Source organism: Solanum dulcamara, chromosome 5 (assembly GCF_947179165.1).
Source record: "Solanum dulcamara chromosome 5, daSolDulc1.2, whole genome shotgun sequence".
NCBI classification, from domain to species: domain Eukaryota; kingdom Viridiplantae; phylum Streptophyta; class Magnoliopsida; order Solanales; family Solanaceae; genus Solanum; species Solanum dulcamara.
Window position 1 is genome coordinate 70509728 of NC_077241.1, and position 60948 is coordinate 70570675.

Here is a 60948-nt window from a genome sequence, read left to right on the forward strand (position 1 = left end):
AAACCTTCACACAAATACCACATCCAATACACAGCTCTTCCGAGATAAAAGCAATCTTCGAGGCTACAGTGACCTCTATACATAACTTACCTGCAAAACAAAGCTTAATTGATTGAAGAACATATGCAAACACTTCCACATAATACAAATGAGCAACCATATTTCCCAGCTATACAAAGTAATACTACACTCAGTAATACATATTCCAAAAATTGATTACTCTCTGTCCCAATTTATATGACACACTTTTCTTTTTAGTCAGTCCCAAAGAGAATGACACATAATTATTTGCCAAATATTTAATGACATTACCAACATTTCATGTTGGGTCCCACTTAGTTGACAAAAAGTCTATCATGGGGTACTCTTCTATTAAAAAAATCATTTATTTTAAGGGCAGTTTGGAAGATTGCAAAGTTTTCCCATATTCCATAAAGGTGTACACTCTTCTATCTAAAAATTCATTTATTTTAAGGGTAGTTTGGAACATTACAAAGTCTTCCCAACTCCATGCCCAGTCAAACTAATCACATGAACTGGGACGGAGGGAGTATTTGATTTGTCAGTCAATCAACTACACCTCGATTCCAACGATTAAAAAACAACTACACCTGAGTCCTAAATAGGGGCCGACTACATGAGTCCTTCACGACTAGTCCACTCCACTTAGATCCATTTCATTCAAATTCTAGATAATTTCCCTATTACGTCAAATTATGGGCTCTCAAAACCAGAAGTTCTCTTATCTCACACTCAACCATAAACTTATGTACAAGTATCAAACCCAACTAAAATGGCTTAGTGTAAATGTAAGAACAAGAACTAAACCTTGATCATTATAAGCTGGTATAGACTAACCAGATCCATGCTTCCTCTGTTCTATTCTTAACAGTCCACATTGATTCAGAGAGTCTCGCCCCCTTTTAATACCTCAATTATCAAGATAGAATGATTTACCACCCAACCTAATAGTCTAATATTTCTGTGTGTTACAGCAGTATAAAGAACAAATGCTGAACAATAGATTCCTTTGGAATTTTGCCTATATAGCCATGGTTGATCTTACGCATACCTATCTATATAGACCTCACATTCTAAAACTCTTGTGCTTTTTCCCGAGATCTAATAATTCTGTTACTGCATATCAGAGCATACAACAGTTGGTTAAAATCCCTTTTATCCTCTTCCTCACAATAAATAGGGCGATTCCATCCATAGATTACCTTGCAAAGACAGAACCCTACTTATACTTCTTGAATATCTGTTCCCATTAAAATTTCACATACCCAATAAAATTTCCCAGGTGAGGTATGAAGAGGATAGAATATACGCAGACATTACCACTACTGCGAGTAGAGAGACTATTTCTGAAAGACCCTCGGCTCAAGTACAACAAATTCATGTACAAAGAATAAGGAGACAATGAAGAATATATATCAAGTAACAATAAATTAGTTCGATAATTGAAATATCAAAAACAAGAACTACAATAATACAACAAAGACAATGCAATGAAAAACACCACCGACCCTAAGCAAGTCAATACTACACTACATCCTCTTCCTCACAATCAACAAGGCGATTCCATCCATAGCTTACCTTGCCAAGGCAGAAAACCTACATATACTTCTCGGATATCTGTTCTTAATGAGATAATTCCACAAGTTTTTGCAGCCGCATCCCCAACAATGACTCCAACACAACCTCAAAGCGACAAAGGAAGGGTTTCAGCCCTTGTTTCTTTTTTCCCTTTTCCTTTTTTTTTTTTGCTTGAGGGACAATTGTAGTGCATGTCTATCCCCAGAAAACTAAATGGTAGGACATCTACTCTTCTATTCATTATAGATTATATAATAAGCTTTAGGCAAAATTCAAGAATAAATGTCAAATCCCAACAACCCTCAGAATTCACTTAATGTAGTTACAGCACGGTCGGCACCACTAGGCTTAATTCTTTATAAAACATAAAGCTAAAATCTACAGTTTATATACTTAAACAATCAAAACTACAAGTTAAAACGTCATCAACTTCCAAGACAAAACCTTTTCTTTAAAACCCCAATAGCTTATATCAACAATATACTCCACAATCATTTATACACAGTGTAGTAAACAATTCCCCTTCTTTTAGTTAGCAACAACCGTGCAAAGCTAAAATAAAGTGATCTAAACACGAAAATCCCAATACTCATACATGATACAAACTTTAGCCTATAAATTCATAACAAAACAAAGTCTTGTGATACATAGCTCAAAAAACACAATTTTTAGCACAAAACTTAACCAAACAAAATTGAACAAATAATCAACAAATCCTAGCTTAACGATTAAGCAATTATACAATCTAGAAAATAAAAATCAAATGGTTATACCAACTTTACAAACTGGGCAGCCCTTTCTGCATTCTTGCCGGCACTTTTTCGGCTTGCACTTGTCGGCGCTTACGATGGCGATACGGGTCAATCTCTGATCCGACATGTCTCTCTTTCACACAAAAAAAAATTAAAAAAATTAATTAATTACTGAATAAATTTAAATAAAATGGAGAAATTGCAGATTTCTTATAGAGAGAAAGCAGGAGAAAAGGGGGAAAATTATACCCTAAAAGAGAGATTTTAGAGAGAGAAAGGGAAAAAAGTGTGTGGGTGGCACAGCTATTATAGCAAGGGTGCGTAAAGGAAGAAGAGAATGTTATTTACAGTTAAAGCCCTACTGCCCAATGTAAAGAAGACGGTCTTTCACACGATAACAGGGGTAATTTCGACTTTTCAAAAGTGATTTTTCTGTTTTTCAATTTAATAGTTTAGGGTTGTTTTAAAGGAAAACAAACATAACCTTAAATAGGATCAACCCTACTTAATAAACCGACATATCTTTGATTTGGGTATACTTTGATATTGAAGAATTTAATTGGAATTACCAAGTAAACATTACTATTATATCTTAATACACAAAGATAATAACTTAAATAAAATCATTGATACAAATAATAATTTGCAGGAATTGTATCTGATACACATCTTATTCGTAATTTCATTTGATATATTATTTTCTCACAATTTAAAAGTAGATGAATATGGGTAATGATTTGCTGAAATTGTAAATATACATGATACATCTCTCCCTTCTGATTTCATTTGATATCATATGAATTTGTACTTGATACATCTCTTACACACAATTTCAAAGCAGTATGTATCTTGTATCTAAGCTTCCATATGATTACAACCTCTATATTTATAGTAAACTTTACTTCAATCTCATACTGAAAAAAGGTTCAATTACAGTGTATCTCTCATTTTTTTTAAATTATCCGATTTTCCTTTTTTTTTTTTCTAATTTTTAACACATTACTTACTATGCTGATACATCAGATTTTGGGTGTAGAACAATTAATATTGTTGAGTTATTTATGAGTAGTAACGTAATTTAAGTTATGATTGATTGTTTCAATCAATTACCGTGCTAATTAAGACAAAGAATATTTTAAAAAAATAGTTCTGATGATGAAGGAAAACTAAAAAACAGAGCATAAGTGCAAACAAAAAATTCAATCCAAATTTCGATTTTCATCAAGCGAATCAAGATGAATATCGCGATACTACTGAGACATTCTGGAGTTTGGCAATCCGAGGTGAGTTATGAACTATACAAAAGTGATGGAATCGTAGGGGGCGACAATGTATCGTACTCGACTCTAAAAACAACAATCGCTGCTGAATTGCCCATAGATGAATCAGTGAAAAATATTGAAATCCGATACATAATTCAAGGTAACGCGTCGCCAATGATTATTCGTAATGACATGTGTGTTAATCTTTACATAGAGTTGAAAAAGAACGAGGCGAGATTCGTAAAGTATCCCCTATGCATAACAACATCTGATAGAAAGAGACGTGAGTTACAAACATTCGACGCTACATCTGAAGCAATTGTTGATGCCGAACCAAACACGAATGAGTCACAAATTTTTGGTTTAGTGGAATCTAGTAATGTTGCAGCTTGTTATATATCGGAATTGGATGTGACGAACTACATAACTGATACAAATGGTGCGGAAGTGAAGGAGAATCAATTGTATAAGGACAAAGCAACACTAGTTGATCTAATGGCCAAATACAAAATTGATAATGGATTCAATTTCAAAATTAAAATATCTGACAGTAAAATGTATGTGCATTTGCTGAATTTGGAAATCTGATTTTGTAGAGTTAATTTTGTTGGTTAATATTCATGATACATACTAAGTATTATGTATCAAGTACAACAGTTAAAAAACTTGCTTTCAGAATGTATCAGATACATAAGAATTTCTGTGTATCTGATACAGGTTAATATTTTTTTATTTTACCTGTCATGATACATCATAACATTATGTATATAAGTCAGTTCAATACTTTTCTCAAATATATTGTTGATTTTGTAGAGTTAATTTTGTTGGTTAATATTCATGATACATACTGATACATACTAAGTATTATGTATCAAGTACAACAGTTAAAAAACTTGCTTTCAAAATGTATCAGATACATAAGATTCTCTGTGTATCTGATACAGGTTAATATTTTTTTATTTTATCAGTCATGATACATCATAACATTATGTATATAAGTCACTTCAATACTTTTTCCAGATATACTGTTGATTTTGTAGAATTAATTTTGTTGTTTATATTCATGATACATACTAAGTATTATGTATCAAGTACAACAGTTAAAAAACTTGTTGTCAAAATATATCAGATACATAAGAATCTTTGTGTATCTGATACATGTTAATATTTTTTTATTTTACCAATCATGATACATCATGATATTATGTATATAACTCAGTTCAATTATTTTTTTCAGATATACTATTGATTTTGTAAAGTTAATTTTGTTTTTTATATTCATGATACATACTGATATATACTAAGTATTATGTATCAAGTACAACAGTTAAAAAACTTGCTGTCAAAATGTATCAGATACATACGAATCTCTGTGTATCTGATACATGTTAATATTTTTTTTAATTTTATCAGTCATGATACATCATAATATTATGTATATAACTAAGTTCAATACTTTTTCCAGATATACTGTTGATTTTGTAAAGTTAATTTTGTTGTTTATATTCATGATACATATTGATATATACTAAGTATTATGTATCAAGTACAACAGTTAAAAAACTTGCTGTCAAAATGTATCAGATACATACGAATCTCTGTGTATCTGATACATGTTAATATTTTTTTTAATTTTATCAGTCATGATACATCATAATATTATGTATATAACTAAGTTCAATACTTTTTTCAGATATACTGTTGATTTTGTAAAGTTAATTTTGTTGTTTATATTCATGATACATATTGATACATACTGTATATTTGATACATGTTAGCTTTTTTTTTCCTAAAATTATGCAGTTATGTGTTAATATGTTATTCAGATGACTGTTGTTGGAGAATGAAAGCATATTGTTGGAAAAAATCTGATATATTCAAAGTGAGATATTTTAATAGTGAACATTCATGTGCATTAAGAGATATGATTTTCAATAAAGTTCATGTTACAAAGATTTTTTTAAGTGCATTCATGGCACCTAAATTGGTTAATCATAAAAAAATTCACACCCCAATGATATACGGGAGGATATTAAAGTAGCGAACGAAATTGATATTACCTATCAACAAGCATGGCGTGCAAAAGAACATGCTTTGGAGATATTAAGGGGGAAACCTGCTGATGGATATAGACAGTTGTCTGTATACATACATATGCTAAAAATCGTATATCCAAATTCGTACATAAGTATGCACAAGTCTCCAACTGATGAGTTCATGTATCTATTCATAGCGTTAAGGCCATTGATGAGGGGATTTCAGTTTTGTCGACCTGTAGTTGTTGTTGGCGGTGCTCATCTTAATGGACCTTATAAAGGGATATTTGTATCAGCTAGCACACTTGATCGAGCAGGTCTTACTTTTTGTTACTGTTATACATTGAATACCATTGTATCATCTCATTTGACATATTTGTTGTGAATCTGATGAATTCTAATAAATATGTTATCGTTGTTAATATTTTTTTAGGTTGTCTATTGCCATTGGCGTATGGTGTTGTTGATACAGAAAATGATTCATCATGAATGTGGTTTTTCCAGAACTTCAAAAATGCATTTGGTGAGAGGGACAATATATGTGTTGTATCAGATAGGAACGAAAGCATAATCAAGAGTGTAAACATGGTATTTTCCAATGTCCCTCACTTTGCATGCATATGACATATATGGAAAATGTGTGTACTAACTACAGGAGGAGCAAAGTTGTACTAAGTGACCTCTTCTACTCGATGGCCAAGGCATACCAAAAAGATGAATTAGAAAAATTAATTGTAAAAGTTGAAAAAATTGATCATCGGGTGACACAGTATTTGAAAAATGCAGGGTACAAAAAGTGATCAAAGGTTTATGCAACTGTCAACAGGGGAGAATGATGACTTCTAACATCGCAGAATGTATCAATGGATGTCTTATTGAAGCACGAGAGATGCCTATAATTGACTTTTTGGAGCAAAAGAGAATGTTATTTGGTGCTTAGAACTGCAAAAATAGAGAAATAACAGCTTATACAAAATATATTTTAGGTAGAAAATTTGAAGATATCCTAGTATCAAACACGATGAAGTGTTTGAGAATGAAGGTACACACCAGTTATTTTTAAGTAGATATCTACTTGATACATAGTTGTTTGATACATACCTATATGATACATCAGTTCTGTATTTCCTGTGATCATTATTTCCTGATACATCAGTTCTATATTTGATACATTAGTTCTAATACATATATGTGATAATTATTTTCTGCAGGTTGTTGCTTCATTAGAATATCTTTATTCTGTTTATGAATCGGTATAAGATACATTGTGTGTCTTGAAAGAAAAACATGCAATTATGGCAGGTTTCAACTAGATGAGATACCATATCCACACGCAATTGCAGTGTTGAAGAGAAATAACATTACAGACATGCACCCATATTGTTCTGATTACTACAAGCTAGAGGCGTTGGCAAATACTTATGAATTGCCAATGGTTCCAATGCCAGATAAGAAAGATTGGTCTATTCCGAAAGAAATTTTAAAAGAATTCGTCTTGCCACCAAGATACAAAAGGATGCTAGGAAGATCAAAGAAAGAAAGAAAAACGTACTCTACTGAGAAGATAAGAACAAGCACAAATTTTTGTGGTCGTTGTGGCCATGAAGGCCACAACAGAAAGACTTGTGGTCGTTGTGGCCATGAATGCCACAACAGAAAGACTTGTGATTTCATTCTCAAAGAAAAATGATGTTTTGTTATCCCAGATACATTCTATTTGGATCATGTATTTACATCTACATAGTTTTTTTACATTGTAGGGTTGTATTTGATACATATATCAATTAACCAGAATAGTAATTGAATATCAATAATTGATAAATGGATGATTGGTAATTATTTTCATTGTAATTTACTTGGTATTGATATAGTAATTTCGAATCTGATATATGAGAATATCAGATACATAACCATTCAACGTATTAAGGGTTGATACTTTGAATGTTGTTGTATTAGTTTTCAACTGAATTGTGGTTGATACATAACATGTTGTATTGAAATTAAATGTAGATGTATCAGAATCATTAAATCTTGATATATTATAATCTGATACATAAATGTAGATGTATTAGAAGCTGTAAAGCTTGATAAATGAGATTCTGATACATAAATATAGATGTATCAGAATTATTAAATCTTGATACATTATAATCTGATACATAAATGTAGATGTATCAGGAGCTGTAAAGCTTGATAAACGAGATTCTGATACATATACAATTTTGATACATAAATGTATATGTATCAGAATCATTAAACCCTGGTACATTATAATCTGATATATAAACAAGATGTATCAGGAGCTGCAAAGCTTTATATATGAGATTCTGATACATAAATATAGATGTATCAGAATTATTAAATCTTGATAATTATAATCTGATACATAAAATAAATGTATCAAGAGTTGTAAGCTTGATATATGAGATTCTGATACATAAATAGAGATGTATCAGAATTATTAAATCTTGATACATTATAATCTGATACATAAAATAGATGTATCAGAAGTTGTAAAACTTGATATATGAGATTCTGATACATAAATATAGATGTATCAGAATCATTAAATCTTGATACATTATAATCTGATACATAAATAATATGTCTCAGAAGCATTCAAGTTTGATACATCAGAATATGATACATAATATTGAGAAAAGCTTAAAAGTCTACTAAGTTATTGAATAGAGAAAAAATGTTTACTATTGGTGCAAAAATATAATTGTACACTTTACTACTATAAAATAAAAATAAAAATTACTCGACGTCCATCGGTTCTTCATGACTAAGTGAGATGAAATCTCTCTTAGGTTTTTTTGAATCATCGTTTTCGCTAACATAACCATCATTGGCCTTCCAACAACCATAATTCCACAGTAGTGTGCCATATCTTGAACGGAAGAATTCGGCGTGTAGTCCAATAGTTGGAATAGAAATTCCATCACTAAGATATTCAGAAAAAATAACCAGAAAAACACCACAATCCCTGCAAAGAAATGACTACACAACTTTAAAAAAAAGACCTATTAATGATTTAAATATGAATATTTGTTAATACTCACAAGCTATCGCTTTCTTGTTGCGCAATGCCTTCAATTTATTCAACTGCAAAAGGGTGATGTGATTCAAGCATGTTTTCGGTTGATTTGTCCTTGTTTGAATCAAGCGATAACCAATCAATACGTTCATTCTTCTAAAAAAAATCATTATCCTAGAGGTATGTAGGTAACATTACTGTTATCTTTTAAATCTCTAAGGAAGGATTGCTAGTTCTTCTTCCAGATGATGAATCATATACGCGTATCAACCTCTGTTTCAACACAATCACTGCAAAAACCCAATAAAAATCCCTATCACAATTTACCGGGATGTATACCCCATCTACCAAATGTCAGGGCAACTCGGCAGGTATTGAGAAACCTTTTATTATGTTCTTAACAGATCTCTCGTGATGAGCTATAACAGATGCCCTTGCCATATCTTCTTGGGTAGAAATGTCAGGTGGAATGTGATAGTATCGTGTGTGTGCAGATTCGATAAACATTTTGAAAATACAGTTTGTTGTTGTGTATTGATATTGATGGACCAACTGCATCTTGAATTTCTTTCGAAGGTAGTAAAATATTACATCAATATTCTGCACATTTTAAGAAAGTATTAGGTATACAAATTGATACATAGTTTTTAAACAGGGTAGAAATTATTGTATTGGATGTATCAAAAATTGTGACTGACATCTAACAGAAGCTTTATGAAGAAATGATTACCTCATCATTCCAGCATATGTTTGACTGTGACATAAGGTAGAACCAGTTCTTATCTTGAGAAAATGCCACTACAAAGTCCATTTTATCAAATTCAAATGAAGAAAACTTTGATCTGTAATGTTCCTTCATTTGTTTTCTGAATAAAAACTTATATTAAAATGACAGAACATATATAATAAACAGCTTGTGTTGATATAAGTTGTAAATATAATACTTACTTGTTGGCATACAATTTTAATAGTCATTTATCTATCCATTGGGAGTATTCCTAGATAAGCTCGGTCGGGGGATGATAGCATATGTCATAATCTTCAAAAGAGTGTGTTTGATGCCTAACTAATGTCATTTTTTCCTTACCCTTTTCACTCGACCCAAATTTTGTTAGATACGGTGATTGTAAGATCTTAGAAGGTAGCCTACTTCTTGGAAGAGGTGTCTTTGCATCATTTGACAATAGATTAGATTTTGATGGAAGAGTGGTGGGTAGCTGGCTATCACGTAGTAGACATTCATCCTGAACTGCATGTTCATGACTAACAACACTCAATGGCATGACAAGTAATGGAAATCCGTATATTAGAGCATCTATAACATTCGGAGTTTCGGGCAATATCGATGTTGAAGTATTGGATTCCTAATTTTGAATAATTATAAAAATATAATGACTTAAGTAAACTAAAATCTATTTAATTTAATGAATCAGATACAATTGATTCATATTATCGATGCACTTGGTTTGATTTTTTCTTTATCAATTTGCTCAACATGCTCTTCAACTTTATCAGTATTACCAACGGATTCTCTTGCATCTTTTGTGGAATTATTCTAAATGAAATGTATAACATCAGTACTAAACTTATTAATGTTGAATCTATCACAATCATTTATCTGATACATTACCTTTAATGTATCAGAATCAACAAACACAGGAAAATGATCTGCTCTATCTGGTTCCACTTGGTGTGCTGATACATCAGTTAATTGTGATGGAATAATGGATGTTTCTGGTTCCTACAAATGTAATAATAACTATTATTTAAGAAAATGACTGTTAAAATGATACATTACCTTTAATAACTTTGGTTCTAGTACGTTACCTTTAATTTATCAGTTGACATATGCTGTTGAAAAGATTCTGCAGCATCTGATACAATATTGTCTTCTGATACATCAACCATTGTATCGTGTTGGATGGTTCAGCATCCTGCAAACATAATAATATTTACTTATGATATACGAGCATGGAATGTATCAATAACAATATATCATCACAGGTTTAGCAAATACAAGATATATGTAGCAAATACAATATTGTGTTCTGATATATTACCTTTAATGTATCAGTAGAAACATGCTGTTCAAATTGTTCTGGTTCATCTGATAAAATATTTTGTTTTGATACATCATCCACCTGTTGGATCATGTGGATGGTTCATCTTCCTGCAAACATAATAACATTTACTTATGATATATGACAATTACAAATAAAATTAAATATATGATATATGAAAATGAAATGTATCCAGTAGTTTAAAAGTATATCAAAATATAAATATCAATAATTACGTGATGTATCTACCTTAATATCTTCCTGGACATGAGATTGGTCATTTTGAAGGGGGAGGGGGGTCAGATTTATTTGGATCATTTGCTCCTCCAATACAATAGGTGCGTCATGTTGTTCCACCACATGGAATGGTTGAACAAAATCATCTTTTTTAATTTGAGATGATGTGTCAGTCATATGGTGCACTATATTGTTGATGGCTTTCAAAAGATCAATATGATTTGAATTAATTTTATTCTCTAATCGCTTGAACTTCCAGTCAACCTTAATACAATAATATAAATAATCAGAATGTATCAACTTATTAAATGTATATTGTGTGAGATACATCTTATAGTAATAACTTACATATTTCTTTAGAGACTTCTTTATAGACTTTTTTAATGCTTTGAATTGCATATGAATAATTTGCTTCGAATGATCGGAAGATTCACCGCCTATCACTGACTTTGCCGCTGGTTCTGTATCAGTAGAAACAAATTTTTCTGATGGATTTGATGATATGACATCCTTATGCATGTTATCTATTTCTACTTGAATTGGGTCTTTAGCACGGGTAGTCTTCATTCTTTTGGAAGGAGGTAGAAAAGATGTATCAGCAATATTACTGGATCTTCTTAATAATTCTGTGGGTGGTTTTGTTGAAAAGTCCTCAAATTCGAGGACTTTTTGAGGTTCTGTAAAATTGACCTTGGCAGCTAATGTAGCAGCTTCAGATTGATGTTTAGTGACAAGAGTGACAATAGATTTCATTTCATAATGAGATGGCACAATGTTGGAACATGGATACTGCAATTTTTTTTATTGCTAATCAGAAAACAAATCAATAAATACTATTGTATCAAGGTCAGGAATATAGAATGTATCTTAGATGTTATGTACAATGAGTCAGTGCATAAATGAATAATCTTCACTGCATATACCTCACTGAATATGGTAGACATGAAGGTCTCAAATTTTGGCTTGACGGTAACAACACGCCAATTAAGAATTTTGAGAATTTTATTACCCACTCTTACAATAATTTCAAAAGGTACCTGAGATGCACATTCGTAGATCCATGCATTGAGAGCGTATGGCATGCCACCCAATCGATACATTTGTTTGGCATTTGAAAACTCCTGCCTCATTCCTTTTATCAATTTGAAAAAATGTTATTTTCCCCCATGGGTATTGCTCATACCTACCATCCTCTTCCATCTTAAAATCATCAATAGAAATAGGTGAATCACCTAGTTGAGAAAAAACAAAAGTGTGGATGAAGTAGAGAATCGTCATCTGAACATCGTCTTCATTTATTTCCCATCCTCCAACCAGAAAATGTTGAACGAAACATGCTTTGTTGACCCCATTTTTTACACCAGGGAAATATCTAGACAACAATCTACTTGTTGGTGCATCTGGGTACCTAAAATCATTGATATTACCGGTACATCGCAAATCAGTAATAATAGCAAATTCCTTTATTGTGAATCGGAGTATATTACCCTGCACGTGACGAATGTGTAATTCCTCTTTGTTTTTTTTCTCTACCTCAAGAAGTAAGAAGCATTTGATGATTTGCCCTTGAAAATTGCACTGTGGCATATCTAGGTAGTGACCAAATATGGTTTCCATAAATAACTGTATAGCTTCTTCACATATTGATGATTTGAAATCATCAATAAAATTAATCGTATATGCAGTGCCGAATCTCAAAGAGTGGGAAGAGATCTTCTTGATGACGTACTTTATTCCCTACATTGACATGAAAAATGATTAAATACAACTAAAACTTGATACATAAACACGATGTATCATAATCATTAAATCTTGATACATTAGAATCTGATACATACACAAGATATATCAGGAGCAGTAAATCTTCAAAAAAAAACATTTTTTTTAAAAAAATACTATGTATCAGAATCATTAAATCTTGATAGATAAGAATCTGATACATACACAAGATTTATCATGAGCAGTAAAGCTTGATAAATGAGAATCCGATACAAAAACACTATGTATCAAAATCATTTAAACTTGATACATTAGAATCTGATACATGAACAAGATGTATCAGGAGCATTAAATCTTCAAAAAAAAATGACATTTTAAAAAAAACACTATGTATCAGAATCATTAAATCTTGATAAATGAGAATTTGATACATACACAAAATGTATCATAAGCAGTAAAGCTTGATACATAAGAATCCGATACAAAAACACGATGTATCAGAATCATTTAAACTTGATACATTAGAATCTGATGTATGCCAAGATGTATTAGGAACAGTAAATCTTCAAAAAAAAACACTATGTATCAAAAGCATTAACGGTTGATACGTACGAATCTGATACATAAAATTATATGTATCAGAAGCAGTAAATCTTCAGAAAAAACGACATTTAGAAAAAGCACATCTTATATGAACTCATACCTTTAGGAGATTAGGGCGTGTTGTAACCCCTTCAATCTTCTTGTCGGCTTCTTTGGGTGCATGGTGAACTTGAGATTTTGACTTCAATTTTTCACGTAGCTTATCCATCACTGATGGATCGTTACGATATTTGAATCTAACCTCGTCCGGTGAAATAAGAATTTCTTAATTTTTATTCAACTGAGTGAGACCAACACTAGAAGATGGAGCGGATTCAATGTGTATCAGTGAACAATATGAGTAAAAAAAATAAAAAATTACAGAAGAAAACAGAGGAAATCGAAGGAGGTGCGAATCAAGTGAGTTACTAGTTAAGAAAAAACTTGAATATACCTTACTTAGAAGCTTGAAATTGAGTAATAGATGGACTGAAATTGAAAAAAAAAATCGCCGCCGACGAGGTAGAAGAATAGGCGTGAATTTAGGATAACTGATATAAGGTAAAAGTGATGTATCAGTGAAAGAGTGAGAGAGTTAAAAAAAGAGAAAGTTTTGATATTTTTTCAACTGGTAGGAAGCATTAGTAAATATGGTAATATAACATGTGTAAATAGGTAATTTTTCCTAAAATATAACATGTATTCATCGAACCCAACATGTTTTTAGCATCTCTCGTTTCTCTCTAACTCAAATCTCTTAGTTGAATAAATTTTTGACCTAACAATTTTTCCTTTTACCAATCATGTATATCAAAAGAACAAAAAAAATCCACATTCAACAAATCATAAATTTATGTATTTGTTTTAATTTGAATTTGAGAGTTTCAAGCAAAATGTCCCTATTGATAAATTAAAGAAAAAATTCAATAAATATTCTTGTCCAATAAGTATTCTTGGGGCCAAAGCATTGAGACCAAATAGCCATAGTGCTACATGGTTAATTTGGAACAATTCCTCTTAAGTAAGAAGAAAAATATATGATATACTGGTCCAATTTTACAAGCAAATATTCAATATTTCTGATATTCAATATGAAATTGAAATTCGAGGTGAGTGATAAACTAAATATGATTTTACATGAAATAGTATGAAGGTAATTTTAATACATGGACTCAATACTCTAAAAGATATACATATTAGATGAAATTGAATATTCTGTAGTTATTTATCGTTTGAAAAATCTATCTCGTGTTTGATACTACATGATTCCATATGTAAGAACCTCGATTTTTTTTAAGCTCATTATCTTCATCATAATTGATCTGCTTGTTTTGGAGTGACCTGAGCCAATATAAAAATCTCAAAATTTTTTGTTATAATCTCTTGAAGATGGATATGTAACAATTTTTCTTATTAGTTTTTTCGTATTTATTTTATAAAATTCATTAAAAAAAGAAGAAGAAGACAGAATGAATACTTGTGGAGCTTGTCAAATATGCGAAAATAGATAGACGTTTCGTGCTCTTGCGGAATATTTCCTAAAAGATAAAAACAGAATAAGTTTTTTTTTAAAAAAAAAGAAAAGAAAAGAACATATATCTTTACATATATTTCCCCTATATTCTTTATGCTTTAGTAGTGGGAATATTAAAACTAAAAAAGATTATTCTTCACAAAAAGTTCCCCATTAAGGTTTGTTGTATATTTTAAAAGCAAACAATTTTTTATTTACTTTTTAGTATTTGTTAAGTATACAAATAAATATTTATAGGTAATTGAACAAAACGGAGTGAGCTGGGGATGGAGAGTGCAAGAGGAGACAGTGAACTTAAAAGTCGGTTTTTCATGCTTTATCAACTTCACACAGAAACAAACAATTGATAACAAGAGTTGAAAACAAGCTCTGGAACATTTGGAATCATGGAGTTAGTAGTGCAATACTGTACAAAAAAGTTGGGAAATGCAGTGATTGAGCAAATACAGAAGATGTAGGAAATAAGAAAAGTTTAGGGCCGTCGGGAGCTATTCAACTGCAGAGTCTTATCACTCAATTTAGTATTTGAAAATGCAAATATAACATAACATCTCACAGGCCGCCTATAGGCCATAATAACATGTAGTTTGTCTTATTTAAAGAGAAAGAACATTAGCACAATGTAAAGCCAGCTGAAGTTTTTGATACTATAACTAAAGTTTACTTCCACTTCTTGAATTTCCCTCCGAACATCCCTCCCTTGCCATGCTTAAACTTGCCGTGCTTTCCATGTTTGAATTTCCCATGCTTGCCACCATGCTTATACTTCCCTCCTCCATAATGACCACCTCCATAATGACCGCCTCCAACAAATGGGACACCACTATGTCCTCCCATGTGAGATCCACCGTGTGACAGCTTATGAGCACCATAGGCAGCAGCTGCAGCAGCAGCACCTCCAGCTAACAATCCCCCCATGCCACCATGCCCTGAAAAGAAACAAGTAAAAACACGCAAAAAAATTAATAATGAGGAAATTGTCAGGATGTACTTGGTCACAACATATTATAACTGTCCATTATTTTCCTGCATCTAGTTGTAGAAGTGATACCATTGCTATCAAAGAAACTTAAACTAGAAAAATCCAAAGGGTGCAACAAATTAAACAGTATCTTTTGGGGGTGTGTGGACAACTTATAAATTACTAAATGAAGTCTTTACAAGTCACTTCCAAGAAACTTGGGGAGAAATAATACCTGAGTGTTGTGGAGCACCATGATGACCTTGTGGAGGATATCCTCCTCCTTGTGGAGGATAACCAGAAGGTGGATACCCTTGCTGTGGAGGGTACCCTTGAGGAGGATACCCTTGCTGTGGAGGGTACCCTTGAGGAGGATACCCTTGTTGCGGAGGGTAACCACCGTGCTGTGGAGGATACTGCCCCGGTGGATATCCGTGATGACCACCAGAATGACCAGCCATACCTCCCATAATGTTGCTAAAGAGTCCCTTATCAGAATCATCCTTACCACCTCCCATATTTCACTAGTACCTAAAACAGATAAACACTTGTCAGACATATTACAACAATGACCAACTAGGAATGAAATTTGCAGGTGATAGAGATTATGAACCACAACATATCAATTAATACTCTTAACTCTAAAACCTACATAATGCCTTCTTCTAAATCATCCAATCAATCAAAGAAGAATTATGTGCACAACTAATGATCAAGCAAGCACTGATTGAACTTGTAGTACATGATATACAGTTACTACACACCAAGAGACAAGAAAAGGTGGACATCAACATAAAGCTAATTGCTAAGAAAGTAGGAGAAGTGTTAAATTTAACACAACAAGCCACAACCAAAATTGAAAGAAGCCAGCTAAATATGTTCTAACCAAGTGAAAATGCAAGAAACAGGAGAAGTGTAGAAATCAACATTTTTGTGGATTTCTATGCAGTACCATTCTCTCCATCAAATTCAAAATCAGATACATCCATCCTCTGATTAAATTTTCAGATCACCCTTAGGGAAAAAAGAAAAAAAAAAAAAGCCTTCACCTTTTCAAGATTAGACACAGCAAAAGTTTTTTTTTGTTGTTGAATAAGTTGGAAAAGCGAGGCTTTTTTGGAAGTGGATAATAAAGAAGGAGAAGTGGCTAAATATAATGAAAAAAAAGGAGCTACAGCCAAAGATCCATTCTTTTTTCATGATTGGCTTTTTTTTTGGAATCTAAGTTGCATCACTATTTGTTTATAATGCACCTGAAAAAGACAAAACTCTATTCCCTTGTACAAAATCATGCAAGAGGACAATCCTCATTTGCTAAAACATCCAAATTCAGTTTCAGAATAGGACAATTCTCAACCCAAAAACAGAAAAAAAAAAAAAAGAAAAAGGAAACTATAGTCTCTTTTTCAAATTCTACAAAGCCAAAGTTTCAAACCCAATGAATCAGCTCATCAGCTAAACAGAAAAGAAATCAGCTCAGAAAAAATTGGTCCAAACAAATATCAAAAAACATCACAAGGGAAGAAACAATCAAACTTGAATTTTCAAAATCAGTTTTTTTTAATAAAAAAGCCTGATCTAATCTAATCTCTAGTCTTTGGTCATAGAAACCAAAATCAAAAGGGTGAAACCAAAATCCTCTAAATTTTCCATTAACAAAAACCCAAATCAAGAAAACATCACAAAGGTTACATAAAGATCAAACTTTTAATTAAAAAAAGAACAGATCTTGAATTATCAGAGCTGGGTAATTCAGATAATTCACATGCATGACTTAACAAAACATCAATGGTGAAAGGAGAAGGATTCTTACAGATTTATCTCCTTGAGCGAACGTTAAGCAAATGAAAAGTTCAAAGAGACGATAGTATTTGAAGGATTATTTGTTAAGAGATTTTTTCAATGATTCCACGCGTTACTTAAACGCGTACATGACGTGTGATACTTCTCAAAATGAAAAAGCCAAAATATAGAAATCTTAGCAGTAGTAGTTGTAGACTTGTGGGTCCTCCTCTAATTTTGATACCAATAAAAAAATATTCCTAGAATTAAAAATAAAAAAAATCACTTTTTAGCTTATACATCATTTCTTTCTTAATTAAAATCTTCAATTTAAATCATGAATATGAAAATATTTTTAATAAGGAACATTATCCTTGAATGAATCTTACCTGGCACGAGTATGAAAAAGCAAAAAGAAGAATAAAATATGAATGAAGGAATTCTTCTAAAACATTTCATTTTTTCTATTCTAGCGCTTAGAAAAGAATAATTAACCTCATATTATGCCTTTTTTTTTATTTTATAATAGAGTGATGTATTAATAGAACTCCTTATTCCAATCCAAACTTGCTTGGAATTAATTAACAAAAATTTCACTTCACTTCAAAGGCATAAAGTATTTTAATTTTTAAGTAGGCACATTTTCAAATGCGGAAATGACGAACGAATTCTTCTATCGTTGCATTTTTTTTTGTTTGCGGACTCCTTTATTCTAACGCCTAGAAAACAAATCCCCTACTTTTTGTAGTTGCAAATGTTATTTTGTAGCAAATTTAAATAGGTTGCTCGTATAATATATACGATTATAAATAATCTTCTACAATTATTTAACCATTAAATAAAACATACCAATCATGATGACATCTCCCCCTTAAACTATATTTTTTAAAACTCATTTTGAATCACTTTTACCAAGTGTAATAATTCAAAGAAAATATGAATCAAATCTCAAAATCTTATCCATACACACAAACTCCAACGCCAATATATATATATTTACTAATTTAATGTACGTATATAACGATTTATTATCAAAGTTATATTTCAAAGTTGATAATTCAAGACATGATTTTTTTTGTTTGATTTTTCATCCGATATTCGATATTCGCATTGAAATCTAAATTTGTGATGCATAGGACTCTATTCTCAAGCAACGAAAGCTTCTCATATTTTAAAACTAAAATACGGTAAATCATAGAAAGACATATATAAAAATTAAAATTATTGCAAGAAAAGAGGAAGGAGAATAAGTACAATTGTAAACCTAGTACAAACTATATTTCTCCTCCCATAATATAACATATGATAGAAAGAAACAATGAAATTGTAAACTACAATACTATTACATCAATTATTGAGAATTAAAATAAGGTGAAAAACTTACCGAAAAAAGAAAACTGAAAAGAAAAAAGAGGAGATTATGTGTTCATCAATTTGACACTCATAATATATACATATTTTTCTCCCTATTTTCAAAACCATTTTTTGACTTTTTCTTGCCTATTTTTTTTTTGACGTTTTTTTAAAGTTGCCTATTATTTTGGAAGAATACTTTAACCTATTTTTTTGGACCTTTTTTAATAATTTTTTTGCCTATTTTATAAACCATTTTTTTCGCCTTTTTTTGGACGTTTTTAATTTTTTTTTTAAACTATTTTTTTAGATCAAGTCTATTTTAATGGAAAAAGATTCTCCAAGTAGAAATTAACCATAATAAGAAAATATTTTTTATTATATTTATTATAATTAAAATTTAATATCATTAAAATAATGATAAGAAAAATAGTGAAAAGACGATTTTGTCTATTCCAGAATCTTTTAATGAAGGGCAAAAAATTTAAATAACATTATAAAGGACCTTACAAAACTTAGAAAAAACAATGAGTAGAATTTCATTGATGTTAAAATAAATCTAAATGAGTAGAATTTCATATGGAAAGGTTAAAAAGCTATTTAAAAAAACTTGAACCTTTTAAAAAAAAAACTTTATAAGGCAAATACAAGATAAATAGAACAAACAACAAATTAAACTCCAAAATAAAAAAGATTCAAGAAAAGAAGATAGAAGAGACTTTGATCTTGAGTCTTTTTGCTAATCGTAGTGCATAATACAAGAATGACAAGTTTTAATACTATGACTGCAAAGGCAAAATATCAAAAGCTCCCTTTGAGCTTTTACAATTGTATGTTAAGACTTCTATTTATGCAATGAAACCTAGAACTTAGGTTACTGAGTGTTTATATATTATGATTTTTTATCTAGATCAAATAAGAATTTTAATTTATTAATTTTAAAGTTCTATATATTAGGATAATAATTAAACATATAAAAATTGGAGAAAAATAGTAAAAAGACGATATTGTCTGAAGGAGAGACTTTTAACGAAGGACAAAAAGTTCAATCAACATTTTAAGAACCTTCATGTTTTTAATATAATATAGATAGATAGACAACCCTACCATAAGATGTGTACTACTCATTATTAAAAAATAAATCAGTACAAGAATTTATCTACTTGTAAATTCCAAAATCAAGATAATTTACCTAACAATAAAAAGCGTATTTAGTATAATCCCAAGCGTGAAAAATCAGGATGATATACACGAAAACTAAAAAAAAATAATGCTTATTTCCACTTCTTAAATTTCTTGCCAAATTTCTTTCCGTACTTTTTGCCACCCTTATACTTTCCCTGCTTGTATTTTCCATGACCATAACGACCGCCGCTGCGTCCATAACTTGCAGCAGCATAGACAGCTGCCGCGGCAGCCAGGCCTCCAGTCATTAATCCCATGTTTCCGTGCCCTAAAAATGTGATACGTACGTACACGACCAACTTATTTAATTAGTACGAAACAAAAATTACTATATAGTATATATCATAATACAAATTAAATATCGCTCATTTTTACTATAACGTATCTAAGTACAACTAATATTGATATATATATATAAAGCATAACAACTCTAAACATAAGAATTAACCCATACTTCCCGAGACGTAACATGAATATATATATAAAGCATAACAATTCTAAATATGTCACATGAGATGTCATGAGTAAGATGTTTTCTTATATCCTTGATTTAGGTAAAACTAATGAAAATTGATAATACCTGCTTTGTGCGGAGGGTAACCTGCTGGAGGATATCCTTGTGGGGGATATCCTTGTGCTGGAGGATAGGCTTCAGTCGGTGAATATCCTTGTGCAGGAGGATATCCACCAGCTGGGGGATATCCTTGTGCTGGAGGATAGGCTCCAGTCGGTGGATATCCTTGTGCAGGAGGATACCCTTGTGGAGGATAAGCTCCTAGCTGCTGAGAATATCCTTGTGCAGGTGGATACCCTTGAGGAGGATACCCTTGTGGAGGGTAAGCTCCTGGTTGCGGAGGATATTGTCCGGGAGGATAACCAAATTCTTTATTTTTACCGCCTCCCATTCTTCACGAATACCTAATTTTGACAAGGGTATAATAATTATTAATTAGTACATGAAATCAAATGGTAGATTGAAATTAAGTGCTACTTTGAAATCTATTTATTGAAAAGCTCTGAGGAAAATATCAATTTGTTTAGGTAAACAACAATATTGAAGATTAAATCCAACATAAATAAAGTTGATTTTTTTTTTTTGCATGATTAACCATGAAATAACAAGAACTTTGATGTTCAAAATGGAGAGTGAAAAAAACAAGAGAGAAAGTAAAAGGTAAACCATATATATGTCAACATGGGGTTAGATATATATTCAATTTGTCAAAAATGATGATTTCAAAAAGTTATGAAACATTGTGCACAAAATACTCAGGAAGTATGGGTTAGTTCTTATATTTCTTACAGGTTTCTTATATTGTGAAACTGCAATATAAGAATGATAGACAAGGTGAAAAAAAAATAACAATATAAGTTATGGATAAGTATTTATAGTTTTTTTCTTCTAGGCTAATACATTGAGTAGTTATAGTTTGTTTTACTTGGGTGATCATTAAATATTGTGGTAATTTTTTGGTTGATTCACAAACCTCAAAAGTCAAAACCATACTAATGAGCAAATATGGAGGAGTATAATTCAAGAAAGTGTTGGTGAACAATTACTTTACTAACATATATATAAATTAATTCCTTTTAGTTCTTATCAAGATCGGAGACTCTGAATTATACATATTATTATCCTATAGAAAAAACGAAGAAAATGAGATCTTTTGTCCTTTTGTCATTTGAATAGTAGAAAACAATAATCTCATATCTTTTATGTGTAAAAATGATCATCTTTTTATAAAAAAAATATAAAATTAATTTTGCCCGAGAAAACGTCAATGTCATTAATGATGACAGAAATTAGCATTACTTCGTTGTGAGATGCACGTGCCTTTAGGGAGTCAAACTTCAATATAATAATAATGGATAAGGTGGGCCATTACTCAAATAACCATTTTTGTTTCTCTCAACATTTGGATATTTTTGTAGGTGATTTAGAGAAAATTGGAGGATCAGTTATGGGAGATGTTTCTTTTTTGGAGAACTTGCTTCTTTTAAACATCTATTAAAATTGGATTTATACTCTTTCTTCTGTATTCTGACATTATCAAGAATATGAATCAAAAGTGGATACAGTTGATAAAATGATGTAGGTAGATATTTGCTAAAACTGACTAAAATTTTGAATATTTTTTTATGTTCTAAATATGGGTGCTAAAAGTGGCTACTTGGGGTCATTTCTACCTCTTTCGATTGGACTTTGACAGATTAGAAAAAAATGATGGATCGCTAACAATGACCTATCAAAAACTCTACCTATATTTTCTCAAACAGTCACTTGCTTGTCCCTTTCTCATGAAAATGGTCTCTCCCGTCCGTTCTAGCTACTCCACAAGAGCCTTAAAACCACCTTACTTTCCTTTCTTCAGAGAGTTATATATGCATAAAAGAAAGCAGAAACAAATGTACCATAGAACTAGTAACATATGTACCTACCAAGCATTAAGTCCTATTTGCTTCTATTCCCCTCCAGGATCAATCCAAGCTCCCCAAAAACATGTTTTTTTTTTTCCTACCCAGTGTAGTTTTGAGAATATCTCTACCATGTGCACCCAAAGGAAGATAACAACACATATGCAAGAGAAATATTAAGTGAAAAAACAAACTTTGTAGTACTTAATTTATTGATCTACAATCACAGTACAAGATTGAAACAAGACAGCTAGAATGTCATCATTGGCAGCCAAAGGTTTTAACTATACTCATCAGCAGAGGAATCAGCAAAAGCGCAAAGCATCTTCTAGTTCTTTCTCGTCATCGCAGTTATATCCCAGTAAATAAGCTCGAGCTGAAACAGAAAAAGGATATTAGGAGAGGAGCTATCAAGAAGCTAGAAGGTAAAACTGATAAAAAGGTATATACCAAAACGACCCGATCCCATGAATGGCTCTGCTTCATCTGTAGTGCCAACTTGTTGCTGTTCCTGTTATGAACTTAAAATTAGCTAAAACTATGCTACATTATACATTAAATATGTAAAACATTCAACTTTTAATATCTTAAGCTGTATTATTACTTGATAGCAAGCACATTATCACAGATAGGAGATGCTACTATTGATTCAAGGATGTACTTACAATAGAGACGCATTATACAGGCTCTAGGTGCAAATAGAAGATACACAGTAACCAAAATCTGCTGCAAGACGTATCATACATTCTCACAAATCAAAATCAGGCATGAACAATCTTCACATAAAGCCTAAAACATCACAAAAGTAGCACGAGAGCAATTACAGCACAAAAATAAATAAGAGCTCCCTACACATGTTCTGAAGTAAAAATAAATAAGAGGTCCATACACATGTTCTGAAGTTATTATCCAACAGGAGTCATAGTCTAAGGACCACTAATAAGACTAGGATTTAGACAGTCAAGGAGACAGTTGACTTACTTTTCATTCCATCTTTCACAATGCTGTATTCTAGCAGTGTTAACATATCAGTGCAACACCTCTTAAATTTTTAGTATACAGTTAAGCAAATTTCCGTATTTGAATAGTGTGCTTTATCCAGAAAAACCGCCAAACAAGTAAGCTTTAGTGCTTTCAACTACTGATTTGACGAGAAATTCAGGGAATATTTTACCAATGCAAAAAGTGTCAAAACAACAGAAAACCATAGCCTTTGGAGTTAATCTTTTACTTTTGCAGTGGTTCCAAGTTGCATTAGAACAAGCAACAAACCCTTTCAGCTATGGAAAATGAATTTTCCTTCTCTCATAAATTTCATTTCTTTCAAAAATAGCTTCTTCAAGTTACTTGTTTCTCACCCCATCTAGTTCCATTTCGGAAGGTGACAACATCCTGTCAAAACAGTGGCCTGAAATGGTACACACCAGAAGACCATTTATAGGATCAGGTACAACTTCCCTACATGTGTCATCACAAACTGCACAACCACACACAAAAGAGAACCCATAAGCGACGGTAGGTTAAGGTCACTCTCATTGGATGTATGTATCTAATGAGTAAGTTGCAATGAAGCAAACCATTTCTTACCATGGACATGTCCAGTTTTCTCACAAACATATACATCGCCTATTTGATAGTAAGTGCACGTCTCCCCAGAGCACACGTGATCAATCACCACTTTATCACCCAGACCTTTGTTTTTCTTCCAAATAGAGACTTGATCAGCAACTGTCTTATCAAGAATTATTCGGTCATCATTTACCTGTACATTAAAGCCATAAAAAGGTAACTACTTATAAGAAATCTTGACACATAACTTAATGGAAATAAAAATGAAGGGTCTTAACAGTTTATTTAAGTTAGTATCATTTTTCTCGCTGTTTATTTCTTGTTTTCACGGGGAAAAGGAAAAACATTGTTCAGGAAATAAAAAGGAAAGGTTCCTGGACAATCTACAGCCAAAAATCAGGGAAATGAAATTATGAATTTATTGGAATTGTCCAGATTCATATGCAGTACTATGAAGTTCTTTTAAAAGACCTTCAATTACCTGAGACGGAGGCGGAGCTTGGCTTCTTTTTGCTGCCTGCATTTGGATGTAATACTCCTTAAATTCCATAGGAGTATTCCTGACAAACTCCATCATATCATCTGCATCACGCTGCAGTAGAAGTAAATTCGACCAAAATTAAATTAAATCTGATGATACATCAAATTAGTAAATCATAAAGCACACTTAATGTTGCTGTGTTAGGTACCGTTATACAGAAATACATACACACTACAGAAAAATAAAATCAAAAATTAACATTCCAAATGCATCACTTAAGTATCTCGTCACTTTGACACTTTTCGGAATTAGATAAAATCATAACTACCAAAGTACAGCGTATTTATCAAATCCTTGACAGAAATGAGAAGACAGTTCACCTTGCACTTCCCCTATATACTTTTACTATGTCCCTTCAAAACCTTGATAAAGTGTTCTCCAGGTCAAAAGTTTGAATTTTCCATACCGTATCCATTATGCTTCAACTTTTGCATTTCTTAAGCTAGAACTGGCTGGCGAGACAGTAGTCAGCCTAATATTGACCAACTTTTAACCTTGTCCCTTTCAAGTATACAAAATGATAAACTCACTTGAGGGATTGTTTGAAACGTGTGACCATTTGATCTAAAAGCTTAAACCTTTAGCGAGTAGCATACTTTTATCAGAATAGGTATATTATGTCTCAACATATCCCCGCACGTTTTGGCTTGATCATTTTTTCATGGGTTAAACACGTGGAATATATTTTAGCTTTTTGAATGGCAGTGAGATTTGAACATAGGACCTCTTGCTTGCTCTGTTATCATGTAAATAAAATGGATTTTGGATCTAATTTAACCCCAATGCTAGCTCATGAAGTGAAGATTGTCCACGTTTATATAAAGAGACAATAGCACATTCCCTCAACCAATGTGGAACATTCTAACATCCGTCGTACTTCCAGGCCCAGACATTTGGAGCCTGATAATTATAACTTAAGAACTCAACATTCCCTAAACCAAGAATAGGGATGGGTCCGGCTCTAATACCATGTTGAAGTGTGTGACCATCTCAACTAAGAACTTAAATAGTTAGAGAGAGCACAATTTTAACAACTTATTATATTATGTCTCAAGGATAAACCTTCTCCAAAGAAGTTTTCAATTTTCAACTCTGCTCTCAAACTTAGAACTACTCACAAATTGACAGATTAAATGGATGAGTATATGCTTACTATAGCTAGGATAAAAAACAAAAAAAGTAAACCAGAATTTATGTAGGTGGTGATTTCTCGAATGATTGTTTAACTTCATCTACTATAGTAGTACAGAAACAAACTATTTTTTTTTCACATTACAATAACTAAGCTTTATTCACTATAATAATTGAGTCACTACTTGATAGGGAAGTTTTGTCATCTATGTTGCTCGGACTCTCCAAAATCGTTGTTGCACCCATGTTGAATCCTCCAATAATGCACTACTTTTGGAGGATCTGACACACACCCAACAACATTTTTGAAGAGTCCAAGCAACATAGTTTGTCGTTATAATGGGTATAGTTTAGAGACTTAACTGCTATAGCAGGTAAAATTCAGACAAAAAAAGATAGTTTTGTTACTTTACTGTTATAGTGGATAAAGTTCAGTTACCTCAATGCGACAAAAAACAATTTTGCAACTTAATAGTTAGTAAACTTCAGCGACTACACGTGAAATTAACTCATTTACGCAGTTTTAATGCTTACCCAATGACAAATGGAACATACATTTGAACAGAAGGATACCTGGATGTAAAGCTTCTTCCAAGCACAGTCCCGTGGCTTTCTAGTTGGGAGCAACAGACCCCATCGCATACGATACCTAAATGAAATACATTTATTGTTCATCAGTAGATTTAAATGAAAATTTGAGCTCCAGAAATATGCTTATAGGAGAGAATGAATAAGTAAATGAATGAAAAGGGTCTTTTAACACAAAGGTAGTCATGGTCCATGAAAGCAATATTTATTTGTTAGGGGATGGAAAATGATTCAAATGTTAAAAACACGCAGTGAGAGAGGAATTGGAATTTCCACACCAGTCTTTGGGAGTTGGATTCCCAGGGCGCCTAGGAAGGTACGTCTCCTTGTGTGGTTGATTGCCAGGGGAGTGACAACAGAGAATTTGAGGAAGAGGAGAATAACATGTGCTAGTTGGTACTACATGTGCAGATGTTTGGGAGAAGATGTCGATCATCTTTTGTTGCATTGCCAAGTGGCTACACAGTTATGGCCTATTGTCCTAAAATGGTTTGGGATAATATGGGTGATGTCAGGTACAGACGTACAGTGAAGGAAGTGTTGCCTAGTTGGGCCTTAAGGAGGAGGAAGAGAAAACAGGGGGTCGGGAATGTTGCTCCATTAGCCACTATGTGGGTCTATAGAGAGAAACATGAGAGCATTTGAAGGAGTGTTAGTGATTTTGTTAAGTTGCGAAATAGTCTCGTGTTTCTAATTTCTTTTTGGTGCACCTATGTGGTGTCCATGTGTATGGAGGAGTAGTGTTCTTTCGTAGAGAACCATTCTTTTGTTGTAGGTTCTCTCTTTTTGGTATACGGCTTTTATATAGTATTTTCCCATCATTAATAAAATTATTTACCTTATCAAAAACAAAACACGCATCCATTTAGAGGGAGATGGGGAAAGGAGGAGACAAAGGGACCGTACACAAGGTGCAGAATACTTACAGCCAGCGCCACAAGGATTCATCAGAAGCAGCAAAATTTAAAAACTTGCAGACCAATGTACATGCCACAAGATCCTGTCAGATTTACCATAGAACAGACAAAAGTTTAAGACAACAGAAAATCAGAACAGAAATGCACATCAAAACCACAAATGGATCTACCCCTCCACTCCCTATCTGTTCTCCATTTTTGCAAATGCATGTATTTTCACAAGCAGTATAGAAAAGCTAAAAAATAATTAACAGAAAAAATAACGTTAATACCTCTGGTGAAAGGAACTTAAGGATGTGACGGAGCAATTCTGGAGGGACTTTGCTGAGAATCCCAGTCTCTATTCTACTTGGGACCTGCCTCATGTTGTTGCTTGTACTGGCAACAGTGCTATTATTATCCATGACACTCTGACTCATCCTTGGAGGTGAAGATGCACATTCAACTTCAGCTGACAAAGACGGAGATGATAGTAATGCCTTCACCTTTTCCTCCTCGTCTTCCTCCTCCTCCTCAATTTTCATTACCTTTGCTTCCCTCTTCTCTTCCTCCTCCTCCTCATCTTGTTCCCTCTTCTCCTTTTCCTCAATCTCATCCTCATACTCATACTCATCCTCCAGAACTCTCATTTTCTTTGTTACTCGCTCCTCCTCTCCTTCAAATCCATCGTTACCATCATCAACTTTCAGGCTCTTAGCTTTCCTCTTCACATCACCTTCGTCAAAGATATCCTCTACGATCTCTTCATCCTGAAACAGAAGAATCATTAACAAATTCTAATTAAGTGCATATGGCTTATACCAAAATATCAGATGCATACTGGACATACATACACATGAATTTGGTGAAACGAATGAAATGAAATATCCTCCAACTCCCTCACGGGAAGAACATAAGAAGCGACAGATATTCCCCCCCTCCACCCCCCACCCCCCACCCCCCAAAAAAACGCGTCTGCACATACATTAGTACTCTCCTAGCATATGATCGATCACCCTTTTACCAATTTTTTCACATAGAAAATAATCCCATTTTCCTCAATTCATGGCTGTCAAAACAACAAAGAGAGAGAAAATCTTGAAACCAAATCAGAAAAACACAAAAAATGCAAAAAGATCATAATTTTCTCATGAATTTTACTAGCAGCTGAAATTAACAAATGAATAGGATCTTCCTCAAGTTAAATTTCATACTCATTTTTATCTTTCTTTAGTAATTATAGATGAAAACAACGAGGGGGAAATATATCCAGGTTCACAACTATCTCTTCTATTATATCATATTTTCCCCTTAAGAAACTTCAGCTGAAAAATCAAGTCTTTCTTCCTTCCTTTTTCTCTTGGTAATTAAAATAAGAAAATTAACCAGATCCACTAATTTTTCTTAAGTAGCCAATTTATTTCCATGCTTCTTCTTACCTCAAAAACCTCTATCTTAGGGAAACAACATAAGGATGCTCATCCGATCCGGAAAATTCTATTTCTACAATTAATTATCCAAAACAGAATTCTGATAGTTAATGGCAGAATAAGCATGTAAAGATTCCGATAATTTACCTGGTCGGAAAGAGTGAAGATCTCCGATTCAAGAAATTGAGCAAGTGGTTCATCATCATCGTCGAAGATTGCCATGATTTAAGCTTTAAATTAACCTAGTCCATATACAGATATCAATATGCTGACGTGACCGGAAAATGAACGCCGGTGACCGGATAACGTCGGCCGATATACGCCGTAGATTGAATCGAAGTCTCATGAATTGGAAAAAAAGATTTGGAAATTTGCTTAGCGAGAGCAGATTCGGGTCGGGTAGGGTCCGAATATGTTGGGTCGGTGAAGAATGATTCGTTTCGTGCGTGGATTGCAGCCATTCGGCAGGACTTTTTTTTCTTATTTATTGTTTGATATAATACATAAACGTGTCATTTAGCTTGATCTTAGCTGATATTTATGTCCTCCAATTTTAAGCATGCACAAATTAACACTTAAACGTGCACAAATTAAACGTATCATTTAACTTGACCTTAGCTGATCCCAATTTTAAATGTGCATAAATTAACACTTAAACTTATATAAAGTTGAATAAGTAGATACAAATATCGTACGCGGCATAATATACATAGAGTGACAATTGACATGTAAAACATATGTATCTATAACTTTATACGAATTTAAGTGACTACTTGGACACATTCAAAATTAAAGGACATAAATATCAGGATCAAGCTAAAGAACACCTATATTATGCTTTCAACTTTTTTTTGAATTTTGTTTGTTGTTTCCTTTGATAATGAATTTTTTGTATTATAAGCTGTCCATTAAAAGAATAAGTAATTAATAAATATATATTTTTGTATATTGGCTTACATCTGTAGTTATTTGTACGGAGCAAAAATATGTAAAAAGTCCTTTAATAATTGCATTGAAGGCTTGAACTCGATATTTGATAAAATGCAATAGCTTCTGAAATTTGAACAAGTTAAACAAAAGAATAAACATCCATTAGAAGTATTTTGATTTTGATTTTGATTATTGAATATGATTAAATAAAATTTCATGCATTAATCATACAAGAAAACTGAGCTTGGTCTATGCCATAAAACATTGTAAACAAACTGATGATAAATCAATTCTGCATCACTGATTTTCGAGATTGCATCAAACTTGGAAACAACAACATCCATACAAGTTGATTCAGGAGTAACAGCTCATCACAGATAGTCTCATGAATAAGATACGAGAAAGAAACTATGTTGCTGTTAGAACCAACAGGAAAGAGGGGTGTGTTGTTGTATACAAAGTACAATGAGAGAAGAATATGACATCCTTATTTTGGAAATAAAACATTGCAAACGAACTCACGATAAAAAGTACTAGTTTTGGAGGGTGCATTAGACATGGAAGCAACATTGACAGAAGCAGGCTGAGGAGTCGCCATCTATCACAGAACTGATCTTTTCCTTGAAAATTACGTTTGCTGTGAGGGCCAACAGGAAGGAAGGAGATGTCCTTTAGCGACTCTTCCATGATAAAATGAAGGTGTGGTGGAAAAACAGTGTCTTCAACTGATATCGTGTAAAATTTGGTTAGCAATGGGAAAATCAGGAACTATATCCACCGGAACCTGAAAAAATTAAGAGGAGGAACAAAACACAACCTTCAAAAAAATTCCAGTGGAAAGTCCATCATCTCAAATACTAATAATCAGATCATACAAAATTGAATCACAATCAATAGTCAGTCTAGGAGAAATATTTCTTTTTGATAAGGTAAAAAAAGATCTTAGACTGAAAGGTTGTTCCCTAATTTCATGCAAAACTATACATGTAAAGGGTTAAACCAAGATTCTGGCATTGCATTGAGGCACCACATCAAAAAACATAGAATTTGTGCAAGTAGAAAACAGCTGCTCTTCTTATATATATATATATATATATATATATATATTTTTATTTATTATTATTTTATTTTTTTATTTTTATTTTTTTGAAAGTGGCAACACGAGCTGCTCTTCATATATTCCATCACAATATTTACTCTATCCAGGGCCGTCTATAAGGCAAGGCCATTGAAGCCCTTGCTTTAAGCCTCAAATTTACTATGACAAACACACACAAACACAATTTGTATAAATGTTAACAAAAGGTTTCAAATTAATTCTACTAAGTTCACTGCTAAAGTGAATTGTTAAAGTGAATGGAGAGGGGCAAGGCTATTTTGAGGGGAAGAGAGGCCTTTGGCAAGGGGACCCTATGTCTCCTCTGCTCTTTGTGCTAGTAATGGAGTACCTGATTAGAGTTCTCAGAAAATGAGTGATCTTCCAGATTTCCAGTTCCATCCAATGTGCAAAACTACTAGGCGTACACACCTAATTATTGCTGATGACTTGATGCTATTTTGTAAAGGGATCTATCTTCTATCAACAGAATCATGGAGGCAATTAATCACTTTAGTGATGTTTCTGGAGTTATGGCTAATCTGGACAAGTATCTTCCTAGCAGGTATTGAAGAGGTAACCCAAGGATACTGAGCAGTACAGGTTTCTCTTTAGGCTCTTTGCCTATTAGATATCTAGGACTTCCTTTATCCTCCAAGAAGTAGAATAGCTGGAGTGTCATCAGCAGATGGACAAAATTACAGGCAGGATTAACAATGGTTACTCTAGGCAACTTTCTAATGCTGGAAGATTACAAATTATTAGTGTTGTGCTTGTAAGACCCCGGAAGTTGGAAAGCCGGAAAGTTGAGATTTGGAAAAGATTTTTCAGAAAAAGGCTGCAGGTCACTTTCACGGACCCATCTACGGACCGTTCAAGGCTCAACAGTCCGTAGCGGTCCATCGTGAAAGGGACTGGGTAAGGCGAAGTTTGGAAGATGAAGACCACAGAAGGTCCTACGGCCCGTATAGCATTCCACGGACCATAGACAAGGCTGCTGAGAAAAGGGTTCAAGGGATTTTGGACGAGGGCACTCTACGGCCCGTAAAGACTTTCACGAACCGTAGGAAGGTCCGTATAAGGGAAGCTTGCGAATTTTTGAGAGTTGTTGTTCACGGACGCTTTGCACAACCCGTCAAGGACTCTACAGCCCGTAAGGGCTTCCGTAATCCACATTCAGAAGCACTGATCACCTTCATTCCCACGGACCCCTGAACGGTCTGTGGCACGTTGTACGGCCTGTAGTGGCCTCCGTGTGGGACACTCTTCAGGAACCCAAATCCCATCCCCATCAAGGACCCTTGTACGGACGATGGTGCAGTGTACGGCCGGCCCGTCAAGGGCATCCGTGAAGGGTGCCCCTTTAGTCATTTTTTAAAGGGGTGCTTTGGCCTTCTTTCTATTAGTTCACTAATGTATTTGGACGGTTTTTGAGTACAAATCCTACTCTATTAACTACCCTAAACCTCCTAACTCCCTCATTCACTCCCTAACACCCTAAGTATAAATCTTCTCTCAAGAATTTTCCTCCCAAGGTCTTCTTCTTCCTCAAGCAAGTTTCCAAGGGAATTCAAGTTCAAGCCTCCAATTCAAGTGCATTTAGGGCTCTAATTGTCTAAGGTATGTGGGAATTTCATCCATGGATCCTTCTATCCATGGAGTCCCAAAGGTTTTCTCTTAAATTCTTCTTCCATAATTATCTTCTAGCCCTAATTTTCATGGAATTGCATTGGGTCATCTCAATTATGATTTATTTCATTATTATTGATCAAATTATGCACAATTCAAGTTACATTGCATGATTTCAAGTTGATTTTCATAGACCCATGCCTTGTGCTATTTTCAAGTACAAATTTATGGAAATATGATCATGATTGATAAAGGATTTTATGGATGATTATCAAGGATTTATGAATGACTCATGAAAGGTAATGAATCATGATTTAAAGGATGTTAATGTGATGAATTAACCACGACTTTTCTTATGAATACTAAGGTTTGCTTCGAAAGGGAAGTAATCTCATCATAAAGGTTTCCATGATTTAGTCACTAGATTGAAGTGTGACTTTGCTATGAATGTCTTGCCATGAACTAGATGACTTCGATTAAGTGACCCTGATGGGTTGGCTATGTTATGAAATTATGATGCGTTAAGGAGCTATTCTAATAACCATGCATGTTTTCCGCACTAGTGGCGATTACCCATGTCCCATAACTACGTGCCACCGTAGATTTAAAGGAGATGAGAGGCGAGTACCCAGTCTAAGAACTAGAGGCGAGTGCCCAGCTCTCATGATGATAACGCCTTTATATCCTGGCAAGATATCTTGGGCACTTTTCTATGGAGCAATACATCAAACTCCATGTTATAGCTCACATTATTATATGTCGGTTTTGGTCTCTCCCACAAAAAGATTATGATAGGACTGTTATGCTTTAACTATGACTCTCATTACGACTTATAATTTTCTCATCATATCACATTCGATTTACGATTTTCTTACAAGTTTGCATTGACCACATGATTATGACTTTTAAATGCTTTCAAGTGTTTACTCATGTTTTTAAGGAAAATGGTCATGCATCACATATTCATATTGATTATGTCCAATTATTATTGTTCATGCATGCTTCTCACATACTTAGTGCATTCCATGTACTAACGCATATTTTTTGTCTACATTGAATCATACTGTAGGGTCCAACGATCATCTCGCACCTCCCACTCGTGGCTAGAGTTTGAGCACTATTCTCCTATTGTTGGTGAGTTCTCATGATTCGAGGACGAGACATTGTCTTTTCATTATTTCTTATGACTTTTATCTTTTATATCGGGTGAGCTAGGAGCTTGTATTACACCTCCGTCTAGATTATTAGGGGCATGTTAGACGTTATCATGACTTTTCGGAGATGCTTTCTCTCTTATCGAGTTATTCATGTTGAAACTTATTTCCGCATTTATGATTTAGTCTTATTGCTTCAGTTACCTTATGTATGCTCATGTATGATATGCTAAAAGGCTTGGTTGGAGGCCTTCGGGATTCTAATCGTTGTGTCACACCTAGGGCCTAGCTTGGGTCGTGACAGTGCTCCTCTATTTATAACTTTTGGGAGGTTTTATTTATTATGCCTCAAAGTGTGCTTGAAGAAGTAGACAGGAAATTTATCTGGCACAGCTCCGAGTGCCATAGGAAGCTGTCACTTGTTGCTTGGGACAAAGTCTGTTTGCCAAAGAAGTATGGTAGTCTGAATATAAAAGTGTGTAGGCAATGGAACATAGCCTCTATTGGTAAACTGTTGTGGCAACTGACCACCAAAAAGGATGCATTATGGGTCATATGGGTCCACGAGGTTTATATGAAGTCCTATAGAGATATCTGGGAGCATCATCCACCTCAGGGTTGTAGCTGGTACTGGAAGAAGTAGAATGCACTGAAAGAGAGGATGGAACGCTGGTATATCAGAGGCAATTATCAGTCAACTGCTAATGGCATTTACTCAGTGTCAAGTAGCTATAATGCCATGCTAAGAACATTGATTAGACTAAGAGAGGCAGAGATGATTTGGAGTGCTGTGATGTTGCCTAGACAAAGACTGGTCATGTGGCTGGCCTATCAAGACAAGCTGTTAACTAAAGAGAGACTACAGAGGTTACAAATTCCTGTTGATGGGGGCAGCTGCTGCTTTTTGTATGATTTGGATGTTCTAGAAACTCATCAACATCTGTTTGCTGATTGTGTATGGATTACTGCTGTTAGGGATACACTGGTTACTTGGACTGGTATTCCACTACCCCATAAGACTGCTAGACAGAGTCTGCAATAGATCAAAGGCAGGCATTGGAGACAATTCAGGAAGTAGCAGCTGGTATGTGTGGAGCTATGATATACTATGCATGGCAGGCTAAGAACTGGAAACTTTTTAGGCGGTTGAATGTAAATACTGAGATTGTTTTTTGCACAGATACAAAAAGAACCAAAGGAGAGGATAAGCATGTTTTCAGATTCTATTAAAGCTAGGAACTGTCAAGTTTGATACATAGGCTTTGTAATTAGGAGGATTTTTTTTGTTGATAATGGTAACTGTATATTCACACCAAAAAACCCATCAGGTGAAAACTGATGGGGTGGGACTTACAACCCCAGGGGGTATCATCAAGACCAAAATCTAGACATGATACTTTACAATTGTCCTATGAAATCAACTAAACTATCTATCTCCCCCACTATATCTTGTTTACACCAAAAATACAAAAGACTAAGGCTCTTCATCTTGATATTCTGGAAGCTGCTGGCTATTCCATCATGACCTCTTTCATTTCTTTCTCTCCATAATGTTCACCAAATACATCCTGGAATGCTCCTCCACCAGTCTTCTTGTGACCCTCTTCTCCCCACTCCTTCCCACTGTTTCAGCAAGTCAAAGGAAGTTCTGGGCATTATCCAATTTATGTCTAGTATACAGAAGAACATGTTCCACAGATTTACAGCTATTCTGCAGTGCAAGAACAAGTGACTATTTATCTCTGCCTCTTTCTCACACATAAAACACCTTGAGCAAATCTGTATACCTCTTCTCTGTAGTACTTTGTGGGTTAAACAGGCTCTCCTGATCACCAGCCAGATGAAGCATGAGACTTTAGGAGGGATTTTAACCTTCCAAACCAGTTCCCAAGGCCAGATAGTTGTCATTGAGCGACTGTAATTCAGTGTCCAGTAGCATGATTTCACAGTAGAGCAGCCCTTGTTGTGCAACTTCCAAACTGGCAAATCAGGACCTGCATGTACTCCTGGGAAACCATTTAGGACCTGTAGCAGTTCGACCACTCTGTTTATCTCCCAGTCGTTAAAAGCCCTCCTAAAAATCAAGTTCCACCCTCGAGGACTCCATACTTGTGCCACTTTGTCCATCTGTTGAAAGCTCAACATGTACATATCTAGGAAGGTAGTCTTCAGATTTTCTTCCCCAATCCACACTTCGTTCCAGAAACTAGTCTTTTCCCCATTACCAATTGTGTACTTCAGATTATTACTGAAAGAGAGCCACAATCTTCTAATTGTTTTCCACACAGAACACCCAAATGTACCAGTGACCTCCTCAGTAGTCCAGCTATTCAGGAGCCCATATTTTTGTGAAATGAATCTCCTCCAAAGAGCCATATCTTCACAACAAAATCTCCACAACCATTTCTTCAGTAAACTTTCATTATGTGCACCTAGCTTTTTTATGCCTAGACCACCCTGCTCTTTGCTAAGGATCACCATATCCCATTTGACTAGGTTGTACCCCTTCTTCTCTTTGTTTCCCTAACATAGGAATACTCTTCTCGCCTTGTTAAGTTTTTTCTCTATGCTGCTTGGGAGAGGGAATAGACTCATCACGTAGGTAGGTTGGCCATCCATGACTGATTTTATAAGTGTTAGTCTCCCACCCAAAGACAATATTGACTTTTCCATTTTGCTAGTTTTCTCTCACTTCTCTTCAGAATCTCATTCCACACTTCCAACTCCTTATTCTTTGCTCCGAGAGGCATACCTAGGTATTTAGTAGGTAGGGAAGCCACTTGACACCCTAGGTTCTCTGCTAGGATCTGCATATTAGGCACTTGGTTGACTGGGTAGAGACAGCTTTTCTGCCAGTTAACATGGAGCCCTGAAACACCTTCAAAAATGGTCAGGATAGCTCTCAGATGCCTTATCTGTGTAACTTCGGCTTCACAAAAGACTAGGGAGTCATCTGCATAAAGCAGATGCGATATCTCCATAGCATTGCCCATGTTTCTATTAGCACAGAAGCCTCTAATCCATCTGCTCTCCCTTGCTCGCCTGATCATGAAATTCAGGCCCTCCATTGCTAGGATAAACAAAAAAGGTGACATGGGGTCACCAAGTCTCAAGCCTCTCTGTGATTGGAAAGAGCCTTCCGGACTGCCATTGATTATGAGTGATAATTTCACAGTGGAAATACAAAATCTGATCCAGTTAACCCATTTGTTGCCAAACCCCATATCTCTCAATATTTTGAGAAGGAAAGCCCAATTTACGTGGTCATAAGCCTTCTCAATGTCAAGCTTGCATAACACTCCTAGTAACATCTGCTTTACCCTCAAGTCTACCAACTCATTTGCTAGAAGGGTTGCATCCATAATCTGTCTGCCCATCAAGAAAGCCATCTGGTGTTCATCAACCAGAGTCCCCATAACTGTCTTCATTCTCTCAGTAATGAGCTTGGCTATAATTTTGTAGACTCCACCAATTAGACTTATTGGTCTGAAGTCTTTCAACTCCTCTGCTCCCTGCTTCTTAGGAATAAGTGCTTAAACGTAGCATTGAAGGACTTCTCAAAATACTCATTCTGGTGAAAATTTTGTATCGTCTTCATCAGGTCATCTTTCAAGGTCTCCCAGCATTCCTTGAAGAAACGCATTGTAAAGCCATCTGGACCCGGAGCTTTGTCACCATCACACTGTTTGATAGTACCCAATACCTCAGCTTCAGTGAATGGCCTTTGCAGCCGCTCTTGATCTTCCTGGGAGATTCTAGGACAATTAGCAATCTCAAAAGCTGGCCTCTAGCTTTCTGATTCAGAGTATAGACTCTTGTAGAACTCAATCATGCTCACTTTGATTTGGTCTGGATCTTTGATTTCCTTCCCTCTTATTACTAGTTTGTCAATAGCATTATATCTCTTGTGTGCCGTTGCCATCCTTTGGAAATATTTTGTGTTTTCATCACCCTGTTTTAGCCATAGAACTCTAGATTTTTGTCTCAATCTAGCTTCCTCATTTTTTGGGAGGTTTTCGAGCTCAACCATGACAGTTGCTCTAACCATCTTTTCGTCTTCATTTAGAGCCCTAGTTTCCTGAGACAAATCAATATCAGCCAACTCAGCTAAAAGGTTTCTCTTCTTAGTGTCCAGTTCGCCACAGGCTAATTTGCTCCATTCTCTGATTTTTTCCTTCAGCAACCTTAACTTCTGGCTCAAAACGTAGTCAGGGCATCCTATCACTTCAAATTCATTCCACCATTTATGCACTAGTTCTCGGAAACCATCTATCCTGAGCCACCAATTTTCGAACTTGAAGTAGGGTCTCTGTTTCTCCCAGTCACCACATTGCAACAAAATAGGACAGTGGTCCGAAGCCACTCTAGGCATAACCATTTGTTTAATGTTCTTGAAGAACTCCGTAATTAGGAAGATTTTTTCTTGAGAAAAGTAACAGTTAGTCTATATATATCCACAGGTATACGACCTCAAAAGTGTAGTTCCCCTCCAAAAGTGTTATAATTACATTGGATCCTAATACTACCAAGTTACAACCAGTCTATAGTTGTGTTAATTGCTTCTGAGATAGCTTGTTTACACCAAATGTAATACAGAGCTAAACAATTAAAATTAAATCTTTGCATGCTGCTCTGCTTTCCTTCAAAACACCTCTGGTTCCTCTCTAGCCATACTGACCACAATACACAAGATGGGTCAATCTTCCATCTCTCCTCCTTTCTTCCTGCATTTCCATCCCTATTCCATCACTTCAAAACCTCTTTGATCCTTCCTGGTTTCACCCAGCTGATCCTTCTCATGTTGGTGAACATTTGCCACAGTTGGTTTGTCCACTTGCAGTGTAAGAAGAGATGGTTGCCTGTCTCTCCTTGCTCTTCACACAAAAAAACCTGGAACACAGGTAAAAACCTCTTTTGTTCAGATTTCCATGTGTCAAAACTGCCTCCTTAGCTAGCAAACAAGTAAAACAGTTTACTTTATAGGGTATCTTAGTTTTCCATATCATCTTCCAAGGCCATTCTACCTCCTCGATGCCAACTGTGTTGAGATCTCCATAGGCTGAGTTAACAGTGAAACACCCACTTTCCATACCAGTGAATCTTGCCCAGATAGGTTGTTAAATTGTGCTAAGGTGGCAAGAAACTCTGCTATTCTACACATCTCCCAATCATTTAAGTTTCTCCTGGAGTGTAAATCCCACCCCTGACCATTCCATAATTCAGCTACACTTGCTTGCTGCATTTGACATAGGTTGTAGAGGTCAGGAAACCTTTGTCTTAGTGAAACCTGACTACACCATCTGTCCTTCCAGAAAGCCACCTTTCTGTCATTTCCCACCTTGCAGTATGATCTTTCTAGCACCAGATCCCATAAATCACTGATGGATCTCCATACACTATATCCATATGGAGAGAACACCTCTGTTGTCATCCACTTATCCCTCATACCATATTTTGCAGCAATCACTTCCTTCCACAATGAGTTTTCAGCAGATGTTAACTTCCATAGCCACTTCATCATTAGGCTTTGGTTCTGAAACTTCATGTTTCTGATGCCCACACCCCCAATCTTCTTGCTTATGTTCATTTCTTCTCATATGACAAGATGATACTTCCTCTTATCTTCATTTCCTTGCCATAAGAAGGTTCTTCTGAGGACCTCAATTCTATTGATCACACCAGCTGGTGCTGGGAAACAGACATCATGTATGTTGGTAGGGAATCACTTCTCTATCACACCACTCCAAATGATCTCTGACTTACTTTTTGCACCTAGAGGCCAAGTAAATGGTGGGTAGCTCCCCTACTTGTCCCCCATTGTGATGGCCAGTTCTTCAATTTGTACCACTTCATTAATGGGGTAGATGTATCTTTTCCCCCAATTTATATGAAGGCCTGAGACAACTTCAAAGATTATGAAAATGGTCCTTAAAATTAGAAATTGTTCCCTCACCGCTTCACAAAAAACTAGAGTGTCTCTGCATACCGTAGATGAGTGATTCTAAATAGTTTCCTGCCATGTTTTGCACTTGGAAGCCTCTAATCCAGTCCTTAACCTTTGCTGTGTTGATTAGGTTACTCATCCCCTCCATTGCTAGAATGAACAAGAAATGTGAGAGAGGATCCCATGCCTCAAACCCCTTTGAGAACGGAAAAAAACAGTGGGACTTCTATTAATCAGAACTGAAAATTTGACTGTGCTGATACAATATTTGATCCACCTGATTCATTTAGGCCCAAAGCCCATCTTCTGTAACATGTTCACTAGATAATTCCAACTCAGATGGTCATATGCTTTCTGGATGTCTAGTTTACATAGTATGCCTGGATTTTTGCTCTTCACTCTTGAATCCACCGGTTCATTTGCTATCAACTCTGCATCCATAATTTGTCTCCCCTTAATAAAAGCCATCTGTTGTCTATCAATAAGTTTGTGAATGACTTTGTTCAAAGGTGGCATTAATGTTCTTCTCAAAACAACCTCTAGCATGAAAATTCTGGACAGCAGCTACCAACTCATGTCTGATTATGTCCCAACAATGACTGAAGAAAGCCATTGTATAGCCACCTGGTCCAGGGGCTTTGTCCCTGCACATGCTTTGATACTCTCTAGTATTTCCTCAGCTTCAAAAGATGCCTCCAGAAAGTTGCCATCTATTGCATCAATTCTGAGGCATCCTCTCATGTCTAACTGTGACCTCCACTCTTCTGATTCTTTATATAACTTCTCGTAGTATTCAACAATTTCTTTCTTAATTTCTTCAGGTTTTATAATCTCAACTCCATTGACTTTCAATTTATCAATGGTGTTGACTCTTCTATGTTGGTTTGCTGTTCTATGGAAAAAGCTTGTGTTTCTATCTCCCTGCTTAAGCCACAAGACTCTGGATCTTTGTCTCCAAGCTATCTCTTCATGCTTGGCTATGTCCTCAAACTCCATAGTCAAAGCCAACCTAGAGGCAATTTCCCCTTCCACAAGAGCTCTCTGTTCTTGTATCTCTTCCAAATCAACTAATTGATTCAACACATTTTCCCTGAGTGGTTTTGCTCCATTCTTTATGCTTCCCCTTTAGGGCTTTTAAGTTTGCCATCAGAACATAATCAGGCCTGCCAGTGTAATTAAAAGAGCCCCACCAATCCCTGACCTTAACATTGAACCCCTCTGTATGAAGCCACCAGTTTTCAAACTTGAAATATGAGTTTGATTGCCCCTAATCTCCACACTGTAGCAATACAGGTGAGTGATCTGACAATACTGAGAACAGACTGTTTGATGCAACTAAACTTGGTGTCCCATTCTTCTGATAACAAGAATCTGTCCAATCTAGCAGTTGTTGTGTGTCTGTCCCCTTTTTTCCAGGTGTATTTTCCCCCAAATAGATCCATATCTACTAATTCCATGTCTTCAATGAAGTCAGAAAATTCTTTCATTGATCTATTTATTCTGCTACCATCTCTTTTTTCTGTTGGATGCCTGACTGTGTTGAAATCCCCACACAGGACCCATGGCCCAGAAATCAGTGCCCTTGCAGCTCCTAGCTCCCACCAGATTTCCTCCCTATCCACTTTATCATTTGGTGCATAAACTCCAGTTAAATGCCATTTGAAATATTGATCTTTCCGGGACGGAGAGCATGAAACAGACTATGCCCCAACACTACTCAATTCCCCTTCCCAGAATCTCTTGTCCCATATGATCACTATTCCCCCCCCCCCCCTGTTCCACTAGCCTCCAAGTGTACATAGTCTGCCCATCTATTGCCCCATATCTCCTTTACTATGTTGGAAATATATCCCCCTCCACTTTTGTCTCTTGTAAGCAAACAACATCAGCTTTCCAGTTTAGTAGCATATTCCTTCTCAAACCTCTCCTCCTTCCACAATTTATCCCCCTCACATTCCTTGAAACTATGTTTAATTTCATTGATCTTTAATAGCCAAAAATCCCCCTTTACTTCTTGTGCCATAACTCATGAAGTTAGTGTCCAGTTCTAAGCTCTTTAACCAATTCAACCCTTTTCTTTTCTGAATTTTTTGATCATTCTGGATGACTTTATTTTCCAACTTGTTGCTGTCAATTTTTAGAAATAGTTCTGTCGCTTTCTCCTCACAGCATTTGAAATCAATCCCGAACTCTCTACTCAGGCGGATGATGTGTTGTTGTGTTCAGACCAGCGTGGTTACCTGAGGGTTGTTCTCATCTGGAAATTGAATACCCAAAGGGATTACATCCTCTTTTATAGTGTTGCTGTCTTCCCCTTGAACTCCTAAGGCTGTTCTTTTGTCTGTTTTCTTCTTCTTGAGGTCTAGATGTTTTGGGCATTCTTCGTAGAAGGTAGCTTAGAACTCTAGATGCTCTTAGGTTGTATTAAGCTTTTGCTTTGTAATGGTAATACTCACAGTTTATTACCAAAAAAATAAGGTTTCAAATTTTATGTTTTGGGGGGGATTTGGTTGAGGTTGTTTGGATGAGTTAGTAAATTACAGTAAATTTCTCTCCGATTAATTAGTACATTTACTTCCTCTTTTCCTTGTGATTTTTCCTCCGTGTACATTTATTCCTTTTTCCTATTTCTAACAATTTCACTTGGGGTGTTTGGTATGAAGGAAAATGTTTTCTTAGAAAATATGGGTTTCTTACTTAATTTTTTGTATATGATGCGTAAGCAAAAAATATTATTCTAAAGGCATTTGTATATAATCAAGACAGATACTATGTGGTGGGGATGGTGACTAGGGGGTAGGGGTGAAGATGAGGTGTGTTGGAGGGTCGGGAGGACACAATTAATGTGGAATATCACTTATAGAACTTGTTTTCCCTACTTCCATTAAGGAAGTCATTTTCCTCATTTTTTTAGGAACTTATTTTCCTAGAAGAAATATTTTCCAAATATTTTGACCAACCGAACATGGGAAAATCAAAAAACATTTTGCAGAAAATGTTTTCCTCCATATCGAACACACCCTAAATGCAACTCAGTTTCCTCAGCTGTTTCTCTTTGTCCCATCTGATTGATCTGTAGATCACAAAGCAAGTCCTTCCTCTCATTAATACATGAATTTTATCAAGTTCGTTCAAGGTGTCTTATAAAGGTTGATTTAAGATCACAAATTTCACTGTGCCACCTCAGTTTACAGCCTCTTACGATAATATGTTACGTTTGGAGATAGTAGCAATACTCCATCTAAAATTAATCCTTGGAGTTTAGCTGCTTGAGAACACGGAAGACACTCAATGATAAGGTCAAGTTATTTCCCTTTGGATGGGCACGGTCATATGCTTAATACACAGATCATGATTTTTCATCGGCAAATTCCAATCTAGGTCAAATCTCCATTCATTAACACCACACTACTTATGTTACCATTATCAAAAAACACCACATTATTAGAATATTGAAATTAATAGTATAAAGGCACCCAAAACTTAAATGTCAGAAATTAGACTAAAGTAATTTTTAGGCCAATTGCACTCGGCATTCAATTACTAGAACAGCTATTGGTGATAAAAAAGTTTAGGGATTATACCTGAACAGTCTCCAGCTTTTCCAGTGCGTGTTTCAGTGGTGGTGTCATCACACCATATTTCTGAAGAAGTGTTTTAGCAGCTTCTTTGTCGCCTCTCGCTTGTATTGTCAGAATTTCTCTGCTTAAGCTCGCAACACTATCTTCAACCTTTGAATAGAAGTAAACAGTGACTTCATTGGAAGAATCCAGTGAACTATGAAACAGCGATTCCCATTATCTCATACCTTTTCAAAGTCAACGGTAAATGTTTCATCGGGATGCAAAATAAATGCGCCTTTCTCGAACAGATAATTAAACTGCAATGCCTGTCCTTTCCTGATTGTGTTTGAAAAAATTAAAGGCTGCTGAGACCAGTACAATGTGGAAGGTTAAAGACTAATGAGGATAACAAATTGACAACAATGCCTACCCATGAGCTTCCTCTAATCCAAAGCGTACTGAGCGGAAACATCCAGCAAGAAAAGAGACATACATTGACTTGGCCAGGCTCTTTGGAAGCAAATCCTAAGCCATATAAGAACAAAGATCATTGTATTTTGATTTTGATTATCGTAAGGGAGAGAAGGAATGGAATACTGGTATAGTGGCATTCATTCTCAAATTGAAAGATCTTATGAACTTCTACAACATGTAACCTTCAGCCAGCCAAATCACATATATTTGCCACAAGTTTGTACATGGAAAGGCAATAAGATAGCTAAATAGAACATTAAAAAATCCTCTACGAAGTGATATTTTAACAGGTTCATACACAACTATTGTCCTATTGAATACAATCTTCCACTTTCTGATGATCCCCACAGACTAGAAAAGGCAACAAGATACTTTCAAAACTCAGCATTGTAATGAAAAGAATAAGTTAGGGCAAGAAAGGAGCCCAAAAAAAGTGACGAGGCTAAAAACTTTTACAGACTATTAGAAGCTCATCCGAGAGAATAACGTGATTTTCTTAGTATGTACATGCATAACAGATCACTTACAGTTACTTGGTAGGGACTGTCACAATGTTAATAAATCTGCCATAATGAAAAAGGAAATGCTCTCAGGCAAGAGTCCCAAGGTTGAAGTTAGAAGTCCCTTTCGGGCTTCTGAATCTACTCCAGTGGTCTTATACCATCGGAGATCCATCTTTTGTCTTCCTTTCTACCTTGTTTCTTTCTTTCTGGTCTGAGATGGGAATAGCATTTTCTTCAGAACGGTGGGAGGTCTTATGACATTACAGCCTCCTCTACAGCGACGGGGGTAGGGTTTGATTAGGTGGAGAGTTCGAAACTCTCCATGAGCAGACTGAACCTCAGCAGAGGTGCTCTGCTATGGCTATGTAAGAGGCTCCATGAAGCTTCAGCAAATAGGGGAAAGAGTTTCAAGTCATGGAGATGCATGGACACCACCACCTATATTTATTGCACCCAAAAGTTCAATAAATATGGTTGGTAGTTGGTACATCTCTGTCATTACAGTTGAAGGGCTCAGCAGAACAGTCATCATAGTACCAGAGAATAAATTTAATGAAGGTTGGGAGAATCTAGCAGGTAGAATCGAAGACTTCATTAATAAATTTTCAAGCACACGGTTATGGTGATACACCATTGAGGACAGGGCACTGTGGAATGAAGTCATTGTGACAGTATGGTGAAGCCCCTGGTGCACAGAAATGGTAATTGATACCTATGGAGTGGGAGTGTGGAGAATTATTAGGAACTTATGGTAATCAATGGAAGCTAAATCTGCCTCAAGGTTGGCAATGGTGCAAGGACAAAATTTTGGAGAGATAGGTGGAATGAACAAACTCCTCTAAAGGAGGCCTTCCCTGGCCTATTTCTTATTTGTGTAGATCCTGAGGTGACAGTCTAGGAGTGCTGGTCCACACAGGGGTGGGATATCTCTTTTAAGGGGCTTCTAAATGATTGAGAGATAGAGACGGTAGCCCTTATACTGGGGAAAGTAGGGCAAGTTTTTATCAGCAATACAGAGGCTAATAGAGTTCTTTGGAAACACAATAGAAATGGGATATTCTCTGTAAAGAGTGATTACATAAGAGGCCTTCAGGTGACTAATGAGAATGATCAGTTCAAGTGTAACTACTTCCAGAAAAGCATCATTCCTACCAAAGTAAAGTGCATCACTTGGTTGGTTACAACAAGCGCTTGCCTAACTCAAGAAGTGCTACAGAGAAAGGGAAAACTTGTTCCTAGGTGTTTTTTGTTTACGGTGACTGAGGAGACAAACAAGCACCTTTTTTTGCACTGCAAGTACGCTGCTCAGCTGTGGAATTTGTTTCTCAACATCCCAGGCAATAGCTGGACCATGCCTGAGCAATACATCAGACCTTCTTAGCTGCTGGATAAGAAGGGGGGAAGTAAGAGCTAGAAGAGATGGTGGAGACTGATTCCTTCCTGTATATGGTGGTCAGTATGGAGGGAGAGAAATGGTTGAAGTTAGGTCCAATTCCATTCACAAAGTTAAATGGAATTGTATTGTATCTTACTTTTTTTGGTGTGAACAGTTATGTATAGAGAATTCTGAGCAGGTTATAGATCTGATAGGGAGTTTTTTGAGGTGGCCAGCATTTCCTTAATGCTGATTTATACAAACTTAACAGTTTAAAAAAAAAAAACAGATCAATAACTTGGTTTCAACAAAGATTGGACAAACTAGGCTTTGTTGGAGGGTCCATGGGCTGCGTAAATAGAGGCAAAAGTCTCTCTCATAAAGATGTAATCCATGTGGAGACCTTCTAAAACATAAGCTACACATTTCTCGAAGTAACAAGATAATCGTACAACTTGACTTCCGACAGATTTTAAAACAACCAATAAGTATATTACTGATGTCTTATATGCAGATTAGCTTCAACCCATAGTAAAAGCTTTTGTTGCCACACATAATCCGGTTTGCCAATCAGATCCATATTATATTTAGGACTCCAAGAAAACATATTTTGAACAAAAAAGCCCAATTTGTTAAGGTTACATTTTTTCAAAGAGGTAAACCACAATATTCTACTTCTCTCCCCAAGAAATAAAGCCTAAAGTATATTCTCCTCATTAAACCACAAAAACAGATATAAAACTAAGAAAAGCAATGTAAGTCAGCTCATCCCCAAGCAAAATTGTAACTCCATATGCAAGAGTGAACTGTTTTTAATCAGCTGTCATTTAGTTTCTTACCTTGTCCATTAGAAACCTAAGCGCCCAAAGCCCAACAATATCTGCCTTTGCTTCTTCTAGTGATGAATGAAGTTCTTGCAGCTCCTATATATTAAGGTACAGGAGAATCTTCTGTCAAGACAATATGACAACAGATGAAAAAGACAATATTTGAAGGAAAAGAAAATCTGTCTAGAAGCAATGAGATGGAATCTGATTCTTTAAACAACAATTAGATGAACAAGGACATAAATTTGGAGAAATAAAGCACAGTTGAAACTGACTAGTCTGACTGTCGAATTCTGCCCATTCGGAAGTGTGATTGTGTGAGGCCCGATTCCATGGCAGCATTCATGACAAATTGTATGTGTAAAGAAAGATTCAAAGTCCACAAGCTCTCGTTGTTCTTCCATAATACACACATCAGCAATAGGCTTAAGGATAAGCTTGAACCTGATCAAAGAACCAGAGAAAGTACAGTATATAAGCATGTCACAGGTGCCTAAAACTGTTTGTTTGAAAACTGACATAGGAAATCACAAGAAGGGGGGAAAAGGAATTCGTACTTTGCTTCTGAAACATTCTTAAGCATGACCATTGACGTTCCTCGATCCTTTACTATACGTTCATCGTTAGGAAGATTAAATGCAACTGTTTGAGGGCCCTTCACATCCTGCCAAGGAAAGGAGTACTTGGATTATCGTAGTTACTGTTCAGTATGCTTTGTGATGCTTTCACCTCGTTTATTCTTTTTTGGATTGCTTTGGACTATTTTTCTTGAGCCAAGGGTCTATCAGAAATAAACTCTCTACCTCTGAGGTAGGGGCAAGGTCTGTGTACACTCTACCATCCCAGACCCCACTTTGTAGGACAACCTGAAATGATCTATTTTCCTTGTACCTCGATTATCGTATTGTAGTTTCTGTTCTATTACTATTTGTAGTTTTTTGTTATTATCTGATGTTTCTTGTACTTCCATTCTTTTTTCTGGACTGTTTTTCCTTGAGTCGAGGGTCTATCAAAAAAAAGCCTCTCTACCTCTAAAGTAGAGGTAAAGTTTGCGTACACTCTACCATCCCCAGACACCACTTTGTGGGACTAGATTGGGTATGTTGTTGTTGTTGTAACTTGAAGTGACCTATATATTGGTCTTTATTCCTACTTTTGTATAATGTGATTTTCGCAAGAAAGGAATGAGGTGCCAAGCAGGAACTGGCTGTGCTGAATTGTTGGTAAGAACTAAGAACAGAGAACAATGCTTTTTCAAAAAAAAAAATTAGCATCAGTTCGTGTAAGGCTAATATCATTTCATGTGCAGTTAAAACAACAATTTTCAACTTGTCAAACAAAATATATGTAATACACTGGGTTAGCTTGGAAGTTCCTAATCCAAGTATATGTTACATTGTTCCCATTTCAGCACCTGAGTTTACAGACATTTTAGCAAAAGAAACAACAGTCAGACTCTAGTTTTCAAGGAAAGAAATCCAACTATAGAAGAAAGAGAACAATTTTCAGCCTATTTCTTTTTTAAGTGGAGTTAAATAGATCAGTGTCATTCGCCTTTGGAAAGTCCAGATATTCTTTTGGAAGGCATCATCACGGGATTTTTTCTGACTTTGTATCTCTTCTTCATCGACTATTAGTGCAGCCTTCGGATATTAATAAAATCTTAGCTTGCTTTTACCCCCCAAAAATAAAGAAAAATCTTGGTCCTCCCCCACCATATTTTTTCTCTACAGACTTTATAGTCTTAAGATCTTCTTGGTGCTACAGCAATTTTTATCGGTGTAAAGATACGACACCTGGACCTAACTCAACCCCAAAAGCTAGTTCATAAGGGGAGGATTGCTCAAATCCATATAGGCAGACCACCAGTCCATTTCCCAACCAATGTGGGACTTTAGCCCACTTTAACACACCCAGACCCAACTGGAGTGTGGACCGGAAGCCCAAACGAGGATAAACCTGGCTTTCATACCATGAAAGATGACACCTGAACCTAAATCAACCCCAAAAGCTAGCTCATGAGGGGAGGATTGCCCAAGTTCATATAAGCATTCCACCAGTCCATTCCCCAACCAATGTGAGACTTTAGCCCACTCTAACAATCAGTAAAAGTATCCTTCCCCTCCATTTCTACCCACTTTTACACGGGAAAAAGCTTGATATTAGATACAACAAAAATAAAACAGAAATAAGATAAAATTTATCCCTCCCTCCCTTTGCATCTCTAAGTCTTCAATGCTTTTTCTCCCTTTCTTTTAGTCCTAACAGTGAGCAATATTGTTCCACCTCATCCAGCAAAAGAGCAGAGGTCACTAGATTTACTCAGTAGGCGGCTTGAAAGAATAATCTCATAATTTTGGTAAAAGATCTTACTTTGTGAAGCCTTGGAGTACACAATCACAGACACAAACTCACAGTACATATGTAAGATTTTTATCTGATATTTTCTTCCCGAAAATGCAGTTCTTGTGAGATGAAGATAAGAAAACATTTGCTTTTAGGTGAGTTGCTTAAGGAGAAAAAAGAGATTTAAAAGAAAATGTAATAATAAAGACTCACCCCTGCATTGTAAAGAAGCTGGATAACCCGGATGGGGGCAGCTGTAACATTTTCTGACTTGTAAATATCGTCCAGTGGAAGATTCTTCTCCAAAACCTAGAATAGCTTATTTTCAGCAAGTAACAGAAGAAATAAAGAAATTATGGAGCAAAAGCTGATCTAGGATGGGAGGTCTATAGCCTATAGGCACCTGCAGCTGATCACCAAACAATTTGAGTTGAGCTGTTGCTTTGTCATCACGGACTCCTATAAATGCCTCAAATGTTGCCTAGCAGGTAAGATTAAATTAGCTACATGTATCACAAGAAAAATGTACAAGGTCCACATTTCCAATAACAATTTTATGGTCAGCCAGCAAAAGAATTTCATTAGTACCAGAAGGAGCCAAGCACTAGGATCGTGCTGGACATTACAAAAAGGATCCATCAGTTACAAGCTACTTTATGTAATGCGCTAATGAATCAAACTAATCCAGAAGCTTGGGCAATGCCAAATTTCACTAACTCGGTCATTTCGAAAAGCTCTGGCATATGAGCTGCTACATGGATACCGTCTAGGATACATCACCTGTAGAATGGCTACACATGCAATGTCAAGTTCCACAAGATCCTAAATAGAATGAGCTTCCCAAAACAAAACTAAGTCAAAGGCTAAGTATAGTATATGCGACTCCCATAGAGCAAAATGCATGTAGCAGCAACCATCTGATTTATATATATTAAGTACTGTATCTGCGACTAGAGACAATATTAAGTGGAATAATGCACCTTTCATTTATATATGTTTCCACCTTACTAATCAACTGAATAAATCAAGAATATGAGATCAGTTTTTTGATAATGATTTTAATATCTCAATCTTGGTCAGTATTCGAAAACCAGCTGAACAACTTATTTTTCAAAAAAGAAAATATTTTGGAGCAAAGTATTTTTCTACCATACCAAACACACCCTTAATTACTTCAATCTTTTTCCTTTCTTTTATTCTTAGCTGAGGGTTTTTGGTAGATTTTACCTCAGAAGAAAAGAGCTGGAGAACAATAAAGATGGTGACGATATGACATGATTTATCTGACATGTTTGATATGTTATTCACATCAGGACAAGTGAGAAACACGTGGAGTGAAGGTGTTTAAAATGTATATTCTGATCAAGTTGAGGTGTCTATTTGAGAACCCGTAATTTTAATGGTCAGAAATAACAATCTGTGAATGATACTGCATGATGTTTGACCCTCATTATCAAACAGGTAAGCCAATGTGGTACTGCACCAAATAGTTAGTTTGAGCATTCTGGATCAAGGCAGAAAATTAGAATCACAGTAGAAATTGTAAGCAAGGGTTGAGTTCCAAAATTAGTTGATACCTTGTATCCAAAAAGTGCATCTTCATAAGTTTCATACGGGCCAATGGTAACATCCAACTTGGAGTCCTTCATAAGTTAGAAAGCAAAAGAACTTGTCAGCTCTAAGAATGACTGTCAAACCCAGAATGAAAGCACATAAAAATGCCACATACTGCTTACATAACAAGCTGAAACTCGTCAAGGCATTCTTCCCCCTGACATCAAGGTATTTAACTTGGGAAGAGTTGGAAAAACCAACACATTAAAGAATTACGGAGGAAATTGGTTCCACAGTTTAACCAAATGTGCGAGGACAGTACAGACACCAGTATCAAGACAATGAATTTCATTTGATAATCCTAACTTGTTTTAAAGTTAAACTTCTGCTAAGCTAATAAATAAAGTTAAGTCAAACAACTGAATTTGATAATCCTAACTTTGCTATTACAGCCTAGATCATGAAGCATTTGAAAAAGAAAAACTAAATAAACGAAAGCCCAAAAACATAAGCAAAAGATCAAGAAAACGATTTCATTATATCAAGGACAGTGCTGATGTCAATTCTCCCAAAGTTTAGATACCAAAGTTGGCAATTTATTGGTAATGAATTAGACTAATTTTGATGCTTCCCGTTCTGCCAGCACTATCTTACTCAACAGTTCGACAAATCAATTGTAAAAGTTGCTCAAATTGTTAAAGTTAATGCATAGTCCTGTGTACGATTAATATTCATCTGATAGGCTTTCTTAGCCATTGCGTACGAAATGCCTACCCATCAGCTCAAAGAAAAGTCACTCAAGATAGATCATCATAGAATTAAATAGTTCCAACATATGCACTAGACAAATAGGCAGTAGTAGCATACTAACCAACTCCATCCAGGCGATATCTGAATCATAATAGTCATTTGAAAGAAAAGCATCAGCCTTGCTATAAAGAAGTCTCTTTAAACTGAAAAGAAGAGCAACTTACTAAGTCAACCTGTATTCAACATAATTAAATACCTAAAACAAATTGAATACCTAGATGAGCTGGTCATATCTCCTGCTTTACGAAGCAAGGTGGCTGCTTCAGCAAGAAGAGAGTTGTACTCTTGAGAATAAGGAACCACATACAGATCTTGAGGAGAGCTAGTGACATTTCCCATTTTTTGGGATATTGAATCTTCAAACAATGATTCACTATGCCTTCTAATAACATTGAAAAAGCCCATTGCTTCTTCCTGTTTATCTTGTTGAAGACTATCTTTCCATAAGTTAAATTCCTAAAAAAGAAAAAGGTTTAGAAAACGAGTGTAAAGACTATTTTTACAGCATATAACAAAGTGATTACCATGGTATACCATTTTGTCCATATCTGGTGGGTAAAAATTTGCACCAGGAGGTTTCACAGCAGGAAATGCTGTTCTATATTCAAAACCCTTCCAACCTGGTACAGGCTTTGTTGCCTTCGGAAGAAGCTTGACAGCTGAATCTGCAGTCGTCAAAAAAGCCTCATTTTCATCCAGGCAAGACCTAACAATGTAAGAGTGAGCTCAGAAAATTCCAATCAATAGTTTTTGGAAACTAAAAACAATAAAGAAACTAAATTGTCTTATGCTACTATGTTTTTGGTTTAATCAGTTATACTCAAATGATACTATCTCCATAAGTGATGTACTAGACTCAATTTAGGAAAAGATAATAGGATTTCAAGTACATGTTGTAAATATTGACCAGTACAGTTTTAGTACTGTCTTTTGAGGAATATACAAAGTTACCAGTTCTTAAAAAAATAAAAAAAACAAAAAGAAACTTTCCGGATGCATTCAAAGCAGGGGATAATGATACAGCAACAAATAGTGCAACCTCAAGCGATGGTGGAGGAAACATTAGGCGAATCCACCCTAAGCAAATCTCACATCGGCAAAACAAGGGAGATGTTGGATATAAGGAAGCAAGCTTTAGACCCTAGGACAAAATTCCCCCGTGAAAGTATAAACTAGTGACTAAGACAGACCTATGTTGCTCGGATGCGGGGGTGAGCACCTGACACGGGTGCGGATCTAGAAGTCGGATTCGTCATCACCTATATCTTAGGATGCAGAGATAGAGATAAGAGTATGGGAAAATAAAGACACAAAAACACAGAGGAAGAAGGATTGAAGAGGAAGCATAGCTTTTCATAAGGGGAACATACCATGGACTTTTGTTTATTACATAGTACATCCATTTCAACTTGTCCAACTTTGACTTGTCCGCATTCTCCTTTAACCAGTCTCTCAAAGATGGATTGCCATACCAAACCTATGTTATGGAATTAAAAAAAAAAAAAAAAAAAAAAGAGGAGCATATCAATAGAAGAAATTCAAAAAAGGTTCTCTATGAGCCACTGCAAGCACTGATAACATCACATAAATAACACTGGTTAAGTCATATTTCTCAGCATGGAATTTAAAAGAATCATTTCATCTAGATTGAAAGAACATAACACGGGGCTGGGAGTGTTAAGAAAACCAAAATAAGTGGTTTGCATCTCTCTCCTCCAAACCTAAAATTGGAAGAAAGGAAATTTCATATTCTCTTGGATAAAATATTACAAGAGTTATGAAGGCACCTTAAAAATGTAAGGCAACATTTAAGTTGACCCTCAAAATCTCAGGTTGGATATGTCAAATGTAAAACGATTAAACTACGTAATATGTATTTAATTAAAGGAATTAATAATTACCTTACTAGGCCTTGAGAATAATTACATGCCATATTTACATAGCCTAAGACTCCTATATAAGGAGCTCCAATTGTACAATGTTAACCATCAACTCAACAAGTTTTCTCCTTTTATAGCCGCTACAATCTTCATAAAGATGTACTAACTTCTCATCTAGTCAAGAAGTACAATTCTTTTCATATTATTATGGTCCTTTTTATGATACATTGCTAGTTGTACCCCTCCTCCTGCACCCATTTTAGATAAGGTATATAACATTATTGATGTTGGAAGAGAACTCATGTATACAAGCAGTATACCCAAAGAAAATAGAGAACCTACATCAATTTCTTTGAAATGAATCAAAGTCAAATGTTACTAATTACATTGAAATGAATCAACAATAAGGACTTGGTAACACATGATTTGAAACTACCGTGGCTCATGTCAAAGAAAAGTCAAATGTATACTACTTCCATAGAAATGCATCAGCAATAACACTTGGTAACACATGGTTTTGAACTAGTCTAACGCACCAGAATAAAAAATTTGTACAATTTTAACATTTCTAAGATTTACAGGATTTTCAATACATGGCTAAATATATATATTTTGACCCTAAGTTGAGAATTGACTAACCACTTCCAACAAAAAAAACACTAGCCTATCTCTGACTTACACAATCGAATCCCATCCTTCAGATTCATTTTGATGTGCATCATACAAACTTGGGAATGTTTAAGCACATTCTTTCCATATTGAAGATGACAAAAACATGCATTATAAGTGATGTCAGTGATGATAATGTCATCTATTATAGCTATGTCCTCAAGATTTGACATCACCGACGACAAACCCCCACCAAAATGGGAAAAAAAAGAACTGGACTTCTTGCTTCATCAAAAAATAAGACTTACGGTAGTAATTAAATAAGTAACAAAATTGCAGAAACATAGTAGACTACTTGCTTCTCTAAACTGATAAGCACTCAGTCAATCCTTTTATACATCAGAATTTGAACTCTCACTAAGAGACATTGTGATTATACCTGCACATAAAAGATCTTGTCCATGATTGTTGCAGCTTTAACAAGTAGATTTAGTGCTTCTTTGTCTGCTACAGTCAGCCCAGTCAACTGTACAAAAAAACCTGGCATCAGAAACCCCCATTTAAGAGAAGCCATAACTGTTTCCCTAACTTAATTGTGTCTTTGTCTAAATTGTGTAATTCTGACACATAGAAAATAGATGATAGTCCTCCATAAGACCAAAGCAGCAGTATTTCGTTAACCGGCAGAACCAAAAAAAGCAAGAATAAAAGAAATGACATATATAAAATGATCATTTCTTTTCTTCTTTTTTTGATTGTTTACAAAGATCATTTCTCTGTTGTGAAATACCAAACAAGATGAGGTTTCCCTCACATGCTCTTGAAGAATATGCAAACAAATGACATCTGACACTGCAGAACTATAGGCAGAGGAAATTAAGATACTGAGTATAGAGCATCTGTCATAATTAGTGAACTAGTGGTATGTTTAGCTATAAGCACAATATATTTTAGTGATCCTTAAAAGCACTTATAAGCTAATCCAAAAAGAGTAGGAAACTTGTTTCAGTGAGGAGGTGATACCTTGAGTAGTTTTTTCTTTTGAGAAGGTTACCTTAAGTAGTTTTAATGAGAATTCACATCCTTTTATTGATTGGCGATCTGACCAACAGGTTAACGTTACTCATTGAACTTTTGAGTTTTGACATTGGCTCCCTAGACACCAGTGTTTAGTTTTTACTTTTATTGAAAAATCTAAGCAAACACACACACACGATAGCAAGAAGTAATTCTGGAGGGTAGAGCATTCTCGCATCAGTTTTTTTGGCCAAGATTTACTGTAAGAATGATAAGCGTGATTTAGAATTGAAACCTCTGCATAGAGGGAAGTACTAGCATAGCGGTTTAGCTGCCTCTCAAGAGCCAAACTTCTAGCTTCAGCATTTTCCTTGTACCTGAAGATATCCCATACCAGCTAGCTCAGGTGCACAAAGTAATAAAGTCAACAAAGACAGGATTAATATGCAATTGATAAAGAAGAAAACTGAAAGTTTCAAGTAGATATTGTTACAGTAAGACAAAGTTTATGCACAACAAAAAAGGAAAAGAACCAAGTCTGGAACATAGGACACAAATACAATCTCATGCCTAATTTATGGATAGCTATATACAACTAAAAAAACATATAAATTATAATAGGAAAAGTTTCAAACAAATTGCAGAAACATCATTGAAGTAGGAAAAAATGAAAAAATATTTAAACTGCTCCTTAAAGGAAGGATGATGCGCTTATATTTAATGCAAGCTCAAGTAACCATTCTATAAGAAGAGCCGATTAGTCAGTTACATAACTAAAACTTTTTCTCTGGTTATATAAGACATACCTCTTCTCAATTATCGTAAAGAACTGACCATATTCCCCATTCACATCATAAGGAACATACTCAGGATGTTCTTGAGCAAGCACTCTTCTGTACTCCTGAACAGAGATATATTTTACAGCTGAAACTTCTGATTCCTACCAAGAAAAGATATGTCAATAGTGACAATTTTCACTTGGTGCAAAAGAGAAAAAAATTAGCTAAAAAGGGAAGAAGAGAAAAAAGTAGCTACTCAATTATTTCAGAGCACTTCTACTCGCAGTCAACAAACAAACTTTCAGAAGCTTATGGTATTGGAATTTCAAGGGATAGTGAAACTAATAAAGTTATACGGCATTGTACTTCACATTTACCGCATTTTAAGATTCACTTTTTGGACAGTGGGTGCAGGACACATGTAAAACTCATGAAAATTATTACTTGTACGGGGAGGTTAAATACATGGTAAAGCACCTGACTTCAAGATTTCTTCATGGGAAAGAAAATGATGAGTGAGTAGTAGCCTAGAGTGAGAGTCTTGGCAAGCCATTATATAGGTGAGAGAACCTACGACTAGCTTAACACAGTTAGGCACCGGCAGACTTTGAGAAAGCAAACACATTATATATATATCAGGCCCTTTTATCGAGACATCCTTTTATAATGAAAGATGTCAAAGCACTCCAAAGGAGGAAGTCTTCAATTGCTACTTAATGTGCAAAAATCCAAGCAAAGACGTGGATTATCTCCTCCTGCATTATCAGGTGACAACTCATTCACCCTGGCAGATCTTGAGATGGTTCAGGCTTATAATGGACTATGTCAGGCACAGTCAATTAGGCCATTAGAGAAGGAAGAGAAAAAGAAGAAGAAAAACGTGGGATGTTGCCCACTAGCACTCCCCTGTAGGTCTTACAAATGGAAAGAAATAAGAGAACTTTTGAAAGGTTAGAAAATGACTACATTTGAGGAATAACCACACTTTTAGTTTTGTTTTCCTTGTGCACCCATGAGGTTTCACTAGCTAGGTGTTTTGGTAGAAAACCATATTCTTCTACAGGTTCTACACCTTTTGGTATACAGCTTGTATATGGGAGATTTTTCCCATCATATAAAATTAGTTACCTAATCAAATTAAAAAGAAATGACTATAAATTTTAAGAATTCATCACCGACGCCACTTAAGATAAAATAGAAACTGAAAAAGTGTTACACTTAAAGATATCCTAGTCCATTTACATTAATTTTGAAATGGCCCTTTACATTCATTCTTATTTCTTATTGCAGGAATTCTATTTCCAGTAAATGAACAACAAACCTAAGGCAAACCCTGAGATACCAAGTGACGAACACATGGTGATCTCAGGCAAGTATCAGAGCAACTTAACTACAAACAAAAATACTGACCTGAAGTGTAAAGGCATCCAAAGGAATTGGATCTATTGTTGTCACCAGATATACATCATTGTATTCATTGTTGATGAACTTGCCATCATTGATAGTGCTGCAATTTATTGTGACATTTAGCATAATCCAATGATCGACAGAAACTCATGCTTTGAAGCACAATAGCTTGAGAAAATGTCATTGAAGTGATGATTGGACATGTTCCAGAGTTTTTGTACTGTTTTCCTTTCTTCCTGGTTGGTTATTATATAACTATCACGAAAGTACTTGATTTATCAAAAAAAAAAAAGAACTATCAAGAAAGTGCTCCAATTGTTAAAAGTCCACTAAATTGTGTATAGCGTAAAAGCCCTGGACAACATTTGGGAGAAAGTACTTCAAATATTAGTAATAACTACTAACCACATGTTACAGATGTGCTTGAGTTATATCTGCAAAATAGAACTATACAAAGTCTAGTCCATCGGATCAAATAAAATGATCAGAACCAATAACTCATAAGAGACAGATGGACCCCAAATTTAATGACTGAGTTTTTGGTAACTCTAGGCTTCAAACACACAGCCAATAGTACCGCATGCTCTAATCTATTAGGAGCTGATTAGTGATAGACTTATTCAATAAGGAGAACTGATGAGATTAACACTTTATGAACATTTCCTATACTGTAGCTATCAATAGTTTCTTTTCTTTGTTGTCCCACTTCTTTATGCCATCAAGCTCCCTGACAGCTCAAGGTGCATATGAAATAACAAACATCTTCGTCAAAATTTACAATTAGGTAATTCAGCTGTATTATTCAATTGCAAAGAAACATATTGGCAGATATAATGAGATCTTATTTATAAGTTGACAGGTAAAGGAATAGACATTTGTCCAGAAGAAACAAAAAGACGATTCAACAAGGAGGAGAAGCACAAATTCATAGCGCTGAGTCAACAGACAATTGCTACTGCTTAATACTGTATAATAAGAAGACATGATGAATTAGAGCTTTAGTATACCAACCACTCTTGAAGAAAAACAAATATTAATTCAAATGCATCTTTTGGAAGAGTTACACCAAGTTCTTCTTGAAGCTCTCGCCTGCAAGAATATGTAAGTCACCAATAGTACAAGCCCCATCAGAAAAGCATTAGAAGTGCGATGTATGCAATCACATGAGAGAGAACATTCAGCATTTCAAGGGGGTGTAAACTTTCACATACAGACAATTATTCATGAGTTAGTCACTGGTAGAGAAAAACTCTCTTTACATGAGAAATGTGCATTACAGAAAATAACATATTTAAATATTTCTACATAATTACAGAGGTTTAGAAGTTGCAGTTCGTGCTTTTACTAGGACAGTAGAAACCAAATGAAATCGATGATACTTGAATGATCATATGCACTCCAAAATTGTAACAACTGACCATTACTTAACAAAACAAATACGCAAGTTGTAAGAGATGAGCATTTGTGAAGTGTGAAAATTCATCAGCAAAGCTATTTTTGAAACTGTTTTTTATAAAAAAAAAACTACTCATCAGCAAAGCTATTCCACTTTATGCAGAACATAAAGTGTTTATATAAATTTGCATGACAGCAAACCAGAGGAGCTATTGGTGTGTGATCCATTTCATTATGAAATCATGTCAGATACTGCATTTTTCTCTTTTGAAAATTTAGAGAGAGAGAGAGAGCGTTTTATGATGGTAAAACGAGTATAAGATAGAGAGCAAACAGTTTTCATTTCAATCATCATAGCGTGAAATGCTAATAAACCGATTCTCATTCAATATATATTCTTTCTGATTTTTATGACTTTATCTCAGTAATAACCCCTAAAGATAAGAAGCCAGAGCACGGCCTGATTGAAAATGAAGCAAATTGCTGCTTGTGTCAGATGCATAGAAGGTTGGTTCACGATAGTGGCTTCTTCTTTTTATTTGAGCAAGAGAAGGAAGAAAAAGGAAATTCATTGGTAGATGAAAAAGGCAGCAACATAAAGAGACAGAAGAATACAGAACTCTGAAATTTCGAGTAGCACCACGAGACAATTGACAAGGTAAATAATTTATTAACAATTAAGGAAACACTGGATAGAAGTCGTATACCAATTACGAGACAATCTATGATCATGGGATGAAAGTTACCAAATAATGATTCAAGAACATACAGAAAACGTCATACTACGAATTTGCATGAGGACAGTAAAAGCAAAATCAGAAAAATAACTGCAGTTCATGTGAAACTATATCTAGAAAGCTCAGCTCCATGCTGGAAACCTACATTGCTGAAATAAGAGATGAATCTCCAGCAGATATATGACCGGCACTCGAGATATCCCATTGACCAGCCCAGGAATCCTTGCAATCAGCACGTCGTTGGAGAAGTAGTTCTTGTGTACTCTCAGCAATTATCCACACATGAACAGCTCGATGGTAGTCTCCATCTCTGTGAACATCCCCTCTGAACAAGTAGCACAATAATAGACATCATTAGCCCATAAGTTCATTATTAATAAAGCTTGGAGAACAGAATTCACGGAGCTACAAACCATAATTTTTTATGACACGTGATATATTTGGGCAACTATGAGCTTAGATTTGTTAAATTCTGCCAGTCAATTTAATAAATTAACTATCTTGCCAAGATCCAATTCACTTTTCGACTGTTTATTTATTTTCCAAGAAAGTATTAACAGATGGATAGCTGCTTTCTCCTACTCCAGTCACAGATCTGCCTTTTACCGATTTCATTTTGAGACATATAAGGGCATCTTAGTCTTTGAAAATTCTCTACAAACATTAAGTAGAGAGGAGGCATTCTTCTTGATTAAAACAGGTTGGAAAGAAGCGCACTTCAAAGATTCATTAATCATTATTAATTCTTAAATAAAATAAAAAAAGAGATTCATTTATCAGTATAAGAGGTTCGCATTTCACTCAAAGTAAAATCCATAGTATCGTCTCCTTTAAATGAATAACATGCAATAAGCTACTTTCTTTTCTATTACTGAAGGATCACTACAGTCACACAAGGGTGTTCGCACACAACAACCTATAAAAGAGTGTTTTCTATCACCAAATACCGCTAAAAATGACAGACCAATAAACATGTAAAACATAACGTTTACCAAACTACTCTTTAACTTCAACTTTGTACAGATGAAGAAATTGGCAAAAATGTCCTATATACACCAAAATTTGATCCCTACTCCCAAATAAAATAAAAACATACACAATTCAAGTACTCCATTACTTATGTCAGCAGCTTACTCAGCTAAACCTTTGCATTCCATTAATCTGACAAACCAATAGACACTATCAAAAGATATTGGTCTTCCCAATCAAATGGGGAACAAAAAGAACAAGAAATGAAAAAAGATCAAAAGTCATAAGCTTCAACTGGACTACTTTGCCTAAGACAAGAGGGGTTACTCGAATGGTAAGCACCCTCCACCTCCAACACTAAGGTTGTCGGTTCGAGTCACCAAGGAAGCAAAAAAACGTGGGAGCTCCTAAGGAGGGTAGAAAAAAAAAAGAATACTTAGCCCAAAAATATTACAACAATACATTCAAGCATAAAATATCAGCCCTTCCCCGACCTCGCACATAGCACGAGCTTTAGTGCACGGGCTGCCCCAATTAAAGCATAAAAGAATTAACTATTTGTTTTATTCCATTGGCAAGAACTCTAAAAAACTGTTGTTTGTGAACTTGCCCATATTGCTAATTCTAAGCATAAAAGATAAAGAGTAGCAGTAAGTAGGTTGATGGAGGAGTAAGACTAGTCAATTTACAATGAATCTCACAATTCTTTCCAACTAGCTTGGATTCAATCATAGTTTTTGTAATCAAACTTACACCAAGAATTCAAACTAATAAAAAAAACTGTAGAAAAAATTAAAATTGATCAAAATTCTTCATAACCCATATGAAATTTTCTTTCTTTTTGATATGGGGTTCTTCACCTGGGTTTAGAGTAGCCGGTTTTTTCTCCAGTTTTTGTAAGGACGTCAAAATACTCTTCTTCCTTCACCGTCGTTTGATCAAATTCGGCAGCCATTGATACTATCTTTAACTTTCAAACAAACCCACGATTTTGTTTGTTGAAGAAATGCTTGTAAATGGGGCTTGTTCATAAGTGAAGATAGACACTATTAGCCTCTGTTTTTTATAAGTTTAAAAAATAAAATAAAAATGCAGGCAAATTTTTTTTATAATCTTTTTTCAATTTATAAATCACTTAAAATAAATTTATCCAAATAAACTCAACTATTTATTAAGGCTTATTTTAAATATAAAATAATTTTAAATTAATCAATCAAATACTCAAAAAAAATTAAAAATAATTTATAAGCAACTTATAAGTCAATTCAAACGGCCTCT

General features: G+C 35.1%; 5 protein-coding genes across 8 annotated transcripts in view; all 5 read right to left on the minus strand.

The window, feature by feature from the left end:
- Positions 1-2683, minus strand: part of LOC129889552 (ABC transporter E family member 2) — a 6903-nt gene extending 4220 nt beyond the window's left edge. For both annotated transcript variants that reach the window (XM_055964910.1, XM_055964909.1), the window contains exons 1-3: positions 2601-2683; positions 2373-2484; positions 5-90 (exon numbers count right to left, since the gene is read on the minus strand). In XM_055964910.1, the coding sequence (XP_055820885.1) occupies positions 5-90; positions 2373-2478 (192 nt within the window). In that variant the 5' untranslated portion in view covers positions 2479-2484; positions 2601-2683. The remainder of the gene's footprint in view (positions 1-4; positions 91-2372; positions 2485-2600) is intronic.
- A 12494-nt stretch (positions 2684-15177) lies between these two features.
- On the minus strand, positions 15178-17736 carry LOC129889553 (glycine-rich protein A3). 2 transcript variants are annotated; one of them, XM_055964912.1, is made up of 4 exons: positions 17596-17736; positions 16119-16313; positions 16018-16070; positions 15178-15750 (listed from the first exon to the last, which is right to left on the minus strand). In XM_055964912.1, the coding sequence occupies exons 2-4, from the start codon at positions 16298-16300 to the stop codon at positions 15482-15484; spliced, it is 504 nt and encodes a 167-aa protein (XP_055820887.1). In that variant the 5' UTR covers positions 16301-16313; positions 17596-17736; the 3' UTR covers positions 15178-15481. The 2 variants fall into 2 exon arrangements, with proteins under 2 accessions (XP_055820887.1, XP_055820886.1); XM_055964911.1 differs by having other exon boundaries at positions 16018-16313.
- A 2455-nt stretch (positions 17737-20191) lies between these two features.
- Positions 20192-21064, minus strand: LOC129890727 (uncharacterized). The gene is made up of 2 exons (XM_055966219.1): positions 20683-21064; positions 20192-20370 (listed from the first exon to the last, which is right to left on the minus strand). Exons 1-2 carry the CDS (start codon positions 21005-21007, stop codon positions 20192-20194), a joined length of 504 nt encoding a protein of 167 aa, XP_055822194.1. The 5' UTR covers positions 21008-21064.
- A 1629-nt stretch (positions 21065-22693) lies between these two features.
- LOC129889554 (F-box protein SKIP31) lies at positions 22694-29079 on the minus strand. Its single transcript, XM_055964913.1, has 9 exons — positions 28820-29079; positions 27536-28012; positions 27273-27346; positions 26332-26407; positions 24568-24678; positions 24105-24279; positions 23876-23994; positions 22968-23028; positions 22694-22893 (listed from the first exon to the last, which is right to left on the minus strand). Exons 1-9 carry the CDS (start codon positions 28892-28894, stop codon positions 22823-22825), a joined length of 1239 nt encoding a protein of 412 aa, XP_055820888.1. The 5' UTR covers positions 28895-29079; the 3' UTR covers positions 22694-22822.
- A 799-nt stretch (positions 29080-29878) lies between these two features.
- On the minus strand, positions 29879-60709 carry LOC129889555 (nudix hydrolase 3). Of its 2 annotated transcripts, XM_055964914.1 has the most exons (21): positions 60531-60709; positions 58847-59026; positions 57581-57658; positions 56573-56669; positions 55190-55323; positions 54679-54760; positions 53806-53892; positions 52248-52354; positions 51412-51583; positions 51092-51333; positions 50939-51020; positions 50091-50156; positions 48917-48994; positions 48727-48822; positions 46725-46831; positions 46443-46611; positions 46180-46263; positions 43419-43513; positions 43234-43324; positions 43010-43156; positions 29879-30386 (listed from the first exon to the last, which is right to left on the minus strand). In XM_055964914.1, exons 1-21 carry the CDS (start codon positions 60623-60625, stop codon positions 30324-30326), a joined length of 2352 nt encoding a protein of 783 aa, XP_055820889.1. In that variant the 5' UTR covers positions 60626-60709; the 3' UTR covers positions 29879-30323. The 2 variants fall into 2 exon arrangements, with proteins under 2 accessions (XP_055820889.1, XP_055820890.1); XM_055964915.1 differs by lacking the exons at positions 29879-30386; positions 43010-43156; positions 43234-43324; positions 43419-43513 and having other exon boundaries at positions 46180-46290; positions 60531-60703.
- Between the last annotated feature and the right edge of the window lie 239 nt (positions 60710-60948).

What these genes read in the sequence shown, in the direction of transcription:
- LOC129889555 (XM_055964914.1), bottom strand. Translation starts at nt 60,625, where the DNA reads ATGGCTGCCGAATTTGATCAAACGACGGTGAAGGAAGAAGAGTATTTT. An exon ending in CACCAGATATGGACAAAATG is followed by an intron (nt 51,334 to 51,411) that starts GTATACCATGGT and finishes TTTCTTTTTTAG; the next exon opens with GAATTTAACTTATGGAAAGA. An exon ending in AAGAATGTTTCAGAAGCAAA is followed by an intron (nt 46,612 to 46,724) that starts GTACGAATTCCT and finishes TTCTTTGATCAG; the next exon opens with GTTCAAGCTTATCCTTAAGC.
- LOC129890727 (XM_055966219.1), bottom strand. Translation starts at nt 21,007, where the DNA reads ATGGGAGGCGGTAAAAATAAAGAATTTGGTTATCCTCCCGGACAATAT. An exon ending in TTACCCTCCGCACAAAGCAG is followed by an intron (nt 20,371 to 20,682) that starts GTATTATCAATT and finishes TCACATTTTTAG; the next exon opens with GGCACGGAAACATGGGATTA.
- LOC129889554 (XM_055964913.1), bottom strand. Translation starts at nt 28,894, where the DNA reads ATGGCAATCTTCGACGATGATGATGAACCACTTGCTCAATTTCTTGAA. An exon ending in GAAAACTGGACATGTCCATG is followed by an intron (nt 23,995 to 24,104) that starts GTAAGAAATGGT and finishes GTGGTTGTGCAG; the next exon opens with TTTGTGATGACACATGTAGG. An exon ending in CCGAAATGGAACTAGATGGG is followed by an intron (nt 23,029 to 23,875) that starts GTGAGAAACAAG and finishes AGTTCATAACAG; the next exon opens with GAACAGCAACAAGTTGGCAC.
- LOC129889553 (XM_055964911.1), bottom strand. Translation starts at nt 16,300, where the DNA reads ATGGGAGGTGGTAAGGATGATTCTGATAAGGGACTCTTTAGCAACATT. An exon ending in TGGTGCTCCACAACACTCAG is followed by an intron (nt 15,751 to 16,017) that starts GTATTATTTCTC and finishes GTTTCTTTTCAG; the next exon opens with GGCATGGTGGCATGGGGGGA.